Source organism: Vulpes lagopus, chromosome 4 (assembly GCF_018345385.1).
Source record: "Vulpes lagopus strain Blue_001 chromosome 4, ASM1834538v1, whole genome shotgun sequence".
Taxonomy (NCBI): domain Eukaryota; kingdom Metazoa; phylum Chordata; class Mammalia; order Carnivora; family Canidae; genus Vulpes; species Vulpes lagopus.
The window spans coordinates 68,786,403-68,846,028 of record NC_054827.1 but is presented as its reverse complement, the minus strand read 5'-3'; the positions used below and the strand labels follow the sequence as shown (position 1 = coordinate 68,846,028).

Here is a 59,626-nt window from a genome sequence, read left to right as displayed (position 1 = left end):
GAATTTTAGAAGTGGAAAATATATCTAGGACCTGAAATTGTAGAAATATGAAAGTCAAAAAGGAAGACTCTTAAAAATGAAGAGCTGGTGAAATATTGTAGTTAAAGGGGGAAAAGAGGAAAAATACTGGAAATTTACAGTCTGATAATAAAACGAGTTATCCTGGAAAACAGGGGTGTAAAGGAGGGGTACTCTCTGGGTCTGTATACTGTAAATCCCTCTACTTTCCCTGGAGCTTCCCTGCGCTGCTGGGTCAGAAACTTGCTCTTCCCTGACCTCCCAGCTGGTCTCTGGGGGAGGGGCTGCCGGGGATCCTCAGGCGTGTGCACCTGGGGAGATGCCTCGTCCCTGCCGGGTGGGTCTCAGATGAGCTGTGGACCCGGGAGGCCCTGTCCCCTGGGACCCTGCCCTCCCTGCCCTCCACGCGCCCCCCCCCCCAGCTGGAACATGGAGGAGCAACCACACCGGGGCCAGGTCTCCAGCTCCAGGGTCAGCTCCCTGCCAGTAACACACTGGCCTGGGTGCTGGGGCCGGAGTGCTGTTCATGGCTGGGTGCCTGGCACGTGGAGGGTCCTCTCCGGCCTGAGTCCTCGCCCTCCCCCCACCCCCACTGCCCTCCCTGGTGGGGAGGAGGATCCTGGCTGTGTCCCCACAGGTGCTTGGGGATCCGGGCCCTATGCTGCTGGACCCACTCGGGGCTGCCTTCTCCCAGGGATCAGGGCTCAGCCCCCTCTTCCCACAGACCCCGTCTCCAGGGATGGGGCTCAGCCTCCTCTGCCAGAAGCTCCCCCCCCCACAAAGGATCGGGGCTCAGCCCCTCTGCCCGGAGCCCTCCCCCACCCCAGGGATCCGGGCTCAGCCTCCACCCACCCCAGGGATCGGGGCTCAGCCTCCTCCGCCCGCCCCCCCCGCCCCCCCTCCCGCCCTCCTACCTCCTTAGAGGCGAACCCCTTGTCCGAGGGGCGCCAGGCTTCAGTCCCGGGGGGAGCGGGGGCCCGGGGCGAGGCCCCTCCGGCCGAGGTCGAGCAGGTTAACCGTGGCCTCACCTAGGACAGGCCCCTCCCCGAGCCCCTAAGCTGCTTTCCTTTTTGCTGCCCGCAATCCTGGCTCTCCCCTTGGCGGTACTTTCTGGGGCTGCTGCACTCTCAGCTCGAAAACGCCCCAGCAAGGTCTGTGTCCAGGGAAAACGCGGTCCCCGAGAAAGACACTGAAAGGTCGCCTTTGTCTCTGCTTTCACAGGTATGGGGACAAGTCCTAGAAAAGGCCACAGCCCACACCCACCCGATTGTGCAACTGAGCACTTCCCGCAAGCGCTTCCACTTGGAATCCGTGCGTGTCCCTCAAGGACACGGTTTCATTGCTGATTTTTCCTGCCTGGATGGTCTCTCCGTTGATAAAAGTGGATGTTAAAATCCCCCACTACTAAAATACTGCTTTCAATTTCTTTGCCAATTCCTTTTTCCTTGATTCAATCCCTTGATCATTATGCAATGCCCTCCCATGCCTTTTGCTACAATCTATTTTAAAGTCTATTTTGTCTGATAGAAGTATTGCTAGTATTGCTACCCTGACTTTTTTTTTTTTTTTTTTTTTTTTTTTTTTTTTTGCTTCCATGTATATGGTGAATGGTTTTCCACCCTTTCACTTACGTTCTGTAAGCTATGTCTATCTGAGGTGAATTTCTGGTAAGCAGCATATAGATGGTTCTGGTTTTTCATCCATTCTGCTACCCTGTGCCTTTTGAATGAAGTGCCTTTTCTTTCCATTTAAAGAAATTACTGATAGGTACGTACTTAGTGCCACTCTGTTAACCTACCTTCTGGTTGTTGTGTGAGTAGCTCCCTTTTCCTTTATTTTTCTTTTATCCTCTTTGTGATTGATGAGTTTCTGTAGTGTTTGGCTTTCTTCCCTTTTTTGTGTATCTCTTAAGGTTTTGGATTTGTGGTTGCCATGAGGTTTATATACAACACCCTAGGTATATGATAGTCTCTATTAAGTTGAAGTTCAAATACATTTTAAGTTTTCTTTTTACTTCCCTACCTTTTATATGTATACTGTCATCATTTATCTTTTAGTAATTTGTTTATTGTTTTTACATCTGATGATGGCATTCTTTTCCACTTAAGATGTACCTTTAACATTTGTTGTAAGGCTGGTTTAGTGGTGAAAAAGTCTTTAAACTTTTGTCTCTCCTTCAATTTTAAATGATACGCATGCTACACCTTCCTAGCCTACAAATTTTCTGCTGAAAAAGCAGTAGTCTTCAAGGGTAAACATAATATTTTATTTTACTTCTCTCTTGCTATTTTTAAAATTCTATTGACCCTTTGACACTTGAATCATGTGTAGCAGTGTGGACCTCCTCGTGTTTATCTTGTTTGGAACGCTCAGTGCTTCTTCAACCTGGAAATTTAGTTCTTCCCCTGGATTAGGGAAGTTTTCAGCTATTATTTCTTAAAGTAAGTTATATGCCTCTTTCTCTATTCCTTTAATGGGACCCCTAAAACATTAGATGAACCACATTGATGTTAAATAAATCCATTAGCCTATTTTATTATTTAACCACATTGATGTTAAATAAATCCATTAGCCTATTTTATTATTTAAAAATTCTTTTCTCAAAAGAAAAAAAAAGGGGGGCAGCCCAGGTGGTTCAGCAGTTTAGCACCACCTTCAGCCCAGGGCCTGATCCTGGAGACCTGGGATCGAGTCCCATGTCCGGCTCCCTGCATGGAGCCTGCTTCTCCCTCTGCCTGTGGCTCTGCCTCTCTCTCTCTCTCTCTGTCGCCCTGTCTCACGGAGTTCTTTTACTCTTCTCTCCAGCTTTACAATTATTACTTTAAATTTTTTATCCGGTATAGTGCCTATCTCCATTTCATTTTGTTCTTTTTCTGAGGCTTTGTCTTATTCTTTCTTTTGGAACATTCTCTGTGTGTTTCTATGGATTTGTGGAAGAGCTACTTCTCCTAAACCTGAAGGAATGGTCTCATGGATGGTTGTTCTCTACTTAGACTGTAGATACTTGGTGAATTCACTGGCTGTTTGGAGCTGCGGCTGTCCCGGGCTGGGGTTCCTGGAGCTCCATACACACTGGGCACCCTGGCAGGACAGCTTAGGCTGAAGCAGGTGCAAGTTAGGGGGTCCCAGGATTCTCTATGCTGAAAGCACTCCGGCTGGCTAGCTGCAATTAAAGTGGAGTCACATTGAGGGTTCCTGATGGGGTGGCTAGAACTGTTGCAGGCATGGGCCAGGGGTTTCTAGGGTACTCTATGCAGGGGGCACTCTGATGGCTGGAGAGAAAGAAGACATCAGCCAGGAGGTACCAGACCACTCAGCACCAGGGATGCCTTAGCAATCCACCTAAATCCAAAACTGGTGAGGGCCTGGAGTGTTCTATTGTGCTTTTTACCTATGTCACCTTGGCAAAAAAGTCGTCTAGAGCTATGGTGAATTCTAACCAGGACTGTCTCAGTGTCCATGGTCCTATGGCAGCTTTGATGGGGTAGCCAGGGTTGCTGTGGGCGAAAGGCCCAGGAATCACTGAAGTGGAAGGCTGTGCATCGGTCTATGCTTTCAAGAGAGAGAAGTGGAGACTGTCAGCCCCTCCCCTCAGGAGAGAGTTTCAGCAGCTCTTGGTTTGATAGTTCTAGGACTGGCTCTTTTATATGCTTGCTGTTCTTTTAAATAGGGGTTTTTTTTGTGCATCAGGGCAGTTGTGGTCCTATTTAAAAAAAATCATAGAAAATTCATATGGTCTGATTCCATTTATAAAGAAAATCACACTTATCACAAAACAAGTTTTTTTTCATCAATGATCACTTATAGTTTTACTGAACTTCTCTATAGCTATGTGTGTGATTATATTAAAAACTTGGTCAATATATTTTAAATACCCGTTTACCATCCTGTAATGCACTGTGGGAAAATGTATTTCATATAATCACTGTCAATCCATTATAACTCTTTCTTGATTTTTTTTTTTTTTTTTAGAAGTTAGAATGATAAGAGGTATCTAATCTCAGGAGATAAAGAAAATCATACATACTGCATGACTGTGTACCACCTGCAAAATCCTAAGAATCAGTCAACGTTTTAGCAATATATTGTAAAAATATGTGATACGTGATAGGGCAAGCATGTTTGTTTAAGTGTGAAAGACAAGTTTCGTTTGAAAATAACAAATTAGAATTTAAAGGAATGCAAACTTCACATCCACTGTTGTTTCATTCAGGAATACCAGTTTGTATGATAAAGGATTTTCAAACGTGTTAGGCTTTTAATATACAATAAGAATTTGACTTTACTGCTCATCTCGCTTATAATCTCTGCCTCGAGGCTACAAAAAAAGCATTCTACTTTAGACTTTTGAATAAAAATGATAAATGTAAGATATTAAAACTCAGATGAGAAGTTTCTATATAACGGAGTCTAATCAAAAGGGAAACTATTCTTTAGTCAGCTTACCAGATAAGTCCTAAACTTGGGAATAAGCTTTAGGAGGTTTAATAATGTCAAAGCTTTTCACGTTGCCACCTGATAGAGAAGAAATTGCCATAAAAGCTCCTAGAAAGAAAGTCAAACAGATGCTCAATGCCTGAATTTAAGAAAATGCTTAATTTAAAAGTGTATTTAACACCTTTTAGTTTTCATTGGTAAAAAGCCTAACTTTAAAAAATCTTTTTCTTTCTTTTATCATCACCTGCTGCCTTCGTGTTCCCTTGGAAAAGTAAAGCTTAATGAGATATTCTTGTGGAACAATAGAGGTTCTTAAAAGAAAATTAGAATGCTTTCTCCTGAAGGGATTTACAGATTAATTTGTACAATCACCTCAATATAGGGAGGAAATGAAAGAAAAAAAATGGAAAGAATTTCACCCCCATGTATTAAATTATACAGAGAGCCTTAGCTGCCTTTTTTCAATGTGGACTATTCCAGGGTTTTGTGTGTGTGTGTGTGCAGGTGGCTCACTACTCAGTCAGGAGGACAGGTAAGCATCAGCAGCAGAATGGTTGGAGGCTGGCAGACATTTAAGTCACACTTAAAGTAGAGTGTAACTCTCTAGCTCTATTTTTTTTTTTTAAATTTTGTTTAGCCTTTGCTAAGGGCTGATGGGAGGAAAAAAGGCATAAGATTTTTAGAACTTATCTGTGATTAATACACCTCCTGGTATATACACAGGCATACAGCTTTGTATGACAGCTTACACCAAATCCAGGGACACACTCCCTCCATCCCCTACACACACAGCTAGTGAGAGGGGGAAAAACACAAAACAAAAATAGACTACCTGTTTCACAAATGACCTCAATAATCTCTATTATACATGAACAGTATCAATTAGACTGGAATCTCTGTGGTTATGAAACTCTTTTTCCCCTTGGGTTCATTAGGCCTTTTTGGTTTATCACTCAATTTTAGGTTCCGTGGTTACCAATTTATGTCCAAGAACGTCATCTGAAAAGCTAAATTATAATTGAAACATATCTTTTATACATTGTCAGAAGTAGTCTTAGTTATTACTTGGATCCCGCATTTAATTGTGGCTCCCTGTGACTCTTGCTCTAATCAGCCGAATGGGAAATTCTTTCTTGAGATACAGCAATGCGTTGGCACAGCTGAAATCACAGAAAAAAGGCAACTAGATACGCTATGGACAAGACCCACTACTCAACTGCCAGCCAACTTCCTATACACTGTAAAAACTGGAATTTGAGAAAGCCATCAGAGAGCCCTATTAAAAATAAACACTCTAACACACAACCAAAGAATAAACGGAAAAGCCCTCTGGAAAGGAACATAATAGAACACTAAAATTTCATCAAGAATTGGCCATATTGAATAGAAAGAAGGAGGACTTCATGTAATTTTTCTAACTTAGGCAGTTCTCAGGGACAGAATTTAATCTCTGAATTTAGGAAAAGGACAATGTGCAGCTAAAAAAATCTACCCAAACTAGGCAGGACAAGACCACAGTAATGCTTGTGCCAAGGAACCACCAGCTTGAGTGCCTTCCTTCCTAGGAGTGAAAATTAGCTGGTAACTGTTGAGAGTTACCTAGCTTCCCTCTGCCAGGATCCGTGTAGGAAACAGGATTTAGCTACTATTAAATCTTTATTTCTGTGCCCTACCAATTTTGACTAAACTTTAGCCAATATTTTTGCATTATTACAGTAAGCAATGAAATATCCCCAGTGTCGCAGTTAATGAAAAAGCAAGGCAAATCTCTACCTTCAAAGCTTTTAGTTTATTAGTAATAATTATAAGCTCAAAAACTAATATATCTAAAGGGGAGCAGAAGTACTATGAAAGGAATCCAACGACGATTCCATTTACTTGAAAACTACCATTAAATATACACAAGTGCAAATACTGCCTGCCAGAGCAGTTTAAGAATTATCTAGAGTGGCCACAAGATATAAAGAAAGAAACAAAAAGCTAAGTACCTTTGAAGAACCAAACAGGTAGCTGAAGTAAGTTTTTTTGCTATATACATGTTCATAAATAAGTGATACACTTATTCTAAGTTTTTTGCCAAAAGGGTTTTATAAAGGATTCAGTTTAAGAAAGCTCAGCAAACTCTTTCAAATAGACTCATTTTAATGCTAGGAATATTACTGTATTTTCTATCACTCTGACACAAAAATCAGAATATTTCTATAAGTGCATTTTCTCAAAGCCTGCATTGATAAAGTAATGAATCAACTTTCTCATAACAATCCAAGTTCATCTTTTCTGAACTCGCAGCACCACCAATAAAGTCTTCAGTTTTAAAAGCCTCCATCTACATTCACATCACAAGAAAAAGTGAGAAAACAGTGCCAACAAACTTAATCTTCCTAGTATTTCAAAAAAGAAAAAAAATGCCTGTTTCAAAAGATAATGTCTAATTTTTAGACACTGACAATGTGTTCCATTATAACCCAAATTATATTCTTTCTGTACAGGTTTTGCTATATGTTTTGATTCAGATTAATGTTGTAGATATCAGAAACCACTCTTTTATGTTTGTTTTTTTTAAGATTTTTTGCTTATTTATTCATGAGAGACACAGAGAGGCAGAGGGAGAATCAGGTTCCCGGCGGGGATCCCAATGTGGGACTCGGTCCCCAGGCCCCGGATCACACCCTGAGCTGAAAGCAGACATTGAACCCCTAAGCCACTCAGGTACTCCAGAAACCATTAATTTTTGAACCCTAGCAACACTAGAGAGTCAAGTAGCTGGAGAGTACTTAGAACTGATAGCTTTCAATTAATAGATGAGATCGTTGAGCCCCTGTGTCTTCAGGCATCAGGATGAACATCAGGATGAACATTGTCATATACAAGAATAGCAGATAAGCCCACTGCACAACACATTTACTGTTTTTGTTTGTAACTAAAACCGTGAACAAATGTAAATAAATGCATTGCAGCTCTGGAGTATTTTTTTTATTTCTGGGACACATCTCCTTTTGTAATATCCATATATATGGTACAATTACTAGGTTCCAGGAAAAAAAAAATCCTATTCCCCTGCTGAGACTATCCTGGACTGGACCTTGTAAAGAATTCTCCTACCTCAGCACTGACAAAAAGTCTGGATAGAAACATGTGGCAGGAGGGGCCTGTTCTGGGAAAGGAAGTCTAATGTTACTATGCCTGGTGTTGTGCCACAAGCCTCTTAAAAAGAATTTAAAGTTTTTAAAAATGATCTCTATCTATACATAGATAGCCTTTAATTTTTTTATTTATTTATTTTTTTTGCTATTCTCTTAGGTGATTACCACTGTTGTCTTTCATCAAACCTGCTCTTGATTCCCACTAGTCTCTTCTTCATTTCAGTTACTGTATTCTTCAGCTCTGATTGGCTCTTTCTTACAGTGAGCACCTTTGTGACCATTACCTTCAACTCTTTGTCGGATAAAATACTTCCATTTTGTTATTTTTTCTTCCCCTGGAGTTTAACTTCTACACCAATGAAAATGTCAATCTTTTGTCTACTTCTGTGGTTTGACTTTTTGTGTTTGAATTAGGCAGAACAGCTCTCTACCTCTCCCTGTCTTGAAGTAGTAGTCTTGGGTCAGGGCCACGGCTCGTGCAGCTTTGGCAGGCTTGCCAGGGCGTGCTGCATTGGGGTTGCCTCAGCATCTGGCTGGAGCTCAAGCAGACACAAGCTGGGGCCACCTGATGTGAGCTAGGGTCTCCGGGTACACTGGCCTAGCCCTAGTATGCTGGCTAGAGTGCCTAGATCCTGCCTCGGTTGACAGTATTGAGTTCCAACAGTTCCAGCCAATTTGGCAGACACTCTTGGATTAGTACATAGATTTCCTTCAGTTACAGTATAGTTGCTCTTTAAGCTATTGGTTCTTTGTGGTGTCCCAGGGCAGGTGAGTCTGGGTTTGGGCCCTTCACAGATAACCCTCCTACTGCACATTTCTGCACTGAAGATGGGTCTCTGTTGTTACCGTGTCTCTGTCTCTCCTCTTTTCTATGTGGTCCGCCTCTGGTTTGTTGCATAGATAAATCTCAGTTCTTCTTCAAGGGGAACTGCTTCAAATGTAGATGTGGATGGCGTGTGTCTGTGGGCGGAGGTGAATTCAGGGTTCATCTCCACTGCCATCTTGGACTGCCTTCTATATTTGGATACTTTAAAAGCTTCCCTCTGATGGTGGCCCACCCCTTGGCTCCAGGGAAGGATGAGACTGGAGGGATCCTCAGGTAAAGCCAAAAGCAGATCTAATTGGTGGGACTTGAGCTGCCGACAAGGCACATGAATGCCCTCTGCATGCCTCTACATTATCTGCCCTTGCTCTTCTCTCCCTATTCCCAAGGAAAAGATAGAGCAGTTACAGAAAGTGAGGCTGCCAAGGAGGCAGAACACTATAATGGCACAGACATGTCCTTGAAGGCAGTGATGAAATAAGGCACCAAGCTGTCCAACAGGGGGTGCAACATGCTCTCAGTGGCCTACAAGAAAATGGTCAGGGGTAGAAGGGTCTATTCAGTGCTTTCTCTCCAACACTGATCAGAAAACAGGTCCTCCTACAAAGAGTTTCAGCTGATTAAAGACTGTCAGGACAAAGTGGAGTCTAAACTGGAGTCCATGTGCATCATGGTTTTGGAATTGTTGGATAAGTAGTTGAAGCCAATATAACTAATCCAGAGAGTAATGTGCCCTCTCTGAAAATGAAAGGGGACTACTTCTGGTTCACTTTGTTGAAGTTCCAAATGGTGATGATCAAAAACAAATGATAGTTTCCAAAGAGCATACTCAGTGGCTTTTGTTAAAAACAAAATAGAGATGCAATTGACACACAATCTGCCTGGGGCTGGCTCTTAACTTGTCTTTAAGATCCTTAATAACCTAGACCTTGTCTGCACACTAGCTAAAATGACTTCTGATGAGGCCATTGCAGAACCTAATAGCTGATATTCGGAGTGAAAGCTCCTACAGAGACAGCATTCTCATTAGTTGCTTAGAGACAACAAGTGGACAACAGACGGCAGGAAAAGAATATGAATGTGGCAAAGGGACAGAAAACTGAATGCATAAAGGGTATCTTCCTCCTTTGCCTTAGGAAACCTTTTTATATTCCTCATATCCTTTGGACTTTCCAGCAAAGAAACCCATTCATGTATATAGGATCAACTTTTTAGGCTGCAACTTTGGGAAAACTATACTTATTTCTGTTTATCTTGGTTTTCCTGGTATTGAGTTACTACTGTACAAAAGTACAGTAGCTTAATTTTAAAGAAAAGTAACTTCTGGACACTAATGTAGAAAAATAAAAATATATGTAGTATTTTAAAATCTGTACCAGGTGAGGTGCCAGTGTGGCTCAGTTGGTTAAGCAACCTGCCCTTGATTTGGGCTCAGGCCATGATCTCAGGGTCATGAGATTGAGCTCAAAGTCAGGCTCCATGGTCAGCATGGAGAGTCTGCTTGAAATTCTCTTTCCCCACTCTATCTCTGCCCCTCTCCCCACTTGCATGCACCCTCTCTCAATAAATAAAAAATCTTAAAAAAAAAAAAAAAACATCTGAACTAGGTCTGCAAGGGACTGTGTTTTATATTATTGTAAAGAAATCACTGAGCTGAAGAATATAATAACCCCAGAAGGGGTTCGACAACAGACTAGATGAAGCAGATGGAAGTGTCCCAGTCAACTTTAAGACAGGCAGAGAAACTCCCACAAGAGCAGCAAAAAAAGAATGGAAAAAAAGTGAAGATAAAGGACATCAAGCAGATTAACACTGTAATGGCAGTGAGATGAGAGAGATGGGAGGAAAACGTATTTGAAGTAACAATGGCTGAAGTGGACACCATAAGGACAGGACCCAGGGGGCTGCTGTGCACACCTCACAGCAGTGAATGCCAGGATCTGTCCTTTTGCTGTATGTGCAGGGAGTTGGAGCAGCAAATATACCAAAGTCAGAATATAAAAAAATGACAGCATTTGGGTTGGGAGACAAGTGGGGGATGAGGGACATTCAGAGCAGGGTAGGTGCTGCTTTAGATGGCATGCCTGAGCCTGGAGTTTCTGCTACCACAGCAGAGTTGACTGAGGTTTCAGATGGCTAACAGGACGAAGGGGTAAGGCCAGTTAAAGGGAGAAAAAAGAATGGCTGAAAACTTCCCTAACCTGGAGAAAGAAATAGACATACAGTTCCTGGGAGCTCAGATTCCAAACAATATGAACCTCAAAAGACCCAAACCCAGACACATTTATAATTAGAGAAAAGGCAGGAATCTAAAAAGAAAAATAACTTGTTACATATAAGGGTACTCAATAAACTACCCGATTTTTCAGGAGAAACTGTAGGCCAGAAGGGAAAGTCATGATATATTCAGAATATTCAAAGAAGAGACCTTCCAATCAAGAATACTAAGCCTAGCAAAGCTACCATTCAGAATTAAGACAAACTGCTAGACGAGCAAAAGCTAAAGAAGTTCATCATTAAATCAGCCTTTAAAAAATGTTACAGAAAATTGTTTAAGCTGTAAAGAAAGGGTGCTAATTAAAACAAAAGTGGTAAAAATAACTACATTAAGGTAGAAAGGAGATAAAAAGTAGTAAAAGGGATCCTTAGGTGACTCAGCGGTTTAGCGCCGCCTTCAGCCCAGGGTGTGCTCCTGGAGACCCAGGATCAAGTCCCACGTCAGGCTTCCTGCATGGAGCCTGTTTCTCCCTCTCTCTCTCTCTCTCTCTCTCTCTCTCTCTCTCTCTCTCTCTTACGAATAGATACATAAAATCTTTAAAAAAAAAAAAATTAGGGATCCCTGGGTGGCGCAGCGGTTTGGCGCCTGCCTTTGGCCCAGGGCGCGATCCTGGAGACCCGGGATCGAATCCCACATCGGGCTCCCGGTGCATGGAGCCTGCTTCTCCCTCTGCCTGTGTCTCTGCCTCTCTCTCTCTGTCTCTCTCTCTCTGTGACTATCATAAATAAATAAAAAAAATTTAAAAAAAAAAAAAATTAAAAAGTGGTAAAAGGTGATACCAAAACAAAATGTTGTGAAAGTAAAAAATAGTTCCAAAATGTATGTGAACTTAAGTTTTTACAAATTAAAATATACTGCTATAAATAACATTTTTACATAAGCCTTATGGTAATCACAAAGGAACACCTACAACAGATGCACAAAAGAGAAAGGATTCTAAGCATGCCAAAAGAAAATCATCAAACCACAAAAGCAGAGAATAAGAGAAAAAGAAAGAGAGGAACTACACAAAAGGGCAATAAGTACATACCTGAATTCTCCAATCAAAAGACATAGGCTGAATGGATTTAAAACAATACAGGTATATGTTGTCCATACTATATAAGGAGATATATGGATATACCAAGTGAAACTGCAGGGAGGGAAAAGAGCTATTTCATGAAAATAGAAATCAGAAGAAAGCTGAGGTAGCTATATTAGTATGAGACAAAAGGGACTTCACAACAAAATTATAACAATAATAAAAGGCTTTCCATATTGATGAAAATGTCAATCTCCGGGGTACCTGGGTGGCTCAGTGGTTGAGCGTCTGCCTTTGGCTCAGGTCGTGATCCTGGAGGGATCCTAGGATGGATTCCTGTGTCGGGCTCCCAGCAGGGAGCCTGCTTCTCCCTCTGCCTGTGTCTCTGCCTCTCTGTGTGTCTCTCATGAATAAATCTTTTTTTTTTTTTTAAGTCAATCTAAGAAAAGGACAGAACATAAATATTTATGAACCCAATAGAAAAGCAACCAAATATACAAAGCAATATTTGAAGACCTAAAGGGAGAAATAGAGAGCTATACCTTAGTAGTAGGAGACCTTAGTACTCTGCTCCAATGAATAGATCATCCAGATAGAAAATCAATAAAGGAACCTTGTCCTTAAATGACATGTTAGACCAGATGGACGTAATAGATGTATGCAGAACATTCTATCCCAAAGCAACTTTCTTCTCAAGAGCACATGCAACATTCTCCAGGATAGATCATACATTAGGTCTCAAAACAAACATTAACATATTTAAGATTGAAAGCATATGAAGCATCCTTTATGACCACCGTGGTATGAGGCTATAAGTCAATTATGAGAAGAAAACTGGAGAATTCATAGGTGAGGAGATTAAATTGCAAATGAAGCAAAGAAGAAATCAAAAGAAAAATATTTGACAGTAAAAAATAGCTAGGTTTCTAGAATGCGGCAAACCCAGTTCTAAGAGAAAATGTCAGTTATGAAGGCCTACTTCTAGAAATAAAAATCTCAACCTAAGTTTATACCTCAAGGAGCTAGAAAAATAACAAAGGAAGCCCAAAGTTAGTAGTAGAAAGGAGAAAATGAAGGTCAGAGCAGAAACCAATGAAATCGATACTAAAACAAAGTCAATGAGACTGAGTTCCTTGAAAACAAATAAAATTGACCCTTAGCTAGACTCACGAAGGAAAACCCCAGTACTGTCAGAAATAAAATATAATAAAATCCTAATACCACAGAAATACAAAGGACTGTAAGAGTATACTAACAAAGTGGACAACCTGGAAGAAATGGATAAACCCTTAGAAACAAAACCTTCTAAGACTGAAACATAAAAAAACCTAAAATAGAAAATCTGAGAAGACCAATTAATGGTCAGGAGATTGAGTCTATCATCAAAAACCTCTCAACAAACAAAACTGCAGGACCAAACCACTGCACTGATGAATTCTACTCTTTCTCAAATTCTTGGAAGTAAAAGAACAGTGAACACTCCCTACTCATTTTGTGAGACCAGTATTACCCTGAGACCATAACCTGAAAAGATGCCCTAAGAAACTTACAGAGCAATATCCTGATGAACATAAATTCTCAATGAAATACCAGCAAACCAAAGAATAGATTCAGACCCCGTGATCCAATAGGATTTACTGCAGAAATAAAAGGATGGCTCAACATCCACAAATTCTCAATGTAATAAGCCAAATTAACAAAATTAAGGATAAAAATCATATCTCAGTACATGGAGAAAAAAAACACTTTCAAGGTAAGTCCACTGAAAACTCTACAACATAAATCACTTTTATTTCTTCTGTATATTGAGGAAGTGGGATAATTTTAGAGTTCTGCATAGAATTTACATAGTTTAACAAAATTACTCGTGTCTGCAATATGTAGGCTAATTTTCCTTAGAAAGTTCTGAGAAATGTGAGAAAAGGAGAGACAAGAGCTCCTCATGTTCGGAAGCTGGTCTGGTGCCCGAGGGCCATTTATTCTCCCATTTGATAAACAATCTCACAATTTACCAACTTAGGCCAAGGTCACTTTGAGACACAAATGAGAAACGGAAATTCCAGTTCATGATTCTAAGTGCAAATAAAAACAAGGTCATCGTACCATTTACAAGAGAATGAACACTTTTAGTGTAAAAAAAAAAAAACAAAAAAAACAAAGAGTATCTTTTCTCCCCACTCCCACTCCTAGAATTGCCCCTGCTTTCCGACAGTGTCCAGCCCAGAGAGCTCACTCTTCCTTAGACCAAAGCTAAATGGTGAAATGGATTCGAACAGCCTCTTCGGAGACACTCCCCGTTCCTCGATGGTGTGCATGCCCTCCCTCCCTGAGGTGAGAACCCACCTTGTTCACTCACCTTTGGCTAAAAGTCCTTGACAGCAACGAAGAAACTAGCATTACAAAAATAGAGAACCTTTCCATTTGAGATCTTATGGGTAAATTCTGCAAACGACCTACACTTGGGAAAAATGTCCTTTGCCCAGCATACTAGTTCTTGCAGGACGTGACATAGCTTCTTAGTGCTCACCTTTTTACTGCTCCATATTAACAAATACCATAGTTTCAGGTAATCGAAGGGAGGATTTCCATTTCTCTCATCCCCTTGGCCAGGATCTGCCCAATTACTATGTCCTACTGTCCCCTCTAGCTTGCTTCTTGCTGTTTATCGCCCTGTGCTTGACTTCTCTGTTTATCATCTATGAGCAGTACTGGTACAGAACAGGCTGTTCTATAGAAGCTGTCATGGTTCTTTATAAAATCAAAGATTCCTGAACTATAAAAAGGCATCAGATCTACAGTAAGACGCTGCCAGACTATAAATATAAAAACCCATATGTGCTTTAAAGGCCACTGTCGTTATTAGAGTATAATGTAAAAGTATCCTACAGTTTATATTCGTATCTTGGGACTATCAAATTCCGGGGTATAATTCCTTCCAATCGCAGTTCTGTATCTAACTCAGATGTGAACACTTGCTGTAATATTGGGCAGCTTTATATGTGGTTACTCGGTTTCTTTCTCCTGTTAGAAGTACCCACTGTTTTAGACATCAAAGTAGACTGAACAAGGTTCTTGAAAGGACTAACTAAATAATTGGCTATCTATTAATCAAATTTTCCATCTACTTAGTCATTCAGCCATCCATTGCTTTATTCATTAATTTGATTGCCTGCCTGTCATTTATCTCTTAAAATTACGAATCCCTAGGGGATCCCTGGGTGGCTCAGTGGTAGAGGTCTGCCTTCAGCTCAGGGTGTGATCCTGGAGTCCTGGGATCAAGTCTTACACTGGGCTCCCTGCATGGAGCCTGCTTCTCCCTCTACCTGTGTGTCTCTGCCTCTCTCTGTGTGTCTCTCATGAATAAATAAATATTTTAAAAAATTACAAATCCTTGCTTTGGCCATTTACCATCTATGTCATGTGATTGGGAGCAAGTTGCCTCCCTAAGCTTCTCTCCCACCACTCCTCTACTCATCAGGTCTGTCGATCCTGGCAGGGTCCGACCTCAGGGGCTTTGCATTTCTCTTTATGTTGGGAAAGCTCTTCCAAAGACACATGTTTGGCTTTCATTCCGATTTTCTTCTTCAGTCCTATTTTACTTTCTTCATGAGAATTTTCCTGAACCCTTTGTAAGATTATGCCCTCTCTGCATCATTCTCATTATCCTAACTCCCTTTTCTTTTTGAAAGGAATATTAATATATATATTTTTTAATTTATACGCTGCTTTTAATCTTTTCCCTCAACTAAAATTTAAGCTCTACTAAGGCAGAGAGTGTTTGTTGATTCGGTGCTGCATTTCCAATATCTACACTGGAACTTGTCCACAGAAATGCTTATGAAATTTTTTTCAGATTCATGTAGTTTTAGGTAAGATAAAAAAACACACTGCTTATCACTGAAACTTGTACAGACCATAGACTGCATAGATGGTGTGCTTAGTCTTGTAATATTTTGTAAAACACCATATATACTTCCAACCACAGTGAAACTCAAGTACTCATCACTCTCATAAAAGATATTACTTGTTATTAGAGAAATTAGTAAGTTCTAGTCATAAACGATACTGAAATAGATACAAAAATCTAGACTCTTATGTTGTATTTTTACAAGACACTATATTTTAAGTAACTTTACTGTGATATGAGGTTATAATTCATGAAAATAAATTTAAATGGGATTTGCCTAACTATAACTCAATCATAATATTCCTCATCAAGTCAATCATTGTAGGTAAGTGTAACTTTAATGAAGGCAGATAATTAACTTTAATTTGCAAATGAGTACATTTAAATAATTTAGAATTTTCACCTAATAGAATAGCACCTTATTCTCTAACAATATTAAATGAAATATAGCTTATCATATTAACTCCCTTTTTCTTAGCGTTGGAAATGTGAAATAAGATACATGCGATTATCTAATGTGACATAAATAATAGTGACATCTATGTTAATTAGCTATATGACTAAATATTATAGCTTAGAAAATATTTCATTTTTAAAAAGCATCATCAAATGAAATATAGAATCATGAGTTATAGTACAACTTTAATAGGAAATGGATATAGTATATACATGGAAACAGTGCATAGTATTTTCTAGTATCTGGTTAATCTCAGGGATAGTATTATGAAATAACTACATAATTGTAGTGAAATAAAAAAATCTTTAAATAAATGTTTAAGGTACAAATAGCCTCATTATAATTTTCCAAGAATGTGAATTCATAAATCAGAATGCTCCTTGTTTAACCCTGAAAGTATGACACTGAGTAAATCACCTCACCTCTCCAAACTTAATTTTTTCACCTGTAAAATAGCCCTAGTATAATTCACATAATCTTTATAAATAAAATATCTATGTAAATCTTTTTAAAAATAAGTATTCGGTATTAGTAATAGTAGTGGTTATAGTCAGTTGTCATTATTTGCAACAAGGAAAGATGAGGCTTACTTTGTAACCCCTGATTTTTCTTTCCCTCACATTTACGAGTCTTGTGCCTGTTGAAGGGGAGAAACGGTGTGCAGGCTAGATCTAGATTCTTCTCCGTAGCATTCTCAGGAAGCAGCACTGCACCAGCCAAGTGACTTATCCTCCACAAGACCGGCATGAAATCTGTTCCATTTGTCCCAAGGTAGAATATAGCCATCACAATAATCTAATGAACATGAGATCTGTGCAGACAGAAAAGGAAATGAGTGTGGCACCTACCATGTTTTACTCTGCACAGGACGTTACCTGATGTCTGTAAATCTTGTAAATTGTGTAATTTATGAACTATAAATCTTGGAATATACAAATCTTGTAAATTTAATGTAGGTTGGTCAGTGGCCTAGTCTCACCAATCCATACAATTAAAAACACCTATAGGGGATGCCTGGGGGGCTCAGTGGTTGAGCATCTGCCTTAGGCTCAGGGTTGACCCGGGGAACCTGGGGTTGAGTCTCCCACATGGGGTTCCCCACAGGGAGCCCGCTTCTCTATTTATATCTCTGCCTCTTTCGGTGTGTCTCTCATGAATAAATAAAATCTTTAAAAAATAAAAATAAAAATACAAACACCTAAAGAAGGAGATAACAATGCTGTAGTACTTGGAAAACAAAGTAGTTTAAAATATGACATTATGGGGATGCCTGGGTGGCTCAGCAGTTGAGCATCTGCCTTCCGCCCAGGGTGTGATCCTGGAGTCTCGGGATCGAGTCCCACATCGGGCTCCTGCATGGAGTCTGCTTCTCCCTCTGCCTGTGTCTTTGCCTCCCTCTGTGTCTCTCATGAATAAATAAATAATTTTTTTAAAAAATCTGACATTATGTCATTCTTTATTTCTGGGTAGGGAAGGTTGCTGCTATAGATATGCAAATAAGCTAGTTTCCAAATTAGGACTAAAACTCACATTGAGAGTTACTATCTCTTTTGCAAGAGAATTTAGATTATGATTGTATTTTTCCGTTCTATTTGAGAACATACTGCAAACTAATCTATTTCAACCCTTGGTATCATTAAATGTGGAATATAAACATTTTTAAAAACAGTTTCATATCAATTTATTAATTCCAGTTATGCCAACAACTTACTCAGAGATATATGGCACATTTGAGTATATTGTGTAAATGTACATAATGAAGAATGGAAATGAGGACAAGGAAACAGAAAGCTGGATTGTAGCAAATGATGGACCAGATTGTTTTGGGATCACTCAGAGACTTCCAAACATTCAGTATTTCTTTGTGGATATCTGGCAATTGTCAGGTTCCCATCTTTAGTTACTATTCTCATCCAGGGTAGGGTAGGGAAACTTAACAAAGCTATTAAAAGTCGGATTTAAAATAGACCACAACATTGAACTCCAACTCCTAATTCTGCTAATAGGTCTCCAAATCATGCATATTTAAATCAAATTTGTAGTGTTATTTTAAACCATTCAAAATCTCCACCAAAACTTCAGCAAAGTCTTTGGGCAAAATAGATTATAGTGAGCCCTCTCATCAGGTTTACAGTGTTTTAGCTTTAAACTGGATTGAGAAATAGATGTGACATTTCTCTGGGGGAGCATCTAAAGATATATGCTGCTGTTTTATGTAACAACATAAACCTTTTCCCTGGATATTTAAAAGATCCTGATACGTAAAATGTTTTCATTTTATGATCATAAAAATACACATTTTAGTGTTACAATTTTAAAGATATTGCTTTATAAACATTTTTAAATAGGTTGTACTATTTTAATTTTCCTTTTGGTATATTTATTTTGCTTTGTTTTAATTAATATTTGCTTTTAAAATAAAATGCCATGATCATTCATTTTCAAAATAAAGCACAGCAACCAATGTTTCCTATGATTAAACAACTTCAAATTCACTCCTATAGTTGTGTTTACCACAAAACCATTGTTTTGAAATGATGTGTGATTCTCCATCCATCCTATGCAGTTACCTCATGTCATCTACCTACTGTCCAAGTGATAGACCCCTACTTTGACTCCAATGTGCCTCCCTAGAGAGATCCGGGTACAAAGAGATTAGGGTGAGGCAAGCAAGGCAACTATGGTACGAATTTTCAGGAGACTCTCAGAGCGAGTACACCACCCTGTTTCTCGTGTCTTATGTGACCTTGAGAGTGAGTGTCTACCCTAAGTTTTGCACCCAAGCTGCCTCCCTGACTTCATTTTAGTCCTCAACCAAATTTTCCTAAGAGAACACACACAGTATTTCTCCTTCTGACTTTATGTGAGGATGGTTTGGGATTAGATACTCTATGTAAGAATTGCCATATCATGGAGTTACGTATATGTCAACTGACTTGCTGGTACTACACTACAGTCCAAATGTCCACAACAATCTACCCTGCAGGAGATGTGCATGAAGTTTCCTATTACATTGTCGTATTATTAGTATTATTTAGCACTCTACTATTAGCCCGTCTAATGGTTCTAACATATTTTTTGATTACTAATAATTCTGTGACTTCCCCTTATCTGTGTTTGGTACTTTTTCACTTTAATCTTTTCAAAATCCCTTTTCATATCTTTTACACATATTTGTATAAGAATTGTTTTTTTCATAAGAGTTTATCCTATTCCAGGCATTGATTCTTAGATTGGAAGAAGATACTTATAAATCTAAATCAACAATTCTCTATTTACTAATTTTGTACACAGTGCCCTTTATTAAAAAGAAACCTATCTTGCTGTAACCAGATGTATTAATTTTCTTTCTTTTCGTTTGTATTTTTACATTTTTAAGAAGTACTTTCTACTATGCTAGATGGTCTCCTAAACTAACTTTCTATTTTTGCCTTTTATATTTAGATGTTAGTGTGTCTAGAATCCACAATCATATGCAGGGTTGGCGAGTGTGATTGAATGGCTTCTGTTCATTGCTATTACCTTCTCTCCCAATAATAGAATTAAAGGTCAAAAACTTTTTGAGACCTCTCAGTAGAGTAAGACTATACACCTCTACTCCACTGACTTTGGGTGTTGCCCTACATAAGGCTTGCTTTGGCCAAAGTAACCTGAGAAGATAGGAAACGGTGCAAGGTCAAGCAGAGAGACTTTGAAAGACATCACGTGTTTCCATTTGCCACTCCTCCTGCCTTCCTACCACCCTCCATGACAAGAGCAGGCCCCCAGTGACTGCTATTCCTTTCACTGAAGTTTTAGAATGAGACCATATAAAGCAACCCTGAATGCAAGCCTAGCCAATCTCAGCCAAGGCAAAGATTGATTATCCAATCCAAGGGCAAGAAATAAGGTGTTGCCACAGCCAAACTCGACTAACAGATACATGAACTCTTTCTGACTTTTCAAAGTGCCATTTTTCTGTCAGGGTGACATGAAAAGCATAATAAAAAGTTTCAAAATGATCTAACTAGGTATCTTGTATTAAAAAGTTTTAAACTATTCTCTCTGTGTTAAAGAGCAATTTTCCAGATGTCAAGCTAATCATGAACATTTTAAGGGAAACTAGGGTTTACATTCACTGCTAAAGCACACTGCTATATTTTTCTAAGTGGAGTGTACCTTGAGAGTGTCACGTACCTACAGCTCTCAACAAAGTGTATGGCTGGGGTATAGAGATCATAGTAAATGTTTACTGCATGAAGTTCACTTAAGAAAACTGAAGTCATACTTAAACTTTAAATTGATTTGTTTATGGACATATCTGTTTAATTCTAGGGCCTGTGTGCAGTCATTTTTCCTAGATCTTCTCCCATAGCTCCAGCAATATAGGTGGCCAAACCATGATTAATGACCCCAACTTTGACACTTAAAAGTGTGTGATTCACTATTTAGCTTCTTTATTACTTGAGTCATTTAATATACTCAGTGATTTCAGTGATTTGGGCTCTCCTAGTTAGTAGTTTTGAAAACATACATTTGTACCGTACTAGTCTTTTGAGGTAGGGGATATAATTACACAAAGTTTTTTTTTTCTTTTTTCTTCTATTATTTTTTTTCCATCTCTCCCCTTTCTTCTAAAACTATTTTTCTTAACTATTTAGGTCATAGTTCAGAAAATTATACTATAGATATTGCTGCTTACGTAAGATTGCGTAAATAAAAAGGCATAGTATACTTAAATGAAAATGATTCCATTGCTCTCATCCTTAAATATACCACAGAATGAGCCAAAAGAACTTACTGTGTATTCCATGATATTTGGCCAATATGTCTTAATTCATTTCAACAGATCATGATCAATGAAAGAGTTACTAATTTCATCTCCAACTAGGTTCCCATACTACTATAATAATAATGATAATTATCATTTAATGGACAGTAGGTACCACAGAACTGTTTTAAAAGTAATTGTCAGGAGCAGATAGGTTCTGCTATCTTAAATCCTAAAATATCAAAGCTTTAATACTATAAAAATTTCTCATTTATGAAAAATTCTTTGTAGTAAGTCAGGGATTTCCCTCCATTTCCTGATGTCTGCTATTTATGGTTTCCAGGATTGATGAGGCGGGGCAAGAGAGAGAAGAAAGAAGAAACACACTAACCCTTAAATGCTCAGACTGAATGTGACACATCACTTCCTCTCACATTCTCATTTGCCAGAGCACAGTCCCCCCAGTCCTCACATTCTCATTTGCCAGAGCACAGTCCCCCCAGTCCTCCACTAACTCTGAATTAGGCTTACGCATGTTGTCATCCTTTCTTCCCAGAAAGTGAGAATAGTCCATTGAACAGTTAGAACTGCCTCTACTAAATGAATAAAATGTTTCCTTTGAAATCATTTTCATTTCTATGAACTTACTCTTAGGGCTCCTATTTGCAAGCAGTCTCAGACCTTTATTCCAAAATCTGGAGTACTTTCTCTACATGTCACCCGCTGAATAATCATGGGATTATGGCAAAGTTTTAACTGTTCCCAGAAATAGATTAGCTAACTGGCCATCATCATGTGACATTTAGCTCTACTTCAATATTTGCTCTCAGGCAAGAACTCTAGGAAACTCCTTTTCTTTGGGCAGGGCTGCCATGTCCAGGTGTAGAAAGGGAATGGTGTCCACAGATTCATTAGCCTTAATCGTCCAATGGAAACAGGAATAAAGGAAAAAGTTCTATCAGTCATCATTATAATTGTACAGTGTAACATGAGGGCCTTTGCAATCATGAAAGTTTAAAAAGGCAAGTGAGAAGATAGGAATGAACAAAGACAAGAACAGTGGCAGTAAAAGAAGTTAACAGACAACCTGTGCTGAAAAACAGCAGAGAGAACCTCACCGTCTCCAACAACACAGAAGCTTGAAGAAAACTCTTCACTCTATTTCTCTTTTCTTTCCCTCTTGTCCTTTAGTTTGCTTTGTTGTTCTTCTCTAGCACTGGTCTTTTCACCATCATGTAAAAATAGAATTGAAAATTCTCTTGCTTAGGAAAAAGCTTATTAAAAGGATGGATTCAGCTATTACATTTAGGAAAAATGTACTAGATTAATCTTTGTTGCAAGATAAAAATAATGTAGAATAAATAAAAAAATATTCAAGTGTCTCCCTACTTCCTTCCTCATTCCTCGACTTTGATCTCCTTTCTTTCAGACATTCTCTGTTACCTCCGTAAAAGCAACGGAATGAATAGCAGTCAATAACTTTCCCTTAGTATGAGGGATGAAACTACCAGGGCAGGCCTTCAATCTGAACCTCAAAAGAAAGCCTGGTTCAGGCAGACATATGCCAAACTGCTGCACCCTGAAAGTCTGACACACCTATATATCTCACTATTTTTAGTGACAACATTTAATTTCAGTAGTTGATAAAAACCAAATGACTTCACACAACATTACCATTAGAGCATTTTATGCTACCATAAAAGAGGCACTAATTACCAGAGGAAGTCAGGGACAGCTTTATATTTTTCTCTATAAATGACATAAAACATTGGAAGCTCTATAGTTAGTATCATTTCGTCATGGGTTCTTTTTAGATTTAAATATAGACCATTTCCAAGCTCATTTTGGAAAGCTCATGTTTGAAGAATTGCGAATGACCTATTTACATTATAAGCATTTCTTCAAAATTGATAAAAGGAGTTTACTTCAGTCCCAAAACAAAATGTTCACTTGCGCTAAATCACCAGAGAGTTTCTTATCCAAGCCTCCGTATTTTCTACTTGATTCTTTATCACCCACAACGAAGCTCTCTTGCAAGTAGAAAGAATCTAAACCTGGTAGATTTCAATGGCAATGCTACAAAAAGTGTCTTCCTATTATAGGCACTAAACCTAAATAGAAGAGGAGAAATGAGTTTTATTTTATTGGATCACTTCAAATTGTTGCCTTGAGATCATGGTACTTCTGGAATAAAATAAGATTAAGCATTTTACAGTCTATTTTTACTATATTGTATTTTTTTTAAAGTTCCTATGAGGTCCTTCACAGAAGAATATTTTAATGAGTTCAAAAGGAAAACAAATGACCACCACCTACATTATGTAAATGTTAAGGGCAACACTGGACAAAGTGCAATTATGTGAAACATGTGCTAAATACAATCATACTTTGAATACGGTCTGTTGTTTCTTCCAATGTTTAATTCTATGCTAGACAATTTCAAGTCCATTTTCCTATTTCCAAACCAAGCTACAACTTGTCAGGTTGTATTTTATCTTAGAGCTAGGTTACCAGAGATATTTAGTGAATACTAGTACAACGAATAATTATGCATTGCATTTATGTAGAAGATCCACAAGTGCAATACAATTGCAAGTCAAAGTATATTCTCCTATATTTCCCACATAAAGAAATACAAATCTGAGCTCAGAGTCCTTAAGTACCGAATTAATAGCATATACGGTTGACCCTTGAACAACATGGGTTTGAACTGCATGGGCCCAGTTACACTCAGCTTGTTTTTAATATAGTACAGTACTGTAAATGTATTTTCTCCTCCTTATGATTTTCTTAATAACATTTTCTTTTCTCTCACTAACCTTTTTGTAAGAATACAGGATGTTATACATATACAAAATACATGTTAATCAACTATTTACGTTATAGGTAAGGCTTCTGGTCAACATAAGCTATTATAAGTTTTTGAGAAGTCAAAGGTATACATGACCCCTCGGGGGGGGGGGGGGTGGTCAAAGCCCCTAACTGTCGTGTTGTTCAAGGATCAACTGTAATTAGTAATGACTGACGAAACTTGACACTATTTCCTCAAAGTCTGGGAGTATAATAGGAAAAAAGGTAAAGTAAAAGAGCTTGGGTTTTAAAATTGAATTATTAATTAAAATAGTTAATACCAGTATTGTAAGGTGTAATTTTTTATAAAGGTATGCTACCAAGCTATAGTAGTCTTAGAAAGAAATGGATAAATACAGAAAACCATCCTTCTATGTTTGTCTCACTAGAAAGAATCAACATGTTGCTATTTCAAAATTTTTATCTCAGATCCTTTGCACTTGTATTCCTAAAGGAAGTAAAACAGTGAAGAATAAGCATTATGCACTCATTAAATGCCAACTATGTGGCGCTGTGTTTTTTTGCTTGGAATTCAAGGATGAAACTTATTTTCCTTGCCTTTTAAGATAGTGTTTGGGAGTAAGCAGGAAATTACATACATCATTCCAGTTCAACATAGTAATTATTAAGTAGGTAAGAAATATACAAAAGCCTTAATACTTCTCTCTTAGAGCTTCCACTTATCCTGTTTCATAGCAGCTTATTTTTATTGCTTTTGAAGGTGTGCAGATTACAACAAAGGTTATAATTTTCCTATGAATTATTTTTCCTTATGCAAACGAGCCATGATTTTTAAACAAGGCAAGATTTTGGGACAATACCAAAAGGAGTGTATCTATAGCCCATTCTGTTAAAATTATATTGCCAACCTTTTATATTTGGCCTGGAGTTGAATAAAAATAGAAGAATTAGTAAGGATTATACCTGGCGTTTTTTAGGTTATGCATTGTACTCAACTACCTGGAAAAATGAATATGTAAATGTAAAATACAGCTCACTTTCCACATGCAGAACCAGGCACCTTGGCTTAGGGCCTTGTCCATGAGCTTTGTTAAATTCAGGTAAAGATTCCTTATGGACTAACGACAGCTGTAATTTTTAGAGCCTCCATTACTGGACATACTATAAGAAGTATGCTTTATATAAGATCCCCAGTGCTTGCTTTGGCAGCACATACATAAAATTGGAATGATACAGAGAAATTAGCATGTGCAAGAAGGACATGCAAATTTGTGGAAAATTCCATATTTTTACATCCTTTGTTCATGACAATAAGAATCCATTTGTAAAAATGGCCATACTACCCAAAGCCATCTACAGATTCAATACAATCCCCATCAAAATGTCAAAGTCATTCTTTATAGAAATGGAAGAAACAATTCTAAAATTTGTATGGAACTAGAGACGACCCTAAAGAGTCAATACAATCCTAAGAAAAAAGAACAAAGCTGGAGGTATCACAGTTCCTGATCTCAAACTACATTACAAAGTCATAGTTACAAAAACATAGTTATAAGGTCCTGGCACAAGAATAGACCTATAGATTAACAGAACAGAAGCCCAGAATTAAATTGTAGCACATGAGGTCAACTATTAAGTGATTAGGGACCCAAGGATGAAAGGATAATCTCTCTACAAATGATTGAGAAAACAGAAGAAACACATACAGAACAATGAAATTGGACCCCATCTCAGACCTCTCATAAATATTAACTTAAAATGGATCAAAAAGATAACCTCAAAAATGATACCATAAAACTCCTAGGAGAAAAGAAAAGAAAAAAGCTTATCAGTACTGGTCTCAGCAATGATTCTTTTTGGACATGACACCAAAAGTACAAATAATGAAAGCAAAAAAATCAACAAATTGGGAATACAACAAACTCAAAAACTTCTGCACAGAAAAACAATTTGGCAGGAAAGATAACCTACCAAATAAAATAAAATTTTCCCAAATTATATATCACATAAGGGGTTGTGGAAAACTCATGGAACTTAAAAGGTTTCTGATTTTTAAAATGGCAGAAAAAAAATGGCAGAAGACAGGGCACCTGAGTGGCTCAGTTAAGTGCCTTCAGCTCAAGTTGTGATTCTGATTCCAGCATCCTGGGATCAAGATCCCATATCACATTGGGACATTGGGCTCTGTGATCAGAGGGGAGTCTGCTTTTCCCTCTTCCTGTCCCCCTGGCCTATGTGCTCTCTCTCGCTCTCTCTCTCTCTTACTCTGTGTCTCTGAAATAAATAAGTAAGATCTTAAAAAAAAAAAAAATTAAAGATAAAAGAAAAATCGTCAAAAAAACCAAAACATTTTCCCAAAGAGGACCTCAAAAAGGCCAAAAGACATATGAACAGATGCTCACTATCTCTAATCATCAGGAAAATGTCAATCAATACCATAATGAGATTTTCACCTCACACCAGTTCGAGTGTCTATCATGAAGAAGTCAAGAACAACCAGTGCTGGTGAGGAAATGGTGAAAAGCAAGGCTTACACATATTAGTGGGAATATAAATTGACCTAAACACCATGGAAAACAATATGCACATTCTTCAAAAAAATAAAAGTAAGTCTACCATATGATCTGGCAATTCCACTCTTGGGTATATAGCTAAAAAAAATGAAAACAGGATTTCGAAAAGATATATGCACCCTCATGTTTATTACAGCATTATTCCCAGCTGAGATATGAAAATAACCCATCAGTGCATCAAAAAGATGTGTGTGTATACATTTATATACACACATACACACACATAACACACACACACAATGGAATATTACTCAGCCATAAGAAAGGTGGGTATCTTGCCATTTGCCTTGATCACATTGTTAAGGTAAGTCAGAGAAAAGGAAGTACTGTGTGATATGGTTACCAGAAGATGGAGACTGGAGAGATAAGATTGATAGTGTTTAAAGGTATAAACATAATGAGTAGCAAATAAGCCATAGAGATATAACACACACTATAATGAATATAGATTATTGTACTATTATTATGTAATGTCATAAATATTACCACAATGCTGGTCATATTATAATACATGAATATATGAATACATGAATATATAATACATGAATATATCAAAGTAGCACACTGTATACCTTAAATTTATACAATGTTACATGTGTAATTTATTTTAAAAATGCATATATTAACAAAACAGAACAGAGTCCCATGAATAAACCCACATATATATGATCAATTAACTGAGGACAAAGGAGAGAAAAAATAAAATGGTGAAAGGACACTTTCTTCAATAAATGGTGTTGGGAAACTGGACACTTATCTCACACCATACACACACACACACACACACACACACACACACACACACAAAATCAACTCAGAATGGATTAAAGGATTTACACGTCTGCTTAGCCTGATTAAACTTAGCATCACACCCTTTCATGAAAATTGTAAGAACCCAAACAGTGTCATTCTTTCATACTCTAACCCAAATTGGATGCAAAATACTTTTTCCTGATTTCCTTGGTAATGATCAGACATACTAGAAGGCTTACAAATTAAATGCAGACAAGAGAATTGTTAAAACACACACACACACACACACAAAACACACACACAAAACACACACACAAAAAAAACCACTACCCTGCCCCAGAGTGTATAGATCCTGTTCTGTGATGGAGTCTTGAGTTAGTCAAGCACTGAATGCAAAGATTGGCAGGGCCTCAGGAGCAACTTGTCTGTATTTCTTATTTCCCTTCCTTCTCTTTGTCTATCTCTTCCCATGATACACTAGTTCATATTTCACCATCAAGATATCCTTGCTGTATTAAAAATAAAAGTACTCTGCAGCCTTAAGAAGACCAAGAGAAACCAATTTCCAGGCTATATTCCACAAAGGACTTCCTTGATTTCCAGTGTTTGGGGTTTTTGTATATTTTTTTTATTGGAGTTCTATTTGCCAACACATAGTATTATAACACCCAGTGCTTATCCCATCAAGTGCCCCCCCTCAGAGCCCATCACCCAGTCACCCCATCCTCCTGCCCACCTCCCTCTTTTCGTTTCCCAGAGTTAGGAATCTCTCATGTTTTGTTACTCTGATTTTTTCCCACTCATTTTCTCTCCTTTCCCCTATAATTCCTTTCACCATTTCTTATATTTCCCGTATGAGTGAAACCATATAATGTTTGTCCTTCTCAGATTGACTTACTTCACTCAGCATAATACCCTCCAGTTCCATTCATGTCGAAGCAAATGGTGGGTATTTGTCATTTCTAATGGCTGAGTAATATTCCATTGTATACATAGACCACATCTTCATTATCCATTCATCTTTCGATGGACACCAAGGCTCCTTCCACAGTTTGGCTACTGTGGACATTGCTGCTGTCAACATTGGGGTGCAGGTGTCCCGGCGTTTCACTGCATCTGTATCTTTGGGGTAAATCCCCAGCAGTGCAATTGCTGGGTCACAATGTATCTCTATTTTTAACTCTTTGAGGAACCTCCACACAGCTTTCCAGAGTAGCTTCGTTTCTAATGTGAAAATGCTCCCAGTTCTACCCAGCACCTGGAGGGGACTAGGGTAGTGATGGACCTTCTTAACCTTCTAAACAGACTTACCACAGGGGCTTGACCTTCTCAGTCTCACAGAAATTGCATTCATCTCTATCAAGGAGTCTCAGGAAGAATGTAATTCATAAAGTTTTCCTAAGAATATAACTCTGGGAATGGAACTAATTATGGAAGACCTACACTATCTGTGGATCAAAAAGAAAGCAAATACTTTTAAGAACCTTTCTTACCAAAAGCTAGAAATGTCTTTAGAACAGTCTCAGCTCTTCATGTTACTGGCCCATTCTCTGAGTTCCATCCCTGACCTATTTGCTAATCCTCCCTAGACCCTTTGTCAGAACACAGTTTGATCTCCTATTTCCTTGAGAAACTGATATTTTCTTTTTAAAATCAATTATCTTTCCAGGATCCAAACCATAATTTCTAGTGAACTGACTGTATTTCTTTGTTTTGTTGTGTGTTTTTTTTTTTAAGATTTTATTTATTTGAAAGAGAGAGCACGCACAAGTGGGTGGAGGGGTAAAGGGTGAGGGAGAAGCAGACTTCCTGGTGAGCAAGGATTCCCAACATGGAGCTGGATCCCAGGACCCCCAGGATCATGACTTGAGCTAAAGGCAGAGGCTTGCTTGACTGAGCCACCCAGGAGCCCTTCATTGGTTGGTTCTTTAGCAATATCATCAGCTTGACCAAAACCAATTCGTGAACATACTAGTCTTAGATCTGACATCTTTTTTAAAAGCATACAACACACAAAAGGTGAATCTATGGGGTTAGAAAGTTTTTTGTGATGACCCCTGGGAACAATCATACATACATAAATACCAGAAAGCAAATAGTTTTAGTGAGATTGCCTTGAGATGAGTGGAGAATTGTTAACCAGGTAGGGATTCAGTTTCAGGAAATTTAATACTTAGGGTAAGGGGCATGGCATGGAAATAACAAAATGTGCAACCATAGACTAATGATACATTAGTAAAAGTAAGGTAAAAGTGAAATAAAATGGAGTGATTTGAATTAAATTAATTTGAACAGAGCTTGGGGATTACTATTTAAATGCTCATGGAACAAACACAATTTATAAGAAAACATATTGGGAGTACTATATGAAGAATGAACAACTAAATTAAAAAAATATATTCCCACAGAAACTAAGAGATAGAGGTGCTATCTTTAAGTGTTTACTTTCTAAAGAGCTAGTTCTCAGGTCCTTGAAAAATACATTTTCGTGTTATTAAACTGACAAGGAGCTTATTTTGCTTTTGAAAAAAATATATATACATTTCGAAGAGACAGAAAAAGAACTTAAAATTACAGGTTTTTTAAAGTAAATGCTCAGGGAAAGGGGAGGAAAGAGAAGTCCTTCCCATTCTTTTCTTTTTTTCTTTTTTTTTTTTAGGGTGGGGGAGGAGCAGAGGGAGAGGAAGAGAGAGCATGTAACCAGGCTCCACGCCCAGCATGGAGAGCAATGCAGGGCCTGACCTCACAACCCTGAGATGATGACCTGAGCCAAAATCCAGAGTTGGATGCTTCAATGACTCAGGCACCCTCTCTTTATTTTCCAAAATGAAAACTAACCCTTCTATTTTTAATTTGTATTTGCCATTACGCTACCAAGTCCCACTGGACATTCTAAGGCTCCACAAACAACGTAAAATCACTTCGCTTAAGGAATTCACACTGCATCAGAATAACAGTTTGACCTGATTACTATGTGCTCTCTTGGAGGCCCTAACATATTAAAACATTAGCAGAGACTGGCAAATATGTAAGCCGTGGATATGGCAGGGCATTCAACAACCATTTCAATTTCCTCTAGTGCATTTTCCTGTACTAAAGAATCTGTAAGGCTAAAAACTAAATGTCCACACTTCCTTGCAGCTCCATTTAGAAGGTGGAATTGAGCAGAGACCATCTTTTTCTCTCTGGTGATTGCTGCTCCCAAGTGATATTGCGGAGGCAGTCCAGTGGTTTGTAATGACAGATAGTTGTTTCTACGTGGGCATCGTGAGTTTCAAGAAGCAGATGCAGTGGAGGGGGCAGGGTTGGGAGATGAGTTCCCATCCTAGATCGAAACTAAGACAGTGACTTCTTGGATCTAACAATTTCCAAGGCAATCCCCTGATTCTCCACCTTACCAGAGGCAGCGTTTTTACCGTAAGCACTTCAGTGATCTTGTTTAAAAAGACATTCCTGGTATCCAGAGCCATTCACACAGTCCCTCCAATAATTTTGTAAGACATTAATTCTCCCTCTGAGAAATCTGTTTCTATTTAAAAGCTCTAGAGTAGCTCCTGTTGCCTACAACTTAGACTCTGGTTGTTAAGTATTTTCTTTTGCATACTGAAAGCACTAATACAGAAACCTCACAATTATACGGAGAAAAGAAGTATCAGCCCAACCAGATTTTATTATTAATCCAGGATGAAATAGACAAAACCATAAACATTCTTAAATAAATAACATTTATAATCATTCATGTGTTATTTTAATATATGAGTTATATTTTAGGCTCATTAAAACCAAAAGTTATTTTTCTTTTTACAGGGATTTATATAGATTTACCTGCAAGATCAAAGACAACTGTAGATATAGCAAGTATAAATTCAGAACTATTTTCTCTTTTTGAAAAGCTATTATTCTTATATAAGGCAAACAGTAAAAAAAACAAATAGGTCAAAAAAATTCGAGTTAAATTATACTGTCCTCTTATTCCATTATTCACAAAGTCAGAGAAGTCACCTCTTGGATAACAATACTATTTTGTCAACTACTAAGGTTATGGCTGTATGACCTGGTTTAACCAAAAAACCAAAACATTTTTAAGTTCAATATGCCTGATAGAGAATTTAAAGTGATGGTCATAAAGATACTCATTGCACTTGAGAAAAAAAGTGGAGGACCTCAGTGAGACCTTCAACAAAGAGATAGAGGAAGTTAAAAAGAACCAAACAGAGATGAAGAACTCAGTAACTGAAATAAAATATACACTAGAAGGAATCCCCAGTTTAGAGGAAGCAGAAGAGACCAGCAACTTGGAGGACAGAGTGATGGGGAGCGTTCACACTGACCAGGAGAAAAATAAAAGAATGATAAAAACTGAGAACAGATGAAGGCAACTCAGCAACACCACCAAGCCTAATAACGTTCACAGTGTAGGCGTTCCAGAAGGGGAAAAGGGGGCAGAAAATTTATTTGAAATCATAGCCGGACACTCCCTTAATCCAGGGAAGGAAACAAACCAGGTCCAGGAGGCAGATAATCCCCAACAAAATTAACCCAAGGAGGTCCACACCAAGTCACACAATAATTAAGATGGCAAAAAGCAGTGATCAAGAGAATTTTAAAGGCAGCAAGAGGAAAGAAAACAGTTACGATCTGAAGGTAGAGATATTTGCTAGTATCAACTAGTAGTCAGTGATCATGAAATATTTAACCTATATTAAATAGGACTTTCATATTCACTATCAGCAGCACACAGAAGACTACATATGATTAAACAGTACCATAGTCCTAGCTTCCATGCTTTTGGGGAAGAAAAGGGGAAAATTTTAAATGGGAAGAGAGTTTAAGGAGGTATTACAGAGGACAGAAGTCAAAAAAACACAATAATGCTACAGCCATCGATATCTACCTAGCATTATATATTCCTTCTCTCAGTAGTTATTATTTTTCTGTTTTGCATATATTGGAGTCCATGAACTCCTCCTGAATAAATAATGTTGACTCCTATAACATATGTGAAATTTTAAGGACATGATGTTTGCTTTTCTTGAAACTTCATGATGATTCATGAACTTCCCTAGGAGCTTATATAGAGTACGGTACCATTTTATAAATATAGATAGGAGAAAAATCAGCCTTGGCATTTGCAATTTAGATAATTAATTAAATGTTAATATTTGTATTATATTTCCTTGGTATTCCCTGAAGTTTTTCCATATGTATGTCACATTGTAAAAAAAAATTATCATTTAAGAAATTTATATATGAAAATTCTTGATGCCACTGTTCAAAGTCGGGACTCACAGAACTGCGAGCTGAGGGTCTTGCCCACCTTTTGGTTCCCCTGTCTGCCTGTACCAGAACATAGTAGAGAATCACTTTTATTATCATTCCAGATACAGATAAGATACGTGCATTATCTATCATTTTGCCACGCAAATATTCCTTACTATTGAGACAGGGAACCTGAAGGACTCCATAAAAATTTGCTTTTGCTCCTTTTTCTGCTTGGATTCTTGCTAGGAGCTGTACCCCACCCCACTTTACACGTGCTTTGTAATGCAAATAGCATAGGTCTTCCTAGTAAAGGATAAGGAGTTAATGATTTCTCTAGAATCTCATATAAGGACAGACCAGGTGAGAATGACCTGAGGAAGCTATCCCCTTGGAGTATTCCAGACCAAGGCCCTCTGGCTCCAAAGAATAATATGTGGGCCCTTGTGTTTGTTCTAACTGGTTCCTGGATGCCAGAGGGGACAGGTACATCAGACTACTGTCCTCAATAACCCCCACCACCACCACCACCACCCCCGCTGAAGACAAGACTCCTGTTCCTTTCCAAGTCTGATCTCTATTTTCAATAAATTCTGTTTTCACCTCCCTACTAGCTCACATTTGATTTCCTTTCTGCATGAAACCAAGAACCGCCTTGTCTGCTCCTGTGGGATTCCCCTCCAGGTCCCTGGACCTGGCCCGGATCACTAGGAGTTCTGTTCTGTATCTTTGCTTACTTAGTTAAATCTCAGAAAGTACTACTATATTCCAGGATAAGGAGAGCTGCTTCACTTGAATGCCTGCAAAGTATCATATCAATTACAGGAACTTTACACATGAATCCTAGTTTTTAAAAAAGAATCGTAGACTCCATTTTGCAGGGAACCAGGTGATACCAGGAAAATCAGATTCATGTGTAATGTCAATTCTGCCCCTTGATATGAGGCCTCTGGAAGAGTTTCGTGGTATTTTTATGTCACCTCTGGTGAGGACATATGTATTATGCTTAAGATTAAGGAAGAGGAGCCCACTGGTCCATGCCCATTCCTGCATTCTTCAGGATGGCTTGCAGGGCCAAAGGTCAAAGGTCTGCTTCGCTGACAACTGAAATTTAAAGAAAACCAACAAAAGGAAACAAGCTCTAAGTAGCACAGCTCTGTGGCCAGCTCTTTGGGCCCAGCTGGTTTTGTGAGCAACTTGGAGAAAAGGCTTTATTACATTGGCTTTATCCTGCCTTGTTATCAGCCCCCAACAACACTGAACGGTGGGTGAGGCAGCAATCTGCACCCTTGTCACCCATGAGAAAGCTGGAGTTTTAATCTTCTCCCTTCCATGAGGCGCTCAAATATCCTTTTCTGCTGGCAGCTTGATCTTCCGGTCCCCCTCTCAGCATGGCTTTCTGTTTCATTCTGTACTCAGAGACTTTGTACCAAAAACCAGAAAAGGACTCCATGGAGAGTTTGAGCTGGATATTTGTGTTAGTTTTCAAACCTAAATTGCATTTCTGTAGGGATGTGTGTTCTTTTGTGGTTAACATATAGTGTGCTTAAATGCCTGTGGTTCACACAGGTCTGTAGCACTCTGGAGGGAATAAAAAAGAGGCTCTTACTTCACATAATCTACCAGAACACCACCATTCTCTCACAAAGGCTGGCACAGACTAAACATTTTACGAATTATTTACCAATAATTTGCCTAAGGGGTTTATGAGAACCAGTGCCCTTCCTTATAATTCCCATGCTACTCCTAACTCTGGGAAAGAAACTAGGGGGTGGGAGAAGGGGAGCTGGGCGGGGGTGGGGTGACTGGGTAACAGGCACTGAAGGGGGCACTTGATGGGATGAGCACTGGGTGTTATTCTAAATGTTGGCAAATTGAACACCAATAAAAAATAAATTTACAAAAAAAAATAATAATTCCCATGCTAAAATTCAGTCAATACCTTGTTTTGATACTCCATTTTGGGGGGCCACCAAAAGAGTAAAAAACAAAAGTAGGGCTATGTGATCTAATTAAAGATGAGATAAAGATTCCTTGCCTGTGGGATTACAAACATTTTATTTATTGAAATGTCTATTTACTTAAACATAAGAAACTAAATCACCCAAGTAAATGTCATCAACCAGCGGGGTCACTGTTCTTGGCAATGTTTTGGATTAGACTTATCTGCTAGAGTCAAAATGATCAATGAGTCTACACATGTCTCCTCTGAGTAGTTTCTAGCCTGGGAAACAAAATAAAGCCTTGGAGTGATTCCCTGTTCAGTGATGCAGACCATTCAGGCCCTCCCAGGTCCTAGCCTAATGGTTTCAGAGATCATTTATCTTAGCTCAACATCCAGACAGACTGGATCCTTGCCTTGAATAACGTCTTGTCTTCTCTTCTGGTGATCCAAGCAATTTCATGTGAAATGGGCACACGTCCTCCCTCCTCAATCAAACCTTTTTGACAATTCTAGTCTTGAAGCCTTCCTTCATTAATTATTCTCTAAACTCATTTTGAACTTATTATCTCCAACAATTTAGCATTTAAGTATTTATTACTGAATTTCCTGAATTGTACATATTTTCTCCAAATACAGTGTTTTATTAGAACATAGGAACCATAAACTTGTTTTCTGGTATATGCCAAAATGACCACCCTGGGGCTAAGCAAATAGAGAGGACTCAGTAAATACTTGTAAACCTAGTGAAGAAATGTTGGCTCCATTGTCAGTAGCTTAATAGTCAAGGACCAAATGCTGCTTTAAAAATTCCAGTTTAACCTTTAAATAGAGCATTCTATATCCAGACCCACCCAAGAATCCTGCCATCTATTAAAATCTATTTTTATGAATAATTGTAGATGAAATTGTTGATTATGGTTTTGTGTTCAGTTGTTCTGGGAAATGCCTAACATTTTTGAATAATGCAATTTACTTTTCTAATGCATAACAGGCTTTTTAAAAGCTACTGCTAAAAACTGTTTACAAAAAACTGCTTTGTCCTTAAAGAAAACACGTTTTACTTCATCTCCATTAGCAGTTCTCAACTCAAAAATGTTCATTTTGATTCCTTAAAAAGAATTAAACTGATATACTCTTTACAGTAAATTAGATGTTTTTGAGTATTTGACATTGTTCTCCTATATTATTTTATATTCCAAAAATTGCAAGAATTTAATGAGCCTAATACTCATTAAAGAAATTATCTTGAATAAATACAGATATCAGATCCTTTCTTCTCTCACCTAATTGCTGCTAAAAAAAAAATTCTTAGATACATGTAGGTATCTTATAATTATGGCAATTCGGTAACTTAATTTGATTGAATTTCTTGATACTATAGCATAGCTGTTATGCAGGTTACCTTAATATGCATTCTCAAAGCATCCCTTGTCTTTCCTTCATTATATTTATCTTTTGTTATTATTTATTATTATAAATATAAAGATTGATTAGATACGTGTGACTTTTTTTTTTAACCAGTGTCTATAAAAGTACAATTGTTTGCCTTTGTATCCTCAGTGCTTAAGAGTTTTATGCACAAAATAGGTTTTAAAAATATATTTATTGAAAAAGGAATAAAAGAAGTTCCAGTTTCAGCTCCAACTGTAAAGAGTTTGGAACTATTAGTCTCATCCTTAAATCAAAAAAAAGCTGCAGAAGCTGAAAATCAATGGCTTTGTGGATCCATCAGAAAACAGATCATAGAGCCTAAGGCCACCTCTATCCAGAGGGACGTGGACAGCCAGAAAGATGCACATCCAACCAAGATCCACTCAGCAGAAGCCACTTAGGCCTTCAACTGGTAGGGATATTTAAATAATGATTTTGGAAAGTTACCAGAACTCAACGAGAGTGAAACATTTCTAGGGTCTCCATTCTTACTGGGGGTGAGAAGATGTGTCCACACTTAACCTGGGCTTTCCATTTAGGACCTCACCATGGTTTCACAGTTAGGATTCAAGGATTCAAGAGTGACTACTGTGAAGCACAAGCAGATTTGTCCAGAACAAAAGGACTTCATTGGAACAGATTTCTGAAAACCATCCCAGGTATAGGATGATAATTCTTCCTCACTCCAGCCCCTTCCAGACTTCATGTCTTACTTAAAAGGGCAATAAATAAATAAATAAATAAATAAATAAATAAATAAATAAATAAAATAAAATAATAAAATAAAATAAAATAAAATAAAATAAAATAAAATAAAATAAAATAAAATAAAGTAAAAACCAAAAAGAGAACAGGCCTTCCAAAAACTGCATTTGGAACATGATAGGAGGGAAAAGTTATTTATCCCTGGAGAAGTAACAGAAACATTTGTGAAGGCTACAGCCCCAACACACAGACCCACCAAACCAGAATACTTTAGAATCTTCAACCTCTCCTATGTCCTACCACTGTGCCAACAAGCCTCCAGTAAAACAACAGTGTATTACAAATGAAAGAGTTGTAAGACGTGGTCTTTTTCACTAACGGTACATAGCAAAGTCTCAAAGACAAGAGAGGAAGCCAAAACAAGGACATTCAAGCAATTTGAAGACTCTGGTATCTATAACTAAAATGAACATTAAACACTGCCTAACTCCTAGCCAGACCTTCATCCATGAAAGGAAACACTGACAAGTTGAACTTTATGAAAACTTTAAGAAGAAATTGTTATACAAAAAGACACCGTTAAGAGAAGGCAAAGATAAGCCACACTTTGGGGGAAAGATACATGCAAATCATCTATTAGAGTAATGATTTGTATCCAAAATATGCAGAGTGCTTGAAACTCAACAATAACAAAAACCTAATTAAAAAATAGACAAGAGAACTGAAAAGACCCCTCACCATAAAAGATATATAGATGGCAAGTAGGTATATGAAAAGATACTTATGATTCTTTTTCATCAGGAAAATATCAAATTAGAGACATTATGAATACCACTACACACCTGTAGGTATAACTAAAATCCAAAAAAATAACAATGGGGCAATAGAAATTCTCATTATTTGCTAGTTGGAATACAAAATGGTGTAGGCACTCGAAGACAGTTTAGCAGTTTCTGACAAAGATAGACATAATCTTAACATGTAATCCAGCAATTGTGCTTTCAGATATTTACCCAACTTTTTGAAAATTTATGTCTACAGAATAACATGCATTGAAAAATTACATTTAACTTTATTCATAATCCTCTCAAATTGGAAACAACCAAGATATCCTTCAATAAGTGAGAAAATAAACAATGAAATATTATTATTAAAGTTAATGAACTATCAAATGCCATAACATATATAAATCTTAAATGCATATTGCTAAGTGAAAGAAGTTAAAGTTTCTATGTTATATAATTCCATTTGTATGATATCCTGGAAAAGCTAAAACTATAATGATAGTAAATAGTTTTTACCAGGGGTTTTGAGAGAGGGGAGGTTGAGTAGATGAAAGGGGACTTTCTGAAGTAGCAAAATTCTGTATGCTACTCTAATGATGGATGCATGACACTGTATTTGTGAAAACCCATGGAACTTTACTTCAAAAAACAAATTAAAAAATAAATTAATTTTAAAAAAATGAACCCAAATTATGCAAATTTAAAAAATCATTTAGGAGGTTGGAGAACCTCAGGATGAAATTCAGACTGTGACAATACAATCTAACGATATTACAAGTCTAGGCAATAGCCTCACTGAAGGGATGGGTTTCCAAAGAAACTTTGGGAATTATTGGTGACTGCAAGACCAAAGACAAAGGAACTGTATAAAAGCAATGTCCTGCAGTTTATAAAAGTGTTTCCCCTGCATTATGGTTTAACAGTTGTAAAAGTACTATACATGTATATGAATTGAAATCTAACTTAGAGGATGGTGGGAGCCAGGTTCCCACTGCAATGGGAGGTTACAGACAAGAGAAAAAGGAAAGAATAGTCCAAATGGCGCTGATAGAGTTAGAAACATCAATATGAACTCATGTTTAACTTAATGTAGAAACAAATGAATACATGTAGAAATACATGTACAAAGTTTAAAATATGCATTTATTTCTTTGCTCTGTGAGCTGCAAGGTATAGAAGTAATGATATACAAGTAGCACTAAGTATACCTAATGTTTATATCTTGGTTTCTAATACTATTCTCCACGAAAAGAAACCATGGTTATTGGAGAAATGGCTCAATCTAGGACTGAGACAGAGAATATATAAGATAAAGCCTGAACATCTTCTAGCAGCATAAAATATGGAAGTGCCAAAAAAAAAAAAAAAAAAAGAAAAGAAAGTAAATGCTGCAATAATGAGGGAGTATCAAAGGAGGCTTGGTCCAAATGAAAGAGCTCCCAGCAGCCAAAGCCAAAACAATTTGTGCAACAAAATTAATGAAGTAGTATTAAATTATGACCCCATGTATAGAACATACAGCCATGAGTCAAAACCAAAATAAATGATTGCATAAACAAGTAAGTGGAGAGAAGAGAACTTTGCATGGAATTCCAAATAATTTATGCAGTTACTTATCCCTGAAGGAAGTGGAAACACAACTCCTCATTCCTTAAGTGGAGCCTGCACACAGTGACTTTTTTTTCCCCAAAGATTACAGTGATAAAGGAGAAACATGACACACATTATCCTGGCTAGATAATGAATGCTAACATCAACAGTGATAAAGCATGTTACTAGGATGTGCTCTTCTTACGATAGGATTGAAAACGGCACTATGCTTCTGTAATCTTTCTCAAAAACCCATAAACTCAGGCTAATCCTAAAAAAAATCAACAAATCCCTAGGGAAGGCTTCCTACATTATCTGGCTGGTACTCCTCAAAACTGCCAATGTTTCAGTTGGCAAAACTTGCCAAAAACAAGGCAAGTCTGAAAGCTTTCAGTCTAGAGGAGACCAAGGAGATGAGACACAACTACTAACAGTAATGTGACATCCTGGATGGAATTGTCATTTTGAATGTTGTTAGGTAAAAACTAAGGAAACCTGAATAATGTATGGATTTTAGTTAGTAATAATTTATCAGTATTGGCTCATTTTAGGTCATATATATATATATTATATTATTATATGTATATTAATATAACACGTTAACAAGAAGAAAGTCTGAGTGTAGGGTGTATCAGAACTTGGTATCATCTCAATTTTTATATCTTGCTAAAACTCTTCTAAAAATAAAAGTGATTTAAAAATGAATATATATGGAGATTCCTGGGTGGCTCAATGGTTTAGCGCCTGCCTTCGGCCCAGAGTATGATCCTGGAATCCCGGGATCGAGTCCCACGTTGGGCTCCCTGCATGGAGACTGCTTCTCCCTCTGCCTGTGTCTCTTCCTCTCTCTCTCTCTCTCTGTATGTCTCTCATGAATAAATAAATAAAATCTTTTTTAAAAAAAAATTATGTATATAATATAGTCTGGGTAACTGTAGTGTAATTGCCATACACTAGATCTCTAGGGCTTTGCTGGAAGTATTATGACCTAAGAAAATGGTATATAAATCAATCAATTAAATCTTTAATTCTTTCAGCAATGTTTTATAGTATTCAGGATACAACTTTATTTTTTGTAGATTTATCTCTTATTTCCTGATGCTATTTTAAGTCTTTTTGTTTCAATTTCTCATTATTCCTTGCTAGCATACAGAAACACATTTGGTGTTTGTATACTGAAGCTGAAAACTTGCTAATAAACTTACTGAACACTTAGGTTGTTTTGTATTTTCTTTTTGAAAAAATTGCTTTTGTATATAGATGAATATACAGAAAATGGAAAAATAGAAAAAAAATTATTTTTTATTTTCCAACCTAGATGACTTTTTGTTTCCTTGCCTTGTTGCACTGGACAAAAACTTCAATACAATGTTTAAAATAAATAGTGCAAACAGACACCTTTTTCTCTTTTCTGATCTTTGGAAGAAAACATTCATCTTTTACTAATCAGTGAGATGGTAGTTCTAGGATTTTGCAGATGTTCTTTATTAAGATGGAAAGGTTTCCTTTTATTCCTCATTTGCTAACAATTTTTGTCAGGTAAGGATGTTCTATTTGATCAAGTGCTTTTTTTTGGGGGGGGGTTCTATTAAGTCAAACATATGATTTTTCTTTTTTGCATTTTGACATAATAATTTACATCGACACTGTGTATGTGTATGTTTGTGTGTGAGCTCTACTTCCAAAGTAGGGTTGAAACACCACCCCAAGATCAAGTCACATGGTCTTTGGACTGAGCAAGCCAGGCACCCTGAAGTTTACATTGATTTTTTTAAATGTTAAATCAATCTGGTTTTCCAAGGATAAATCCTATTTGCCATCATATCCTATTCTTTTGTTAGATTTTTTTTTTTTTAGATTTTTTAAATTTATTTGAGAAAATGAGCAAGAGGGGAGAGAGCGAAAAAGCAGGGGAAGGGAGAGGGAGAAGCAGCCTCCCCCTGAGCCAGGAGCCTGATGCAGGACTCCAACCCAGGGCCCTGAGATCATGACCTGAGCCCAAAGCAGAGCCTTAACCCATTTAGCCACCCAGGTGCACTTCTTTTGTTAGATCTGACTTGCTAAAATTTTATTAGAAATTTGCATCTATCGGGACTCCTGGGTGGTTCAGCAATTGAGCATCTGCCTTCGGCTCAGGGTGTGATCCCAGGATCCGGGATCGAGTCCCACGTCCGGCTCCCTGCATGGAGCCTGCTTCTCCCTCTGCCTGTGTCTCTGCCTCTCTCTTTTTGCGTCTCTCATGAGTAAATAAGTATTTTTTTAAAAAAAGTAACATATACGAGAGAAGGCTGGAGTGTAGATTGTTATAGATGAGGAGGTTACTATCTGAGAATGTGACATTTGAACTTAAAGTGAGCTATTATAATGGCTTCCCATGAGGTTCCCTTCTTTTTTTGTTATAAATTCTGTGTAGTACATTTCTCCTTCTTCATTAAGTCATTTAAATACTCACTAAACAATAGCCTAAACAGGATACAATACTGATTTGGGCCACATACCGGAGGACAAAAATTTAATCAAATTCTACTTTTCTGAAATTTAATGACATATAGAGACAAAAGAGCCATGAGTCCTTTGTCTTATTATCTCAGTGTATGGTCTTTTCAAGGCTCTATCTTCTCTTTAGAAACAGAATATCCTGTTTTCAGACCCTTCTTCTACCCATTAAACATTTTTCATTCAAATTATTAATGCCCTCTTGTATGTAACAGCAGGTGCTTCTCAATTTATGATGCCCCTGAGAATTTTCTAAAGACCTCGTCAAAAAAGAAAATTTTCAGAACTCGCCCAGAGGTTCTAATTTAGTAGGTTTTGAGTATATACTGTTTCCACAAACCACACAGGTGATTCTGATGCAGGGCATCGTTAGAAACCACATTGATAAAGACGAGTTCCACCCTTTTTTATCGGAATATACACCATAATTACACTTTTGCCATTTTAGTTTAGCAGACACCACAATTTCAAAGGACTTTAGTGGAAAGTTCATCTAAACATTTATATTTTTATTTTATTGCTGTAAATCTTAAGGTCATGCTTCATCTCCCAGTACTTGGGACGGAGCATAAATCTCCCCAGTGTACACAGTACACTTTCCTATGTGAGCACCTGAAACCTCTCAGCTGAACAAACACACTTCAGGTCTACACATGTCCGGGTATTAGCCAATCTCAGATTCCTCTCAATCCTCTTCTTCAGACTTTGCCTTTTGAAATATGCGCTGTAACTTTCTATCATTCACAGTTTTTTTTGACGACTGTGGCCCAACATAACCTTTCATATAATTCTAGAGTTTAGAAATGTCGTATCATTTTGGATGGAGTCATTGGGGTCACCTAGTTTAACCCAGACATCAGAGAAAATGAACGCTAGGGAGATTAAGTAAATTGTCCCGTGTTACTAATATTAGAGGTCCATATGGGTTTTCTGCTAATTCAGGATATGATGCCTCCTTAAGCAAACCGTAACAGGCTATTTTATGCTTCTGTATTTTTTTTTTCCTTTACGACTTATATCCTAAATAAGCTTACAAGCTACTTGAGATTGTGCCCAAAACTTCCATTGGATTATCCTCAAATAAAATAGCACATAGTGGTTACTCCAAAATGATATATAATGCATTTTTTTTCCTAACAGGCATAACGAAAATCCATGGATAGAAGAGGGAGAGAAAGAAGGTGGGGTGGGGTGGGGGGTAACACAAGGGAAAGCTACCAGACCAAGCTGCACAGGTTGCCTTGGTAACACTAGGTTCAAGACTTTTGTTCTTTTAAAGCCAGTCATTTCTCAGATATTCATGATACGGAGCACCATCTAGTGGTCTTATTTCAAATTCAAACAATCCATACTCTTGCTCAATTTCCAATTAAAAAAAAAAAAAAAATGACAGATTTTGGTAGGATACAACATTCCAGTTATAAACCTGGAGTGAAAATCTGTTTTGTGTGTGTGCATAAAGTGTGTATTTGAGGGATTTGTATTAAAATGTACACTGGGGGATCCCTGGGTGGCGCAGCGGTTTGGCGCCTGCCTTTGGCCCAGGGCGTGATCCTGGAGACCCAGGATCAAATCCCACATCAGGCTCCCGGTGCATGGAGCCTGCTTCTCCCTCTGCCTATGTCTCTGCCTCTCTCTTTCTCTCTCTCTGTGACTATCATAAATAAATAGAAATTTAAAAAAAAAAATAAAAAAATAAAATAAAATAAAATAAAATGTACACTGGGTGTTATATGACGGCAGATCAAACTTAAATGAAAAAAACAAAGTACTTTTAATAGTTTAAAAATATGATTATTTGTTATAAAGGACTAATTATGGCACTTGTTTTAAACTTTGGAAGAATATGACCACTATATATAAAACAAGTTTATATGCAAAATAAATAGAATTATATCTCATACAGAGAACTCCATTCAGGAAAAGTACCCATTTTGGTCAATTTATATTACAAAGAGGGATAAGAAGAAAAAAAGAAAGGAAAATCAGAGAAAAATATTTCATTTTATAGGAAACCTGGCTACATTTACAAAGAAAACAAATTCAGCTCTGTAATTACTTGGTTTTTAGTTCACGCTAGCAAAACAGCCTGGCTTAGGTATCAGCTACCCAACCATATGTATAAATGGAAAAACTATATTCATAGTAAAAAATTACCGTATTTTACAGATAGGCCCACAATAAAAACTTGGATAAGATTATTCATTTTATAAATTGGATTTAAAGTTAACAATACCTATTTTGTGAAGTCTAGGTAAGTTAGGTATATGTCAACAGAGTAAAACTTTCTTAAAGCAATAGGTTAAAGATCTTCAGATTTCATAGTTTTTTTCAGAATATTTTGAAAAATATGAAAAATATGAAATATTCATATTTTCAGAAATATTTGTGTTTTTTCTTCCCCAAACTTGTGTAATATATCCAGGTACCCAGGCTGGAGAAACACTAATAAGAGCTAGAATGAAAGAGGTCTACAAAGTTCATTCACACAAATATCAAGATTTCAAGTAAGCCAGTGGGTTTGTGGCAGTTTTTCATGCCATTTTCTCTCCTGGGAGTGTACACTCCAGCATTTCACCTTCCCAGTCTCGCATAACTCTCACCAATTCCATGAGAGTTAGCTCCAACATGACCTTAAAAAAAAAAAAAATGAAAAAATAAAAGCCTTCCATATTTTTCTCATGTTCCTACTAGCAACTGGATATACTTCTCAGTCTTAGATACACCTGGAATCACAGGAAAGTGGGGGGTGTTTGAAAGCACTAAAGATTTTTATTTAATTGGTAAGTATGAAGCCTGGATATTGGTATTTTTAAAAGCTCTCTAGGGATTCCAAAATGTAGACAAAATTAAAAACAACTGCTCTGGATTATCCCTTTTACTTCAATTTGAAACCATGTGTTTGTGTGTGTATTGGCCTCCACTTGGTTGTAAACTCTTTCATAAGAAACTTTTTCTTATGTGGTGTTTTTACTGAACTCTCCTTTAAGGGACAGTTTGGTATGTACTAGGCACCCAACAAATAAGAATAGTATTGAACTGAACTAACATTCCTGACAGGGCCTTCAGTTTATGTAGCAGAAACAGATTTGGGAATCCATGAGTCCTGGGGTCAAGGCAGTTCTTCAGGGTGCCATTAGGGAGTGTGGAGAGAGCCATAAACTCAGGCATCCTGGAGGTGATACTGGTGAGCTAAGACAAAGGCCAAGAATATTGGTGAGTACTAAAGACAAAGCAGGAATTTCGAGGTTCATTTGCTACTTTTTTATGAATATCAAGTGCAAAGATAGCATAGAGGGGGTTGAGGTTGGTTGTTTATCTGCGTCTTTGCCCCACCAAACACTAATGTGCTAAGGGATGCCTGGCACCTACCTCTGCACATTTAATTCTTCTGGGTTCTTTCATCACAAAACCCTAAGAATCAGAGAAGAAATTAAATGGATCCAGATCGTGGATCTAAGAGCCAATCCCTCACCAGCATTTGGGGTACCAAACATGAGGAACAGAGTGTTCAGATGAGATTTTTTTTTAAGAGAGAGAGAATGCAAGTAGAGGGAGAAGGAGAAAGAGAATCTTAATAGAAGGCTCCACGCCGAGTGCAGAGCCTGACACGGGGTTTGATCTCATGACCCTGAGAACATGACCGGAGCCAAAATCATGAGTCGGATGCTTAACCAAAGGAGCCACCCAGGCGCCCCCAAAATGAGGCATTTTTAATAATGTTTTATAATAGGAACATGGACATGAAATTCGGCACTGCGTCACTCTACTAAATGGGGAGGTAGAAGCAGAATGTAGACATAGAGAGGCAGGAGCTGGGGCACATGCCTTTATTAGGGTCCTGGGCTAACACTGGATAGGCTAATTCAAGCCAAAGAGAGCAAGGTTTGGTAAACTCTGTGGTGGTCATATGTAAGGGAACCCATAGGTGGAAGGCTGGAAGGCAGGAGAGACTTTTTTTTATCACAAGGGCCACTGGGAAAGTCCTATTAGAAATTTCCATTTATGGGATCCCTGGGTGGCGCAGTGGTTTGGCGCCTGCCTTTGGCCCAGGGCGTGATCCCGGAGACCCGGGATCGAATCCCACGTCGGGCTCCCGGTGCATGGAGCCTGCTTCTCCCTCTGCCTATGTCTCTGCCCCCGCCCCCCTCTGTGTGACTATCATAAAAAAAAATAAAATGTCTGATCGCTTGACATTTGCATATAAATAGCTAAGTTATACTACTTTTGAAGCTTAATGATATCAAATTAATTCTTTGCATGTATTTTAAGTGAGTTTCCTAAACTATGTTTTTTTCTTAGTGAATCTTCTTCATCACAAAGTATATCGATATTAAGTAGAGCTGTTTTTGATCTCATAGTATTTACTTATGGATTCCAGCCTTATTTACCCTGATTAATTTCAGCTTCTTTCTTATGAACAAGGTCTCATTTTCTTTTTTATTTCTTTGGTAAACTATGGCCACATCCACCCACTAACCCTATCGCCTTAGAAGTACTGACATGAAGATCTGTGCTCAAAGCTCAGTCGAATGACTGGCAGGCGCACCTTATGGACTGTTCAACAACTATCTCCTGACGCCATTAACTTAAAAGGCAATCATTTAAAGAAAATATATACTTAATGTCACTGATTTTAAGAATGATGGAGTTCAACGGGCATTGGCCTCAAGAAACAGAGTTCTAGAAAAGTAATTCTAACTTGCAAACACTGAGAAGACTGACAGGATGCTAATGCAAATCCCTTTAAAATTATGGCCCTGTATTTGATTTCCTCAAGAAATGGAATTAGTGGTGGTGGGGAGGGGGGAGGTTGTGAATAAAGACCTGTGAATAAAGTGCAGTACAGAAGCCTTCTGAAAAACTTAAAAAAGACTGACATTTCCACTGAAATTTTGAGGGACCATTGAAAATGAAGCTCTTTTTTTATTTTTTTATTTTTTTGAAGCTCTTTTTTTAAAGCTGTAAATTATGTATTGAAACTGGTTTTCCAGAGCATTAGAATGATCAATGGTAGTTCTGTGTAGCCATCAGGTCATTTTAGAAAGAACTAACCTAGAGAAACCCGGTTCCAGGCAGTGACCAACTAGCCCTAGAACTCTTGATCCATTTGATAATGACACAATAACAATGTTAACTTTTTCTAACCTATTTGCCAGGTTTTGCTGAAGTCTATAAGGCTATCATAGAATACCAATGAGATCCCTAAAACTATAAATACACTGTGTTGGCCTTTTTGTATGTGAGGAATTTCTTCCTTTCATAGTAAATAATAATTGACAGACTACTATGGACTCTTTTAGAAGGCTAGAGATCCTACAGTGATTAAGATGCACAACTTCCTTTCATGAAGCTTATCTTTTAGTAGGGAGGACAGATAATATAAATAAGCAAATATGCAAGCCAAGAAATCAAATAACAAATAAAGTCAAGTTGTTGAAAGTTTAGCTAAGCTAGTCCATGTTGCTGTTGCTCAGCATTCGTTGTGTTTGGCCTGCAGAACCTTTAAACTAAGACCAGCCCCCTCGTCCAAGCACATGCCCTAAATGACAACCCACAGTCACAAGTAAATGAAAATTTTTTTTAAAGATTTTATTTATTTATTCATGAGAGACATACACACAGAGAGATAGAGACACAGGCAGAGGGAGAAGCAGGCTCCATGCAGGGACCCCAATGTGGGACTTGATCCCCGGACTCCAGGACTCCACCCTGGGCCAAAGGCAGGTGCTCAACCGCTGAGCCACCCAGGCGTCCCGTAAATGGAAATTTCTAATAGGACTTTCCCAGTGGCCCTTGTGATTAAAAAAAAAAAAAAAAAAAAAGTCTCTCCTGCCTTCCAGCCTTCTACCTATGGGTTCCCTTACATATGACCACCACAGAGTTTACCAAAACCTTGCTCTCTTTGGCTTGAATTAGCCTATCCAGTGTTAGCCCAGGACTCCCAAAACATTGCATCTAGGACCCTAATAAAGGCATGTGCCCCAGCTCCTGCCTCTCTATGCCTACATTCTGCTTCTGCCTCCCCATGTGGTCTCCAGAGGGGTGGGTGGTATATTTCCTCCAGGACCTGTGAGTAATAAACCTCTCTATCTCTGTTTCTCTGATGGTCTTCTGTTGAATGGTTGCTCCCCCTCTGGTACCATGGGGCTCTACTTAATAAGTTTAATTTAACAAGGTCATAGCACGAGTACTATACAAAGAATCAAACTATGCAATTAATCTAATTGACCAAAGAGTGAGATTTCTTCGAACAAGTGGCTTTTTAACTGGTATGTGATTGACTAGACAAAGTAAGATCTGCTGAGATCAGGAGAACTTACATTCCAGAGGGAGAAATGAGCAAAGGAAAAGGCTGGGAGGCAGGACTGCCACCTTGGATGAATAGAAGAAAGGCCAGCGTGGCTGGAGTGGGCAAAGGGAAGGAAGGAATGGGAAGAGGATAGAGCAGTAGATGGACTAGTCATTTAGGGCTTAAAAATTTGGGGTAGGTGTAGCCGAGGTGGCTCAGTGGTTTAGTGCCTGCCTTTGGCCCAGGGTGTGATCCTGGAGAACTGGGATCGAATCCCACATCGGGCTCCCTGCATGGAGCCTGCTTCTTCCTCTGCCTGTGTCTCTGCCTCTCTTTCTCTCTGTGTCTCTTATGAATAAATAAATGAAAATCTTTATAAAAAAATTTTGGGGGTAAAGGCTGAGATTTCATGTGAATTGTAAAGGTTGAGAGGGACGCTATGGTGCGGATGTAATACAATGATCTTTAAAAATCACTGCGTTGCAGGGAACAGATTGTACAAGAGCAAGGGTAACAAATGCAGAAAGCAATTGAGACCTCACTGCAGTAGGCTCAGAGGAATGTGCTCCAGTCTTGGATGACGATGGCAGCAATGATGAGCAACGAAGATGTGCTTTGGCTTGAGAGTCAATAGGAATGTGGATAGATGGCACAGGGTGGGAGGTGCAAGCAAGAGTAATTAAGGTTGCTGCTAGAAACTGAGCAGCTGGGGGGCTGGGTTTGCCCACTGACTTGTGAAGACTAGGGAAAGGGTGGGCTGAGGGACTGGAAGTCCAGCTTAGAGCTGGGACTTGAATTCTTATCTTCTAATGCCAGGATTCACACCACTGATGAACAGGCCACTGAAGAGATTATGTTTCCATGTTTAGCTAAATTGGGGGAATCTTTGCACACATCAATGTTGTGTACACCTTTCCTCTCCTCTGGTCTGCAACCAGTTCATCATTCAAATGATTCAAAGCACTCAAAACATTGCTGCAGTGGACTGAATACGTGTGTCCTCCCACAATTCATATATTAAAACCCTAATCCCAAAGTGATGGTATTTATTTCGAGGCTGGGAGGTAATTAGGTCTTGAGAGTGGAGCCTTCCCGAACCAGGTTAGCCCTCCTAAAGAGGCCAGAGAGCTAGCTAGTTCTCTTTCTACCCTCTGAGGACACAGCAATTAAGATAGCCATCTATAAACCTGCAACAGGCACTCACAAGAGCCCCACTCTGCTGGCACCCTGACACCAGGCTTCCAGCTTCCAGAATTGTGAGAAATAAATATTTGTTGCTCAAGCCACCCAGTGTCTGGGAATTTGTTACCACAGCCTGAGCTAAGACAACTGTGATCTCTTTCACAAGCCCACATAAAAATCACAAGGAGAATAACAGAAGAAACAACCCATTAATCTGGAGGAGTAAACCAAGAAGTTCAATTAAAAGCTTTTAGAACTGCAAACTTCCATACAATGCAACACTTTTGTAAAAATATGATAAAACTAGAAGAAGAGTACTCTTAGGGCCATAGCAACAGGCCTAAAACATAGTGAGCGGACAATAACACCTGTTAAATTGAAGTAAACAAAATACTTACTTGTGTTAGAAAGATTTCATAATCATCATCATCGTCAAAAAGGATATTAAAAATTTAACACCATAAGGCACTGCTTTTTAAAATGTGTCGCAGGTTCTTTGGCTACTATATTCACACAAAGCAGACTTTTCAGGGAAGAGGAATGTTGGGTGGGCTACCGACATGAGCCACTATGCGACACATAACGAATTTCTGCAAGAAGTTCACATCTACAAAGATTTCTGAGGCTGAAAATGAAGGTTTGGAAACAATTGCTTAAAGCTACGATGAGTCTTATTTTTCCTTAAATACTTATTTCTCCAGGTTTGCCACCTGATTCTCCTTCTTTTGCCATAATTTAAGTGGAAGGAAAAATTTACAGCAATGCCAGGCAGTTGCTGTAATTATTTGTTAGAATCTACTACATCTTTCAGTACCCTCGCATAATTTAGTGGCTGTAATGGTTCATCCTTCAAAGGTAACCAAACAAAATAAAAGAAAATATATATGGGTGTGGGAGAGGGACGAATCAGAAGTGACTTAGGAATGTGTCTCGTCCCTTCTTGGACACAGCTAGGGACTGAGGAACCTTCCACCAGGGAAAGACACACGACAGGACCCTGAGGTTGGGTCCTCTCTGAACACTTGCTCACTCCATGGGCTGAGGCTCAAAGCGACTCTGTTCCAACCTGGGACCACCTTTTTTTTTTTTAATCCCTTGTAGACCAACTATATTCTCCCTCTTAACTTATATCTGGAAAGTTGATAAACAACATGCTAGTATAAGTGAGGAGGTATTTCCTTAAGTCACCGTTTTTTATGTTTGTAGGAGGTATTTGGGGAAGGAAGATACATGAATATATAGTGACATACAGGACTTTAAAAGCAAAGCCAATTGTGGGATATCTGTTTGGAATTCATTTTTTGGGTGAAATAACATGAACTGTAGCTAACAGCTACAAAAAATAGTTTGCTATTACCCAGGTAGTCAGGGAAGGCTGTCCCAGTTTCTTAAATGATAAGGTCACTGATTTCACTGCTTTCATCACCTACCCTACAGAATGGAAAAAGTCCACTTGGTAAGACGAGATTCTTAAACAGAAATATAATGAGAAAATTAGTCTACCAAAAGCCATATTAAAAGTTATGATCCATTTATGGCCAGGTAAATGACCTAAAAATTACATTATAATTTTATATTCTTTATGCTAAAATTGCTGACTTAGCTTTAAATATAAATCTTCAAGAGTGATGTATAAATAAGTGTAATTAAGCAAATAAAGAGAACCTATTTCCTATAAAAAGACCGATCTATTCTGGCATTGTAAAGATGTATTTATTCCAAAAAAGAAGAGAAAATGCCCAGTAACACAAAAGTATACGAGTAATTATTACAACAAATATTGTGTGTTTTACAGGACGACACTATCACTGTACCTTCTCATAGTTCTGATTTTCAGGAAGCATTCTGAACTATCACATTCCTACTCTGTCCGTATGAAATTCCACGAGATCCAATTAACTTATTTACTGTAAGTGGGGACCAAGAATGAATGGGTGATTTTTTTTAAAGCCTAAATAATTAAAGAGCTCATTAATTATACTGTTTTCCCAAGGCTCAATTAAGATGTTAATCTAGAAAGCATTACCACGTGTTTTGGAAATGCACGGTGTTGGGCAACTCTCAGAGCCCCGGGTTTGCAAAAATGCCTCTTTAGCCAAGAGGAAATTAGGAATTCTAACTTGGTGTTTTTTGCGAGAATTCTTATTCCTCTGTGGAAAGCACAAAAGCCTGACCATCCTAAATGAAATTCTTATAAATTTGGAGATTTAATAAGAAGGCATACAAGCACATTTTTAAATTTGCTAAGTGAAAAATTTGGAAATCCCTCGTGTTCTGTGCCTATGAGGAGAAGCCTCAGGGGAACATGACATCTCTATCCAGACATTTCCTGACCTAAATTTACCCTCCTCAGAATGTCAATATTACATACTGGAGTAGAGATGACCTACTAATTACCCCAACAGATCAGTCACAGTCTAAGAGAGGACAGTGAAGCATATGAGCTGGTTATCAATCAAATTCATCAGCCTCTGTCAAAATACAAATTTCAAAACATATATTAAGGATTTATAGATTTGTTTTATCCTTTAAATATTTTAAAAATTCGAATATTAACTTCATTTCACCTTCTTTTATCCATATGACAACCTGTACAAAAAACATTCTAACCCAGAATGGAAAAACAGTACTAACCTTATTTACCTTTGTACAACACATACAAAAATGATAAGGCCAGACAATGAGACAGAAAACCAGAGTACTGGATTCTTCAAAACAGGAAAACAAATATCTTTATAATATTAACCAGTGTACTACTATTTATTATCTATCTGCCCCAAGAATTATAACGAAAAGCTATCATAAATTACATCACACATCAGCTACTGATATTTGGGCTTTCAGCGATTTGTTTTTTGTTTTTTATAAACAATGGCTATTCTCTGTTGGATTACATTGGCATGTGCAATTAACGCATTTTGTGCACCTCAAGGTAGTGATAGCATTTGAATTTCATTTTTCAGGAACGGTTGGTAAAATCACCCTCTCTTAATCCACTTTTACATACTTCCCTGACTGGCTTTTTGAACACTGACAAACCACCTTGGCAACCTCAGGCTTTCAATCCTTCCTTCTCAACCATGCATTTGTCTGCTCAGGCGCCTTACAGTCTGTTTTGCTCCCCTGCCACTCTTGGTTTCTTCCAGATTTCTTTTATGGATTTCATCTCCTGCATCTCTAAACATTGAAGTATGCTGGGGCGGGGAGGGGGGCTCAGTTCTTGGGTATGTTCTCTGTCTAAAGGTGCCCCTTAGGTGGTCACAGCAGTTGTTCAGTTTTGACTAGACTTTATATTTGATCACTCCAAATTTATATCCTTAGCCGACCTCTCCCCTGAACTCCAGTCCCATATAACCATCAGCCTACCTGGTATTTCCACTTTTTGACCAACAGGCACCTTAAGCTTGCTATGTTCCAAATGAAACAGTTTATCCCACATTCCCCTCTCCAAACCTCATATGCTCCTCTGTCTTCCTCACTTCAGCAAGGAACAACCCCAATCTTGCAGAGCAAGAACTTTTGAGTCCTCTTTTCCCCTTCTCTTGCATTCCCAGCTTATTTAACAGCAAATCACATGTTTAAAAAATACAACTGGAAGCCAGCCATTTCCCCCTACTTCCACGGCAACTGCCCTGGACCAAGACAATATTCCCTTTAACTGAGACTATTCTAAAAGCCTTGGAACAATATTTTTATTTCTACACTTGCTCTTCTACATAAGAAGGCCTCAGGCTTATTACTTCCGGGTTTTTCCCTACATTATATACTGCTTCTAGAATATTGCCTGCAATGTAATAGGTGCTTGAGGAATATTTGCCAAATAAAAACCCAATGCTTACAGAGGCAATCTCTTAATTTCATGCATAATAACTTCCTGCAGGAGATGCAGAGTTAGAATGACACATATGTATATATGTGCGACAGGTAGGTAGATAGAGTCCAATCCCAAAGAGAAAAAAAAATATTCTTTAAAAATCTCTAATTACAGGGTGTTTCTTAGACACTATTTTGAAAAATGTATTTCTAACAGGTCATATACATACTTCATTTTATTTTTTCCTGCAAATTTAATAGAGTACATTTAAGTCAGGATAATATTAAAAGTCATTATTTAAAGTAGTTGTAATAATCTTTTTTTCCTCATAGGCATTACTCCTCTGAGAATCCTCACTTTTAATCTTTTTTTGTTTTACATTCTTTTTGCTACATATGGGATGAAGGCAGTAATACTCCTGTAAGGATGCCAGCAACGCTGTCAAGACAAAGCAAGTGACTCTGGTGAAGCAGAACTGTTGGCTGAAAGGCAATTCTAATATAATGGATTTTACCGGCTGATATAGGTAAGTCCAAGTCTGGTGCACAAAGGAAGTTTTATAGAATAGTAAATATGTGAGTGTGAACTGTATAAAATTCTATCTCAAAGAAGGTGCAAAACTGGGGAACAAAACTCCTATCATGATATAAAGATAACTGTGACCCAGGCATCCCCAAACTCTCAGCCAGCAGTTTACAATCCCCTGGAGATTCCTATTAAAACTTCAGACCCTTCATTCCCAACCCAGAAAATCTAGCAGCTCAAGAATAGTCCAAAAAGCAGTCTTTTGAACAAGCTCCTTAGGTGATTCTGGTGTAATTGGTCTGAGAACCATGTTGAGAAATGCTTGTCTAAGTGAAAAAATCATCACGGTACACTCACAGGACTGTCAGCTCATCTTTTGTTTTACAAATACATACATTTTCTCCACGCACTATTTTCCCACCTTTCTGTAAAGTCAAGCATATTGACATGATGGGAAGGTTTTAACTTTTGTTCCCAAATCTGAAATAAGGAGCTTCAACTTCTTCATTTTTGCTTCCCTCATCTTCCTGATATAAGGCATAAGATTAATTTTTTGCTGTCATACCTATTTTTTGGTGAGTGCAGATAATAAGAATTTGCCTAGCACTAACTTTTAAGCCTCAGGCTATTCAGTATCAACACATAACTACAACTTGAATTACTCTGTCAGAAAATATTGCTCCATTCCAAGGAAAATAGCATAATGGAGGTTTCAGAGGGTATGTTTCCTTCAAGGTTCAGAAAGCTACAGCACTTAAAGTATGGGTAGATCTTCTCTTGGCAAAGTCTAGAAAAACTATTTCAAGGTCAACGTTGAGTAAAGGTTCCACATAGCTAGAAGTTTTGATGTAATTAGCTTTTACTCTATTAGCTATTACATAAGCTACATTTATTATAATCAAAAATTATTTTTCAAGACAGGAGAAAAGACCAAATTAAATTCTCCTCATGGGACTTCTGTGTGCATACTAAGTCTTTACCATTTTTTAAATTCACTTTTTAAAACTATTCATTTAGAGTATGAGCTATGCAGAAAAAAAAATTAAAAATAATTGCATACAGAATACTCCTTGAAACTCAATATTACAATTAGAATTTGATAACATACAGCTAAAATCTTCTAAAAGACCGTATTTCTATCATAGACTAAAAGTAAACTATTTGATTTCTTTTGGTTGTGTTCATAACTAAATGAATTATTCAAGAGACCCACAGTGACTTTTTGTGATCTGTTTTATGTATATAAATATTTTGTGTGTCCTCAGTTCATAGGGACACTGGGCAAATTTTACTTTTAATAGAAGTAAAAAAAAATCCTATTAAAGTAAAGCACAAAGAAATACAAAGGTAAATAAAACACAGAGTTGTAGGATGTTATGTTTATTAGAGCAGAAATTTCAAATGTAAAATAAGATGCCCTACTTGAAGTGGCTTAAAGAAAATTTTACTTTTCGTTGTGAGTTCTGTTAGGACTGAACTATTTTATACTGTTCCTCCCATCCATCAAACATTACAGGCTGGCTCCCCCTATAGGAAAAGATGTCTACTATGTAGCTCACGGGTTCTATCTCACTCAGTTATAATCACAGCAGGAGAGATGCTGTCTTCAAAGCAAGTATAAGAAGTAGGGCTTTGTCAATCAGAGAAAGACAATCATATGATCTCATTCATATGTGGTATTTAAGACACAAAGCAGAGGAGCAGAGAGGAAGGGAAGGAAAAATAAAACAAGATGTTATTAGAGAGAGACACAAACCGTAAGAGACTCTTAATCATAGGAAACAAACAGGATTGCTGGAGGAGAGGGGGGTAGGGGAAGGGGTAACTGGGTGATGGGCATTAAGGAGGGCACGTGATGTAATGAGCACTGGGGGTTATATATGACTGATGAATCACTGACCTCTACTCTGAAACTAATATACGATATATTAATTAATTGAACTTAAATTTAAAAACAAAGTAGGGCTTTGGGGGAAGCTGGCCCAAAGTAGGTGAGAAACCCTCTCTGAAACAATCACTCTGCCTAGGAGATGTGCCAGTTGGTTGGGTTCTGGTGGCAACATACAATGATGCTGGATAGAGTCAACTCTACCAGTGACACTGGGCTCAGAGTAAGAAAGGTGGCTCCTTCAAAATAAAATCAGGATTTCTTTGTGTGACAAAGGGGAAACAGTAACTACTCACTGCTATTTCAAAAAGTGCTATACATTCAATTGCTATGCTATTAGTGATAAAGTAACTTGATGGGGTCACTGTATAAGCAAGTGCAGGTAAGCTTTATTATGTGGTTCACAATGTTCCGTTTTGATCAGGATGAGAAATGCCTATTTTGAATGTCTCTAGCATTGGTTTGCTTTATGTTTGGAAAGAGCCTAATTTTTACCACACACAGCTGCCTATTGTAATAGAAGCCAAATGGTTAAGGATCAGTGGAAGCAGCAGGGGGCGGAGAGGGAGAATGGAAAGAGACAGGAAAGAGAGAGAGAGAGAGAGGGGCTCCTCCCCTGTGCTCACCACTCTCATGGTTTTTCGGTCACAAATCACACACTTAAAAAGAAGATTATAAAACAGAATTAAATCATCAAGTAACTCAGAGCAGGTCTACCAACCTATTCTAGAAGTTATTCTCCATGCTCCTGTAAGACCCTTTAACCACTCTAGAAGGAGAGTTAATTTATCTAATTATCATCCAGAGCCACTAAGGTAGGCCCTTCCTTATGCAGAAATAGAGACTATGACTTTTTATTTTCTTAGTTATTTATACTTACCTGTTATTTTTGGTTGTTGCTGTATTCCAACTCTAAATTTTAGTCAACACTGTATAATTAAGGGCTCAAAGAATTAAGTTTGGAGGACAGTCTGGGGTTCCGAAACATCATATGTTGACTCAATAAGCTTAATTTATTCCTTTACAAAATCAATTTTGTATTTATGCAGCTCAATCAACAGTGACGGACAAGCGTAGAAATAAAGCCACCATTTTCTAATAGGGATAAGGAAAGAAATGTAGTCTGAATATTTACATTTGCTAAAAAGAGATAAAATAGATACATCTAATAATTTCATGTAGGATTGAATCGCACATATTAAAAATCTGGAAGAAATTTAAAGATTACCACAGCATTACAGAGGTGACCAAACTGATTCATTTTTTCCATTTTGTAACAGCTCATGGACTATTCTTCAATACATAATAAAGTAATCATTTTGGTCACTATGGTCAGAGATTGATGATTGTAGCTCATTTAAATAATAAAGAAGAGAGGAGTTGGCAAATTATCTAGCTTTACTTTTTTTATAGATGAGTCAGTTAAAGCACATAGCAACTAACTGATATGTCCACAGTCATGGACTCAAGATCAGAACAAAACTATACCTAGAACAGAGATAAATGGCCTTTTCCTCTTTTTAATGAGTTGTGGTAGGATAAAGCCTTATGCCTATCAGCAATTGTGTCTTTTGTTATGTTCTTACCATCTTCCAAGTTGGCTCAAAATATAGTACTATGCAAAACCTATAACCCTAAGTAGGTCACAAACATAGAGACAGATGTTTAAGGTAATAACTGAAAAGGTGAGGCAGATATTATCCCTCCAGGCTTTGTTTACTGTGCAAACCCTCCCATTTGTTCTGTGGTATTTTATTATAATTAAGTGGAAAAGTAATTAGGATGCCAATAACTTTAATACTTGAATACATCTCAATTTTAGACTAATTTAAAAATAATATGAGTTGTGCTTAATATAATAATGTTAGGTTGCAGAAGAGGGCAGGTCTACTGCCCATTTTTTTTCAGTCTGTTCAAAAGCTAGACACTAATCCACTAATCGAGTCTTATTGATTGCTTAATTATTACATGGTCAATATTGCAGGAGATCCTGAGTGAGTATAGAAAAGGCAGGTACGGTTTCACAAAGCATTAAGTTGATCAGTTAGACAAATGATACAGAAAAGTCACCTGAAAAGAAGACAAAACCACACACACAAAAAAGGCTGCACTGTGTTATTCTAATACACTGCATAGGCATTTTGAGAGAGATTTTTTTAAAAAGACAATTCTTACACATTTTATTTATCCAAATCTCTTACATCCATTCTACCCTGATTTTTTTCTGATCTTTTTTAAGTCAGTGGTTTTCAAAGTATTGTCTACGGTCTCCTAGGAATCTCTGATACATTTCCAGGGATTACGAAGACCAAAAAAACATTCTCAGTAATTTTATGATGTTATGTGCTTTTCCCACCATATTGGTATTTTAACTAATGGTGCAAAAGCAGCAGTGGTTAAGATGCCGACTGCTTATAAATGATGCGGTTGGTAACACCCCAGCACATTAGCAATCATTTCATTCGTCACTTTCATGCCTTGACTGTCCTTGATAAAAGAGTAAAATTTAATTAAATCTTAACAATGAGTACATCTCTTTCCAAACTTCTGTGTGAGAAGATGGAAAATACACACAAGACATGTCTGTCGTATACTTCAGTACAATGGTTATCTAGAAGAAAACCTCTCTGTGATTGAGTTTTGAGTCACTTTTCATAGAACAAGATGCCTATTTGTTAGAATGACAAAACAACAGTTATTCAGACTTGAGTATTTGTCAATCATTTTCTCAAAAATATACAATGTGAGCCTATAACTTCAAGTAAGCCAAATGACAATATATACTGCTCTTGATAACATTGGAGCTTTCCTTCAACTGAAAATTAGAATTTGGGAAAACTAGTATTTATCGCTGTTAGCTTGACTGCTTCTAGATTCTTTAAAGGATATTCTGATGAGATCAGAGGTAATAAGAAGTATGATTTCCTAAAATACCATACGATAAAATGTGTCAAAATTTGAAAGTTATGACTAATGTGGTATGAGCCAGTATTTTCCAAACAATTTTTTTTTTACAAGATCATTCACGGGGAGAAGATCCATTCAAAGTGCAAGACACCAGAGGGATTTTAATGTAACAACACGTGTAAATTTATTGATATAGTTTCCGATTTTACACTGGAGCTCAAGTTTAATAAACTACCTTTAGTTAAATTTTAATGGAGTATTAAAGAAGAATATCCAAAGTTATCTGAAAAGGTTATTAAAGCATTCCTTCCTCTTCCAACTCATGTCTAAGATCACATTTTTTTAATATACATCAACTAAAATAAGATTGCTCTGAATGCAGAAGCAGATATGAGAACCCAGTTGTTTTACTAAGTCCGACGCTGAAGAGTTTTTTAAAACTATAAAATAATATCACTCTTTTCACAGATTTTTAATTTGGAATATTTTTTTTGAAACGTTTTATGTTTCCATAAAAAAGAACATCTCTGTAGTGGTTTCGTAACCGATAATTAAAATAGTAATTTAAAAATCGGTATTACTTTCTGCCATGGCAATTTGAAGGAAAAAAAGCAAAAGTTCTTTGCCCACAATAATTCTTAATAGTGTAGTGGGGTCCAAGACCAAACAGCTTCAGAAGAGTTGCTCTAAGTCCATCCTTTCCTCCTACACCAACTGACTATGCTAACAAACTCCTCAAGTGGTCTCCCTAATTCTAACCCACGCAGCCAGCGACCAGATTGGCATCTCTAATGCACGCATCTGATACAACACTTCCCAGTAAGCAACCTTTCAATAATGGCTTTCTATCCCTGTAGGGGAAAACTCCAGCTTGGTGACAAGGTTTAAAAACCATCCTGATCTAGTGCCTGACTGCCTCTAAAATTCAGGACAACTCCCCTCCAGCTACTTGTATACCCCACCCTCTTGCCCTTGTGGCTCTTTACCTGAAAGAGCCCACACATATCACCACAGCCATCCACCTTCCCCCCTTCAGGATTTTTACAAGTATCATGTCCAGGAAGTCTTTCTTCCCATTCTTGAGGCTTCCTAGAAAATATACCTTTTCTTTTTCTGGGCCTTTTTTGTTTCTATAAATATTTCTATCATGTTTCCAACCCTGTATTTACTGCATATGCACACACAGGTAACTGGGTTCCCCTTGATTTGGGAAGAAGAAAACTTTGCCATCAATACTATCATAAGTGGATTGTGCTTTTCAGTTGCTGTTAATCTTGCATAGCTCAAGATGTAGAATTATGTGGATATTGTTCTCAAGCCACAAAGTTGCTCTGATTTTGTCATACTCCTCTGTAAAGCACAGTTCTGCTTTGTCATCGGCTTCCCTATTGTACTCTAATGTTCAGCATATCTTCAAAGACAAACACTCCTCAGGTTTTTCTACATATCTAGTCAAATTCTAGTGTATTGACCTAATGGTTCCTGTTCACTTGGTAAAAGTTGATAGTTGCTTTCATAGAGTATTTACTGAGAGAATATTTATCACTTGGTCATCACCGAAAGTCCTACCCTCTGAAACTTATTTTTAAATGATATATTACCAGTTACCTTTTTTTTTTTTTTTTTTAACATTCAAGAAATACTCAAGTGTATTTAGGTCATTGCTATGTTAATTGCATCACTGCATATAATCATTAAATGGTGCTTTCATGTGTTTAGTGCAGATCCTAGTATCCATCCGTGTTTGATGGCTCTCTGAGAACCGTGAATTGTGATGCAGATACTGGGCATGTCTTGTCTACAGAGCCTTGTAAAAGGTGCCCTATCCTGCAGAGT

General features: G+C 37.8%; 1 pseudogene; it reads left to right on the top strand.

Annotated features, from left to right (window-relative positions):
• The first annotated feature begins 24,838 nt into the window (after positions 1 to 24,838).
• LOC121490232 lies at positions 24,839 to 24,936 on the top strand (annotated as a pseudogene).
• The last annotated feature ends 34,690 nt before the right edge of the window (positions 24,937 to 59,626 follow it).